Genomic DNA, 72089 nt, shown 5'->3' with positions numbered 1-72089 from the left:
CTGCCTTGATGCGTATATTGTGGTATGTGTCCTTGATGTCGAGTTTGGTGATGTTTTTTACTAACGGCAGTCTATCCAGTACTTCTTCAATCAAGGGTAGTGGATATCAGTCTTTCTTGGTAACCGAATTGAGAGCTCTGTAGTCCACACAGAGTCTCATTTTTCCGTCTTTCTTTTTGACGAATAGTATTGGGTATCCTCCTGATGCGAAAGAGTTCCTGATCCATCCTCGCTTTAAGTTTTGCTCGATGTACTTCCTAAGTTCTTCGAACTCTGCTTTTCCTAGTGGGTGTAACCTCTTGTAGGCAATCTTTTTTGTTTTTCCCGTTTTTTCGTCTTTGTCCAGCTGAATTCCGTGATCGATTTCTGGTCTTCCAGGTGGTAGCTCCATAGCTTCCTCTTCTTGGAATAGGTTCATGAATTGATGATATTCCTTGGGAACCAATTCTTTCCATCCCTTTTTCCTTTCGTATTTCTTATCCTGGATTGCTAGCTCCGGGCTGATGTTGATTTTCGCTAGAACTGCATTTTCGTCTTCGTCTATCCATTTGAGAATTCCTGTTGCATCCCACCTTCAATAGTACCTTCTGAAGGCTTGTGCTGTGATCTCTTTGATCTCGTTTCTTTATGTTATATCGGGCCAGTTTTGGTCCCTGCTTCCAAATCCTTTGTCTCCTCTTGTGGTTTCTTCCAGTTGATCTATTTCATGCAGATTCTTTTGGTTGCCTTTTTTCGATTATCAACTGTGCGATTCGATCGCCTTTTTGCACTTGGTCATCCTCTTGAGCTAGGTTGGCCAGGACTACTGTGATTTTACCTCCATAGTTGACATCGATCACCTCTGCGCTTGTCATGAGTCAATGTTTAACTACTAGACCACTATGGAGTGCTATTCATCCATTGGTGCCTTCTGGTAGTCCAATGGCTATTCCTCATGCTATCAGTGACTGCCCGTTTGCAGGTATCTTGATTCCTTCGTGGTTATACAGGTCGTGTCCTGCTGCTCCTTTGGAACCCTTGGTAGGCACTTTTGCTCTTGGTCCAGTCTTTGTATCCGGACTCTCTTATATTGCCGCATCTTGGCGAACTTTGCATGCAAAGTTTCTTCCGCTTCTCGTATCGGTGTCAAGTAAACCACAGGTGCACTGTTGAGACCTCGTGTCTTACATAGTTCACTTGTAAAGGTCATCATGTTCTCATTCTAATTGATCGTCGGATTATGCTTTCGTAACCATGGCATCCCTAGGACTATCTCATAGTTTTTAAGATCTGCTACCTGAGAGGTTGCTGTTTCCCTATGGCTGTCAATATCCATAGGTACTGTCGCCATATGGGTTATAGGACCCATGGCGCTTGGCTTTCCATCCGGTAGGCAGACTTGTCTTACTTTCTTTGCTTGTTTGGTGTGGAGGCCGTATTTGTTGCAGATTTCTTTGTCGATGAAGTCTTCGGTAGCCCCAGAGTCGAGCATTCCATATATTGTTGTTTCTTCATTTTCTTCCTTGTATATCTTCCTTTTGATCATCACATGATCACCTTTTTCTTCTCCTCTTTACATGTGTAGTGCCGTGTAATAGTTTGCTAACTTGATGCGTTTTCCAGGTCCACATCTTGGGTCTCCCAGACCACCATTTACTGGGAACCCTGGTCCTTTTCCGCCAGTGAATCTTCTGCACTTATTTCACAAATGTTGCTCCTTTTTTGATTTTGGAAACGATTATTCCCAGCAGCTCTGGTCCTTTGGTATCCGCTGTCTGGTCGGCTTCTGCATTCTCGTATCCTATGTCCTGCTTTTCCACACCTTAGGCAGAGTTTCCAGTTCATTCTTCTGGCGTATTCTTGTTTAGACAGGTTCGGAACAGGTCCTGCTCTTTATTTGTCTAACTCCATTGGCTCGCCTAGTAGTAATGCTTGACTTTCTCCGCGAGCTGCTTGTAGTTTGAAGGTTCCGTCCACATTCATGGATGTTTGGACCACCCTGTATGCCATCGTATTTTCTGAGTCACTTCGAACCATGTTTAGTTTGCTTTCCTTATCGATCGCCCATCTTGCAAATCGTTCTGCTGTTGTATAGCACAGGTCGGATATTCCCCATGCCTCTCGGAGTCTCTTGGCGCAGTTTCTCAGGAGGATGATGTAGAAAGTAGCATCATCAAACTCAGACTCGTATTCCAATATTCGGCATTCGTTCCAGTATGCTCAGAATGTTTGTTTCCCTCGTTGCAGTTTTTCCAGCCTTTGTCTTGCTGTTTCTTTGGCGTTGGGATCTCTGAATTGTTCAAAGAGTGTCGCCTTGAACTCTTCGTTTGTAACCGGTTCCATCTGCTTTCTTCTGTCTTGGAAAGTCATAATCCATTGTCCTGTGAGTCCACTGAGGAGAGATTCCACGTATGGAATCTTGATCTCGTCATGGTGATCTCCATATCCTTTAACGGCAAAATATCCTTCACATTGCAATGAGAATATTCGTAGCTTCTCTTCAGCTCTTTCATATGTGTCGGGCTCCTTTGCTTTCGGTCGTCGGACATTTCCTTGTCCTGTATTTTGTGTTACTGTGAGAAATGCCTCAAAGTGATTTTCAGTTATTCCAAGTATGCTAGTTCCTGGTGTCGGAGCAGCTGGGGCTGGTGGCCCAGATACTGCTGATCCCAATATTCGCTCAGGTCGTGGCGTTCCAGCAGGAGAGCTATCAACTAGTGATCCTTTCTCTGGGGTTACTGGGCTTGCTGCTCTCGAGGGTTCTGCTGAGACATGATCTAAGGCATTGCTGAATCCTCCTAGGTTAAGGTTTTAATCGTTGATGTCGATATCTCCTTCCCTGTCTGTATTGAAGGATGCCGTCGTGTATCATTTGGTGTTGTACCTGGTGACACTTTGTAATTTAACGATCCCTCTTTGGACAGCTGGTTCTGGGTGACGGGGAACGATACTTCTCGTTTCTGTCTTCCTCTTTCTTCATCTTACGATCGCTCTAGTCCTCTGCCTATGTTACCGATAGTACAAGACCCTTGTCTTCTATTGGGAACACCAATCGTAAGTATTCTCTAACTATTCTTTGTAAAGCGCTTTCCTTGGCGTAATGATAACTTTGCAATAAAGATAACGATCGTAAAGCTGTTTTATATTCGTTAAAGTAATAAGTAGCGAAGGTACTTAGAAGTCAATCTAATTTTATTTAAACTCGTACTAGAAATACTGGCATACGACAAGCCCCCGCTGGCACCCGGATACCACTAACCGGTATACCACTAATCCTAAGCTAACTAAGTCTACGGCTCCGCACCTACCATCCCTGAGTCATGCCTGCACAAACACTAATTGCAAGACCATCAAACAACCCAGTGCCCGCTCTGGTGGAAGTCCATAGTCCCTCTGATATGAAGCCAACCAGTACCAAGCGTAGCCGAAGCCGAGCAAGAGACTGACGCGACCAGATTCCTTGTCCAACAAAATATAAAATCACTACCACCCGGTCTTAAACCCCGTTCCACAAAACCTCCACCACTGTAGAAAACCAACAAAACCAAAACAAATATAAACTACAGGCGATACAATGGTAGAGAGGAGGTAACCAACATGTCCACCTCTCATATCCGCATGCCCAGCCGTCGACCCTATGAACCCACTTTGCCAAGTGCCTCGGAAGAGCATAATGGTGAGGAGGACCTGTACCCGCTGCCTGTCCCCCAAAAAACAAAACCCATAAATAAAGGAAATACATAGAGGTGGTGACAGACCGAAATGGTCAGTAGGGCCTGTCTCCTACCCTTGGTGCCTTGTCCCCGCCAGCCATGCCCATTGCCAAACTAAAGAAACCAAACAAACTTCTACAACACACAGCACGCGGAACCCAAACAAGTCCAACCAGGTGGTCGCAACCCACTATCTGCACAGGTGGCCATCAGCCAACCGGTCCATCTGGAAGCCGTACAGCACTCAGCAGCTTTGCCCAACAGCCCATGCCGGACTGGAAACACTTAATTAGACCTCATCCAACCTGATGCAGGCCTCACTGGTACTCACAGGTACCTCTCTCCCCCAATCAGCCCCACCCAAGCCCCACCAACCAGACGCCACAGAGCCCATCTAGCCCTCCCCGCCCCTCAGACAGATCAACCATCTGATAGCTACAGGATAGCGTATACCCAGCTCTGCCAGGCAGCCATTGGTCTTGGCCACACGAACAGAGCTCCAACCCTCAGCATCGTATAGGCGAGGGGGTATTACCAGCCACAACTGGGATCCACAAAGGAGGTAGCACCAACATCTGAAGGCATCGGTACCAGATACACCATCCAACCCAGCCGAACCGAAATCTAACCGAGTCGGGAAAGAGTAAGCAGAGCCAGCCAAAGCCAGCCCCACGGGTCCAGTAACAGGCATGGACCGAACGACGGGTAAGAGGCATCTCCAACTGGCGCGACAAGAAGGGGAAGGGCAAAAGAACAGAAGCAGACAAACAGAAGGTAGGCCACACTTGTAATGGGTAAAGCCGCCAACCACAGTCCACAACCAAACTACCTAAACGCACAGACAATGCGAGTGTCTGGCAGCCAATCGTCCCACACCACCCCAGGTAGCAATGAAAAACCACACCAGGAGGTAAGATTTCTCTGGGTCAAAGCCATCCCCACCGTAGCGAGGAGGAGACACCTGGCTGAACTACTGTATATGGCGCAAGGACAAAAACTCTAAGGGAACGGTGATAAACAACATCATAGGATTCCGACCGTAGTAACATGTAGTAACAAGGAGGGGGGGGGCCGGTGAGGCCACCTCCCCACTCGATTGATGCGGTCGGTATGACATGTTGATACTTCGGAAGGTCATCAGTCTAACCCAAGGGCGTTTTGTATCGCGAGAACTAAGGACTCCGTTAAAACTGAACGAAAGACATGAGCTGGCCCAAAGAACAACACGTGTGATCCCCCTAAACACAATGTTCAATCCCCCCAATCGAACGCGAAACCTGCGAGTAGACAATAGACTGGAAGCCGAAGTCATTTTACCAAAAGGGGCTTGTAAGCGACCATGATGAAGTGCTCGAAGTGACAGAATCGTGAGAAGCCATCAGGTGACGAAATGAGAAGCAAACAAGTAATCCGCCATGTAACGCCTAACAACCCTCAACACCAAAGACCCCAGGAACTACTGAGCCAACTCAGATATCTCCCCCAGAATCCATGGCATCAAGGCTTATCATGAGGGTGAAGGAAACGCTCGGGGCAAAGTAACGGCAAGGACGAGGAAAAGTACTTAGAACAAAGCATGAAGAATGTATCTTGCTCGGCCGAATCGGCCTCCTTATATAGTATTCTTCCCACCTATAGTCATGTGACCTAAACTGATCACATGTGCGATAACAAATCATAACAAGCTAGTCATGTGACCAAAGTGATCACATGCTCAAAACCCATGACCTCATAGCGAGGTCTTGTACAAAAACTCATAAACCAATCATAACGCAATAAAGAAGTCATATGACTTGACTGAGTCATGTGCAAAACATAAATTATATGCACAAGGCTGACCCGCAAGGTACACTCGCAAGGCATAATCGCCAGGTGCACGTCCCTTGACGCATATTTGAGCCATGTGCGGACGCATCACAAATCCCACACATAACAAATCATATGACCTGAATGAGTCATATGTGTGAAACAATAACATACCTGTGACTCGTAACCATGTGTCACGTGAAAACCTCTTTTATGCCAAACCACGTTCGTGACACCTGGATCATAGGAGTAACAATTTGGATAATAAAGCAAATTGAGGAAAAGGTAGAGCAGGACCATCTAGATTTAGATGGGGGCTAATCCCTGAACAATACAGAATAGCTGATGTGCTGGCAGAAGCATTAGCCCAAACTGTGAAGTGACCAGCAGACCTGCCCCCATTTTTTAAGGCTAAGATCAGTTAATGTATCTACCCTTAGCTAACCCAATGCTAAGATTACTTCGAATGCCATCCCACGATTTGGAATAATGGTTGAGAAAATATTCTCTATGTTCTGGAGAAAACAGGAGATCCAGTCAGACTCATAGCAGTATGGTAATGGCATACTATAGATAGCCTGCAAGGAGATGAAAAAGACACAGAACTGCACTCCAAGACTTCTTTAGAATACGAATTCACCAGTGGGTACGCCCCTCCGGAAGAAGATACAAAAGCCATACCTTACATGTAATTGGTGGAGTATAAAAATAATATTCTAGTCTTCATGGGAAAAATGTACAACCTGAATCTTCATGGTTGACTAATAGGACTAGCCTAGTATATAGGAGTAGATAGATAGTTACCCTATAAGATTAGATAGTAATGTTTACTGAAAAAGTATAATACTAATGCAGAACAGGAAACGGCAGTCTGGGAAGCAGGATGGGATGAGGAAGAATAACAGAAATGAGACCACCTAAACTAGGATAAACCAAAATGTGTGAAGATATTTTTAGACAAAAAACATGTGTACAAGAACCAACTAAAGGTAAAAAGGGAGAAACACTCTATAAATGGAGGTGGTTCCTCTAAAAAAAGAAAATGGGAACTGGAGGGCAAGAAACCTGCAAAGCAGTCTACTGGGACTATGAAGTTAATACACACAAACTTCAAAAAGGCCTACAAAGGAATCCACTAGTCAATGATTGACAACAGAAAGCAGGAAGAAAATTGTACTCGTGGCTGAATAAAAAACCAGGAGTAGAGAACCTGCTGGGGACAAATTCAAGTGTCAAGAATAAGGGCAGATGACAGCCCATTCAAAACACTAAGGGCTAAATGGTGGCAATAGTCTACCACCACAGAAAGATTTCTACAGCTTAAGTTCCAAGAGGTAATAAGCTCTGAAAACTAGGTGAAGACTAGGAAATGACCAAGGTCATTACAGTGGTACTGACAACAACAGTATTCATGTAGTTTAGAGGAGACATACTCTCTAGGAATCAAAATTAACAGTAAAAAGAGACGTATAAGTGAAGGAATCAACCTTGCAATTATGACCTGAGTTGTAGTACACATGTCCTTCTTGCTGCAAAGTCAAGAGAATTAATAAACAGTAATATACATATTGGTGGCTCCCTTATGCTTTCCAAGGAAGTATTGCAATCTTGTCTCTAATGACATGATACATGTTTATTGGAGTAGACAGGTATATGACGTGGAAACTAAAAGGTCTTTGATAAAAACTAAAAGTCTAGACAGAAGATAGCCAGAACCAAGGGTACTAGAGGTAGCGACAGTAGGGTTAAGATGAAGAATCTAGAGGAAAAGAGAAGCACATCTTTGATCTATACAGAGAATAGGTATAAGAGATCCTGACATTACCTTTAGTTACTACTTCTTATGTACCACGTGGGTACAGAATAGAACTCGATAAAGTGAGGATACTGATTAGGACTTAATGAGAGTGGAGAATAAGCCAGGGAAGGTTATTAAAGAAACAGCTAATGAGTCCTATGCAATTGGCTTTTGTTTCCATAACATCTGAATAATGGTAGAGACCTCCTAGATTAGTTCTACAAAGAGTAAATGTAGAAAGTATGGGAATTCTTTAGTCGAAGATAAAGACTGCTAGTAGTAGGCTGTCCGATATACCAAAGAAAACAAGTTTATCCGATGAGACCTAAGTACTCAAAACAAAATAGGTGCGGTAACAAACTTTCCAGTTGTTATCAAACCACAGATATGTCAAAACAATAGAATGACAATTCAACATATTACCTATTTTTTTGTTTTTTTTTATAATCGTGTATTCATTGTTTAGGTACAAGAACTTGCATGCAGCAGTAGCTATGGGGTAAATAAAACCTTAATCGCAAAACAAACAAAAGCAAAAGAAACCAAACTAGTACCTCCAATAAGTGCAAATAACCCATATCACAAAGCATATAAACAGCTAGCTACAAAGAGAAACATTCAAACTAGACATAAAGAAATACTACAAGCAAGGAAAGCAAAAAAGCATACTCTCACTCCACGGCTTAGGCCGCGGAGGAGGATCTGAGTAAGGAAGTGGGACTCGCGACGGTACGGGCCCCGGAGGGGGGATCTCTGAGTGCAGGCATGTCCGAGGGGAAGCCGACCGAAGTGGCGGAGATGTAGGCAGATAGGGTGTGAAGCAATTCAGGAGATGTCCAGATGGGTTCCCCTTCATCCAGGGACTCGACTCCGGGGAGGTGGACATCTCTGGCTGTTATGTGAGGGGCATTTGAGAAAGGCGTGGTGGAATGACTCAGGCTCCTCCTCACAGTAGGGGCGCATGTCGAGAGCATCCGGGTCTCTCCAAGAGTGGTAGGTGGCCAGGTAGCTCTTTCCTGACCTCATCTGGTGGATTCTGCCCTCTATGAATTTCCACAAGCCCATGAAGGGGTGGGGTGACAGAGTGGACGAGTAGACGTATCGGGGTGGTGGTGGGTATTATTTGGTCCATACGTTTAGGAGGAACTGACAACAGCCTTTCTTGAGTGCTGGGAAAGGAGGGTTGCCAAGGGCCGCAGGGGGCAGGGGCTCAGGGAGCAGGGTAGGTGATACTGGTGGGACCCTAGAAAGATGCCCTACAAGCTTGCCCATGCGGTGGACTATTGTGTCAAGTGGGAGATGCCTCGTTACAGGAGGGGATGGCTCAGTCGATTTCCAATTCAGGGGCCAGTAGCCCTGCATAAGCCCAACTGTCAAGGCGCGGTAGTCCTCCAGGGAGCAGTAACAAGATATTGTAGGAAAGGAACAGTGCAGCCGTGCAGTGGCCGGATTGCTTTTCAGAGGGAGGTACACCATCCTCAGCGCCGCCAGGCGCTGATGGTGATCAATAAGCCATTGCATCGGGAGTAGGGCCGACTCGCAGGGGAGGATACCGGTAGGGATCTTGGAGAAGTAGTTGGTGACCCATCTCTGGACCTGTCTCCAAAAGACAGCAGGCTGGTGGGGCATGGGTGTAACCGGTACGGGTACTCGGTTATTGGTTTTGTTTTATATTTTGTTTCAAGTATCGCTTTGATACTTGGTTTGTTTTAAGTATCGCTTTGATACTTGGTTTGTTTTAAGTATCGTTTGATACTTGGTTTTGTTTTATGTTTTGTTTCAAGTATCGCTTTGATACTTGGTTTGTTTTAAGTATCGTTTGATACTTGGTTTTGTTTTATGTTTTGTTTTAAGTATCGCTTTGATACTTAAAGAGTTTTACCAAAGTGTATCGATTGATACCTTTGATTAGTTTCGTTCATGATAGACATGAACAGATTTGTGTATTTAAAGACCGCCTGTTTCTACGATAGAAAAGGCAGACTTCGACAGACAGGATTTCAATATACTTGGTTGAACGGTTACTTCTTTGTTCCCCAGTACACCCTCGAAGCCTCCTTTAGTTCTCAGCTCTCGCCTCCTCTCTGGAAGAGCAGGCCACCTGCCAACTATCGTATCTATTACTGATAACGTGAATAGCACCTTGCGAACACGTTACATTTTTTTAACCTCAGCAAGTGGTTAAGAACCTGTCCCCAGATTTAGGCCTGATCAACCTATCGATATCCACCTCAGAACGCTAGCGGAGAGAAGCGGTAGAATCATAGCACATTCGGCTTCATCTCAAACCCAGGATAGAGTCTTTGACGACCTGGAGTGGGAAGCAAATCCCACGCCAAGACCTTACAAGGAAGAAACAACCCCAGCGCTCTGCTAAAGAGCCGAGCAATCCTGCAAACACAGAAGATACACAACCTCCAGGTGAATTCTCTTCTACTGCAGCAAAGAAGCCTTCCTTTGAACCTCCAAACGACCCCGAATCTTGTAGCGAATCAGATATGGCTAGCACAGGAGGAGGGCCTTCTGGAGGAGGCAAATCTCGGGCAAGGCCTGAAGAAGTGGAGGTACCCGCAGGATTTGAACCCCCTAAGTTTAAACTCCACCTCCCAGCGAAGTTCACAGGCGAAGGGAAAGACCTCAAACCTGAAGCCTTTGAACGATGGGCAACAGAACTCTCACACATCCTACTCTTACAAGGAAAAGATGTGGAAGACCCTACAACCGGACTTATCATTGGATCATTCTGTGAAGGAAAGGCAACCGACGCATACCACCAATGCTATAAGGATTTCGGCCGGAATGTAAGATTAAGAGGATCTACAGTTCTCGATTACCTGAAAGGACGATTCCAATCCTCTATAATCAACGACCTCCTATACAACAAATTCAACCAGCTCCAGCAAGTTAACGGAACACATGTCAAGCGAATCACCGATGTGGCTACGGACCTAATAATGTATAAGGACTGAATGGAGAGAGGAAGTATCTCCAAATACATCCTGAAGCGACGATTCTACGACACCATGCACCCTACCCTCCGGCGAGAAGTAGAACCACTGGAGGAAGATGGCGATGATATTGCAGTAATAATTGCAAGAGCAGAACGAAAGGACGCCATTCTCCATGAAAACAAGGCCTACAAAACACAGACATCCTCTAATAGGAACAGCCAGCCATGACATAAAGCCTCCAGCAACTCTGAAGACGATACCCCACAGGCTTTCAAGAAGAAAACAAAATCCTCCAAAGAATCGAGACAGCAAAAAGGAGAATGTTTTGAATGTGGGAAAACAGGGCACATGGCAAAGAACTGTCCTACAAAGAAAGCAAAAGGAAAGGCAATTAAGCAAGAGGCCTCGGCCAACAATGTTGAAAGCGATAACGCCCAATCCAGTGAATATGAAGAAATCCATATCGGATATATCGATGTGGAATGCAACAGTGTTCGACCTCCGGCTACCTTCAAAGCACACACCACTCTGGAAGGTACTATCCTGTTCAATGGCAAAAGGGCCCGAGTGCCTTTCGACACTGGTGCAATCGGAAGATATATAATCAGTAATGCCTTTGTCTCTGTCCATGGACTCCCCACTCGAGACCTTAACCAACCCATACCAGTCAATATGGCAGTAAAAGGATCACGATCCACAAGCCATAAAACCTGTAGTGCGACCATTCGACTTGGTTCTGCTATGCTACCCCCCCAGGAAATGGTAATTGGAAATTTAGCCAAATACGATGCCCTAATAGGCATGCCATTCCTGAACCGCCACAAAGCTATAATCAGGTGTGGGGAATCAACCATCGATTTCCCAGATCAGAAGGTCAGAGTCTCATGCAAGCCAACAAGCGGAGAGTACCGAGCCGCAGTCTGTGAAGCAACTACCCAAAAACTATTGGATGAATACTCTAATGTTTTCCCTGATCAAATACCCGAAGAACTACCGCCTATGAGAAAGGTGAACCACCACATCCGCCTCCGAGACCCCTCCAATCTCAAGAACCAACCCACCTACTCTATTCCTGATGCATATAAAAGCCCACTTTGTGATTGGATCAACCAACAACAAAGAAGAGGAGTCATCTACCGAGCAGAAGCCCCAGGTGCCGCACCTATGTTTGTTCAACCCAAAGCAGCTGGCAAAAGAATCCGCCCCTTGGTTGATCTCAAGCTACGGAACGATAACACGGTTATGGATAGCTCCGCTATCCCAAACCAAACCCAGATCCTAAATGCAGTTGGACGGGCTAGATTCCGAAGTAAGATTGACCTAAGCGATGCCTACTTCCCAACAAGCTTAGATCCAGAAAGCGAACGCTACAACAGTTTCAAAACACCCTTCAGAAGTTTCATTAGCCGAGTTATGTTACCAGGTGATATGAATGCGCCCGCCACCTTTATGCGAATTATGGAAAACCTCCTAAGCGAATACCTCGACCACTTTCTTTGGGTGTACATTGATGATATTCTCATCTTCTCAAATACCGAAATACAACATGCCTACCATATAGGACTGGTTTGTACCAAACTAAGGGAAGCTAAATTCTATGCTAGCAGAAACAAATCAATTCTGTTTGCCGATAAACTCGATATCCTGGGACATGTTATAGATGATGAAGGAATACACGCCGCACCAGGAAAAATAGCCTGTTTGACGGAATGGTCAACACCCTAGAATCAAAAGGAACTTATGCGATTCCTAGGACTAGTCAACTACATTTCCCAGTTCCTCCCACACCACGCCACTGTGACAGCACCGCTCACAGACCTTACTGGTAATACAGAATTTGTCTGGACCCACACTCATGACCAAGCCTTTACCAACATCAAGGATTTGATTAAAAACGCCAACGTTATTCAACCTATCGACTATAGTAAACCAGAACAAATATGGCTGATAATAGATGCATCAGATGTTGGATTTGGAGTAGGGGTTGGACAAGGAGCCTCCCATGAAACGGCAAGACCGGCCGCTTTACACAGCAGAAAGTTCACTAATTCACAGATGAACTATGGGACAACAGACAAGGAAGCCCTTGCTGTGATTGATGCTCTCGCCGCTTTCAATCACATCCTGATGGGCAATACCTTCACCATTGTAACTGACCACCAACCCCGCACTAATCTTAAAACAGAAAAAATACCTGAAAGAAGAAGAACAAGATGGGTAGGCGAGATCAGCAAATACAATACAAAAATCATCTATACCCCAGGAAGAACGAACTATTTAGCTGATGCTCTCTCCCGTCTATATGAGAACCAAGATCTCGCAGATCCTCCTCTTGTTCATGACCATACAAGACAAAGCGAGGACAGTCCTGACGAAACCTCCTATGAAAAAGAACCATCAATGGCTACCGCCAGCTCTGCCGCTCCCTCCAATCCTTTCTCTTACACCATGTACAGTGCTGCCGGAACAGAACGAGGAAAAGACATTGATGAAGAATGGAAAGACAATTGCACGCTGCGCAGCACACCTCCTCACGAACCTGAACAAAGCAGACTTCACTGGTCCCACTGTTACCACGACACCTGCCCTTTTCACCAGACTGGGATTAAGTTTGGAAACGGATACCAGTGACCGTACTATATGCCTGCTTGATGATCCAAAGACACCAGCTTCGACACTGCAGAAGGAGAAGAAGAGATGATCGATGGAAATGTGTCAACCCAACATCCTCATGTCCTTAACCCTGCTCCAACGCGATACCAAGGTCTTGAAGCACTCGAACAAGCAGCAGCCTATGTGGATGCAATATCCTATTTACACCCACCACAGTCAGCCCCGCCATCCTCTCCTCCCATAATCGATTCATGACCACTTTATGGTGGACCCTTACGAGTATACAACAATGAAACCATTGTCTCGGTCATACCCCCTACTATTCACGCGCATCGGCGTCAACTCTACGAAGCCTTTGAGGAAGAGGAAGCCCCTATCGAACCAATGTGAGGATCCCTAATTGAGGATGAACGAGATGTCAGATCAACCACTGAAGAATTAACCTCCTCTTTCCGAAGTCAAATGATAGCAGGATACTGCCATGACCCGATTTACTTCAAAGCCATGGATAGCTCCAGGCATGGAGACCTCGCCCCCTACAACATATCCAACGGAATGGTCTTTACCAGCACCCGTTACGGTGAACATTGTCTATACATACCAAAAGGCCATATGTTCAATGCAATGACTATTAGAGAATATGTCATGTCCGAGATTCACAACAAAGGACACCACAGTGCGGACCGCAACCTTCAATATGCCTCAGAATATGTTTACTGGCCTGAAATGCGAAAGGACCTCCGTGATTTTGTCAAACAATGTGAACTCTGCCAGGCAAATAAGGAGCGAACACCACTACCTGAAGGAAAAGCACAGACCCTCCAACTACCATGTGAAATATTCGAATCATATGCCATCGATTTTGCAGGACCATTCAATAAATCCGCTGGATATGACAACATCTTGGTAGCTGTGGACCGATTCTCTGGATACACATAGCTCATACCAATGAAGCTTGCCGATTCCTCCAAAGACACCTAGAATAACCTCCAACGATACCTGTTTACCCCCCATGGGTACCCCTTATCTATTGTCAGTGATGCTGATCCCCGTTTTACCGCCAGATTCTGGAAGCAAAACTTAACCTCCCTCGGAATAAACCACATTATGGCTGCCCCTGGACACCATGAGACCAATGGCCAGGCAGAATGAAAAATCAGCGAAGTTAAGACCGGAATTAGGAACATGATCAATGAACGACAAACCAACTGGGAACCAGCCCTTGTTGAGCTCGCTGCATATATCAATGCCGGATTTTCAGATACCTTGAGAATGTCACCATACAAGGCAATCTTTGGCTGTCAATACCCCCTCCAACCTACAACGCTATTTAAGAACTCCTCAGTCCCTGCTTCTGACGACCATCTAAACCACCACAAAGCAATTCGCAACGATGCCTTCCAAGCTGTTAAGGCTGCCCGATTCCGAAGCACCACTACTGCCCAGAAATGACGACGTAAACATATCCCCATCTCACCAGGAGACATGCTCATGGTACACGGTAACATGTTCATTACCAATGTTGGACGCAGCAAGAAACTGCAACCCCGATGGCGCAGACCCTTCAAAGTTATATCCTTTGATGAGCATACAGAGAACTACACGGTCCAGATGGATGGACGCATGTACCGCCACAATACTGCAGTCTTTCACGCCTCAGCTGTCAAGCGATTCCATCTAAATGACGACTCCAAGTTTCCTGGAAGGACCCACTCTCGCCCTGCACCTATCATCATCGATAAGAAGGATGAATGGGAAGTTGAAGAAATCAGAGACCACCGCCTTTGGCATGGAAAGGATCAGTTCCTAGTCAAATGGAAAGGATATCGGACGAGCGAAAACAGTTGGGAACCACTGGAAGGACTTGAGCACGCTATGGATATGGTAAACGGATGGTGGAAGGACAACATGCCAAATGAATCCCTCCCCCCAACAATCAATTATATCACAATGTGTTGGACACCTACAATGCCAGAAACTGAGCGATGGCACACAGAACTTGAAGCTAGAGATGGACTTTGGGCATCATACTTTGAGTCGGAATTCGAGAGTAGCGACGAGGAGAATCAAGCTATGGAGCAGGCCCTAGACAACTTTATCTAGTCACCAAGCACCATCCGAATACCATAACGATGTCAAACTATGTGGAGCTCAATGTGAGGCAGTGACAACAGGTTGTTGGACTGTTGTTGAACCACGATGTTATCCAACTTGAAGACTATTTCGAAATCCTCTGGATTGACTACTGTCCTGATTGTAATCATGCTTGGGTTGATGTACAGCACGAATCTGGTATTCGTGACTACTGTGATTTAGATTTCTTCGAGTCCAAGTGTTTCCTTAGAGTTTCTTCTTGCCCCTGGTGTGATACTTATGATAAAGAATTTCTTGCAGAAACTGAAGCCATGAGTTTCTCGGAATCTGCTTTTGATGATTATTAGGTTTTGTTTGTTTAAACAGTTGTTTTGTTTTGGGGAATGTAACCAGTATGGGTACTCGGTTATTGGTTTTGTTTTATGTTTTGTTTCAAGTATCGCTTTGATACTTGGTTTGTTTTAAGTATCGCTTTGATACTTGGTTTGTTTTAAGTATCGTTTGATACTTGGTTTTGTTTTATGTTTTGTTTCAAGTATCGCTTTGATACTTGGATTGTTTTAAGTATCGCTTTGATACTTGGTTTGTTATAAGTATCGCTTTGATACTTGGTTTTGTTTTATGTTTTGATTTAAGTATCGCTTTGATACTTAAAGAGTTTTATCAAAGTGTATCGATTAATACCTTTAATTAGTTTCGTTCATGCTAGACATGAACAGATTTGTGTATTTAAAGACCACCTGTTTCTACGTTAGAAAAGGCAGACTTCGACAGACAGTATTTCAATATACTTGGTTGAACGGTTACTTCTTTGTACCCCAGTACAACCTCGAAGCCTCCTTTAGTTCTCAGCTCTTGCCTCCTCTCTTGAAGAGCAGGCTACCTGCCAACTATCGTATCTATTACCGATAACGTGAATAGCACCTTACGAACTCATTACAATGGGTGCAGAGGGTGAGAAGAGATCTGCACCGAAGCGGAGTATGAGTATGAGGAGGGAGGATGCTAGCCTGTGGCAGAGGAAGGGGACGAGCCCCTTACCGAGACCCGATAGCCTCTTAAGCATGGAGAAGGCTTCCTGGGCAAATGCCAGATGTTTCAAGAAGTGGGTGTTGGTAGCCCACCGGAGAGAACAAGAGGCTGGCTCAAAGCAGTAGCCGAGCCATTGGAGTACCTCGGAGTGGCGGAAAAGGAGTCCATGAATAATGATTGGGAGAGTGGATGCGAGGTCCCTTTGTCTGGGCGTCCTCCAGTGTATGAGTTCAGTTTTGGGTACAGAGAAGGAGACCCCAAGACACCTACCCTTTTAAGTCAACATCTTGACTAGATGTTGGAGGCGCTAGACATTCCTTCTGCAGGAGTTGGAGGCAACAGTCACCGTGAAGTCATCCATATAGGCCAGGATCAGCCTACGCGGTAAGGGAAAGTGGAGGGACAAGACATAGATGACGAACAGAAGAGCTGATATTGTCAATCCTTGTGGAGTGCCAACCTGAACCGGTTTGAAAACCCTGGGCGATCTCTGGAAAACGAGACGGCATTGCCTCCCTGTCAAGAACGACCTAACCCAGGAGTAGAGATATGGAGGTTTGCGCTTTGAACGCAGCATATGGAAGAGGTCGTTCAGGGAGACATTGTCAAAGCCTGCCTTGATATCCAAGAACAAGGTGAACGCAACCAACTGGGGCCGTTGCAGCATTTGAACTTCGTGAGCCAAAGTCACGCAGGCATCGAAAGTGCTAAGCCCAGGAAGGGAGCCGCATTGATGGGGGTGCAGCAGGCCCAGCGACCTAGCTAAGGGTGACAGGCGATTTGCGATTATCCTCTCCATGATCTTGGAGACTGTTTCAAGGAGGAGAATTATTCTGAAGGAAGCAGGTATGTCGTAGGATGGTTTGCCTAGCTTGTCCAGGACCACACCATTTGCCATCTTGAGCAACGCCGGGTGGAAACCGAACGAGACCAGTGTAGAGAGTAGCTCAACCAGTAGAGAGGAATGGGATATATTAACCTTCTTCCAAACAGAGTATGGAAAAAGGTCGGGACCGGGGGCTGAGGAGGATGAGGGCTTGCGGAGTGCCATGGCAATCTCTTCCGCTAGTAGGGAGGGTGCATCTTTGAAGGCCCTGAGAATAGGGGGGCAGAATGTGGGGGGCATAGGAGGGAAGAAGTGGGAAAGCAGGGCGTCGTTCAGCTCCATGGGTGAGGTTGTCAATGGAAGGGACGGGAAACACTCTGGGGATTTTCCAAAGGCGAACCTTTTGGCCATCCCCAGATTTTGGGGGATAGCACTCTCCAGGAAACTTGACCAGTGCTCCTTCTTAGCCTTCTTGATAGTCATGAAATAGGCATTTTTGGCCAAGCGAGCAGTGGCCCGAGGGCCCTTTGAATGGGATGTACAGGCCTCTCGGGCACGGCAATGGTGGACATTCCTCAAGTCAGACAAGGTGTCAGACCACCAAGGTTTTGATCTTGTGGAGGGCTTTTTCATTGGGGTATATCTGGCGAGGACTAACCGTATCCTGCCAAGGTTGATGTCGAGCCATGTGCTAAGTGCCTGCTGAGTTGGGAGGGGTGGAGGTGGCAGAATCGTGAGGGAGCCGACGTCCTCCATGATCTTGGTCCAGTCAGTAGCCTTCCAATGTGGTGTGAGCTGGGGCGGGAAGAGAAGCGGAAACGTCAGTGTTATGGATATCGGGACGTGGTCCGACCCTGTAGACGGGAGAGACACATCCCATGTTTCCACAAAGTGTGCGAGGTCTTGGTTGGCGAAGGCCAAGTCAAGCACAGATGGCGCCTGGTCTTGACCTAGTGAAAATTGAGTAAACACTCCTGGAGTGTTCAAGAGGGAGAAACATCTTTCTTGCGACTGTTCTGCATATAGAGTGGAGGTTTAGATCTCCCTTTCTCTAAGAGGCCGGTCGGGATCCCATTGTGGGTGGTCGATATTGTAATTGCCCACCATGAGAGTGGAGAAGTCAAGATCAGGGTAAGCTTCCTCTAGGGAAACAAAGAGGTAGAGTGACGATGTCGTTCAAAGGGAATAAAGGTTGACTAAATGAAATTTCTCATGGGAGGAGTCAAACAAACCTGACGGGGTATAGACATCCACTGCCATCAGGGCAGGGTTGTCGAAAAACACAGGAACTAAAGAAACAATATCAAAAAAGAGCGAAGTGTAAACACCACTACCCGTGGCTTTTCCCAGAGCGCCGTCAGGGGGTAAAAGGACTTGAAGCCAGCGAAGTCTGAGAGTTTTCCATGAAAGAAAGGAGGGTCCAGAAGGGCAACAAGTACAGGAGGGAGAGCAGAGCGGTTGTTGCGCATTAACGGGACGGATCCGCTGGTGGTTTGGGGACTGGGGTAGGAGTGACGTCCTCATAGATAGGGGAGGGGTCAGTTCCTTGGGGGCACGATGGGGTGCTTGGAACAGGGAAGACACTTCCAGGTCTTCTGAAGGAGGTTGGGGAAGGGAGGCTGGGGGGGGCTCTGGTGGCGAGACCATCTCAAAGTCTACGGAAGGAGCAAGGTTCTGGGGCCGAGGCGGTCTGGTGGAAGGATCGTCTCCTCCATGGTCCTACGTATCAATTTCTTCTTCCCCGGGGGAGGGGCCTCAGCGGGGTACAGGGGAGAGGGCTTTGGCCATTGGGTGCACAATTGATCGAAGGCAGAATGGACGGAAGAGCAGTTGGTACAAAAGGGGATGGAGGTGGAGTAGCAGTACGCCACTGGCTTGAGGTTGCCACCTTTTGGACATGTCGGGTTCTGGCAGCAGTGGGTCGCCTTTGTGTGGCTGAGGGCGCATATTGGGCAGACCGGGTAGTCGGTTTTGCATCTGGGTGCTTGGTGGCCATACCCCCAGCTGTTCTTACATTGAGTGAATTTGTTTGTGGAGAAGGCTCTTTCAATCCGGCAACATGAGGCGTAGAGGATGGTCCTGCCTACCATCTTGTCCATATCTGTGGGCGTGACTGTAACGATGCATGAGGTGTTTGCCTTGGAGAGGTGAATCTCCTCATCTTGAACAAGGAACGTTGCTGAGAGGATTTGTACTTCTTTGACATTCAGAATAGTTTCATTTAGAGTCCCCAACAGGGCCTCTTGATCGTCAGGAAGGAAGGAGACGGGGAGGGAGTAGACTACTAGCTGCATCTGGTTGGGTGCAGGATGGAAGTGGAGGTAAGGGTTGTCGCCCACAGGGTAGGCTTTATTTAGACAGGAGGAGAGGGCTTTGTGGTATGGTGCGTATAAGGTGGTTGGAGTGTGGGAATCAAGGGCAAAGAGGGTCACCATGCCGTAATCATTAACTTTAGCTGTAAAGCCTTTTAGGAGAGGGCAGTTGGCCTCTTTAAGGACCGTTGCCGTGGTGTTAGGGAAGGAAGCCGCTATTTCTCTACTCAGGGGGTGGTGAGCAGCAAGGGATCGTGGTGCAAAGAACCTTCTCTCAGCAGCAGGTACTGGCCAAGGGGCGGGAGGACTAGCCGGTCTGGGGACTGTCTTCGTGACTGAGGACTCGGCCTTACAGTAGGACGTTCAGGTTTTGCCAGGTGGGGGGTTATTTGGGTTGGAGATGCCGGGTTGGAATTCAGCCGGGTTGGAGTACTTGCCGTTCCTCCACTGCTGTACTTCCCATATCGCGGGGTATTTGGCTGCGTAGGCAGCAGGATTTCCCCAGTATTTACCTATCTCTATGTCATAGTTGGGGAGGTCGGGGTCATAGAATGCCTGGTATCTGGAGGGTAGAACCTCAGGGAGAGTGGGGGCAGAGGTGTTGGTGGCTGGCTCTTTACCTTTTCGGGAAGGCCGATGGAGCGGGGCAGTGGGGCCCAACACAGGCAGTTGGGGTGGAGGAGCGCTGTTTGCCACCAACCTAGTAGAAAGATCCCTGATGGATGCTTGGAGGGAAGCCACGGAGCTCACCGAAATGTTGGTGGCCTTGACCTGGGTATTGTTGGAAGGGAGTGTGTTGGCAATCTAGTATTATAGATTGTGAATTCTCGTATTGAGCTCATCGACGGTTCGGAAGAGGGCAGACATTCCGTGTGCGAGAGAGGAGACGAGCGGAAGCAGGTAGCATTCTCCGGTAGAGAGTTCCAGCACCTCCAAACACGAGATTGGGGGTAAGCTTTTGGGGGGCCAGTCTAGCAGGGCTCTCTCAGAGGTGATAAGCCTTGCTAGGTTCTCGTGAATAGGGAGGATCGGTACCACTGACAATGGCTACAAGGGAGGATGAGGAGAAGCTCCCTGGTTAGAGACAGGTGTGCCCAAATGAGAGTGAGCGGAGGGGTGCATGGCCCAGCAAGGAGAGATAATCCCTGAGTATAGGCTAGGAGAATCGTGAAGTGTAACAGGCTAGTTCACCAGATGCAGATGATGTTGAGAGCAGAAGTAGAACGTAGGGGGGGAGAAAGAAGAGGGCATGGAGCATGTTAATGCGTTACCTAATGAAACATCCTTTTAGCACACCAAATTCTACAATATATGATAGTCCTGAAGGATATGCTTATATTCACATTATGAATCCAAAATGCCAGCACTACAAAATACAAGTACTGTTAGATTCAGGATCCAATGAGTTCATAATTAACAACAAACTTGTGAAAATACTAAAGATTCCATTGACAGAGAGACGGAATCCAGTTGATATTCAAGGCTTCAATAGAGTATCAACTCCATCAGAAGGCAAACTTTAGACACACCCTATTTTGCTTGAAATAGGATGAAGCAAGCAGATTTCCGAAGTTGTATGTGAAATCAAAGTAGTAGGTGACTATAGGATGATAATCCCTTTCAGGTTGTAGCATTCCAAGTACCTCCTATCTAACATTAGACAACCTGTAAATGGGGAATTAAAAGATCCTAAATGAAAGACTTACCTTGAAGAAGAAGATGAAGGCATTATGGATATATTAGAATACGACAAACAGTCACTTGGGATGAAGATGCAATCTAAGTAGGAAGAATTGGAACCATAGATGACCCTAACCAGGTGTCACGAACGTGGCTTAGTGAGGAAAGGGTTTTCACGTGACACATGGTTATGAGTCACAAGTATGTTATCGTTTCATGCATATAACCTATTCGGGTTGTATGATTAGTTATGTGTGGGATTTGTGATGCTTTCCCACATGGCTCAAGTATGAGTCATGGGACATGCGCCTGACGAGTGTGCCTTAAGAGTATACCTTACGGGCAGGCCTTGCGCATATGATTTAGGTTGCGCACAGGACCTCATTATGATGTCATGGGTTTCGTGCATATGACTCAGTCGAGTCATATGACTTGTTTATTGTGTTATGATTAGTTTATGAGTTTTGCACATGACCTCGCTATAAGGTCAGGGGTTTCGAGCATGTGATCACTTTGGTCACATGACTAGTTTGTTTTGATTTGGTTTTGCACATGTGACCACTTTAGGTCACATGATTAAAGACGGGAAGAACACTATATAAGGAGGCCAATGTGGCCGAGGAAGATAGGTTCTTCACGCTTTGTTCTAAGTACTTTTCCTACATATTACTTTAACGAATATAAAACACCTTTACGATCTTTATCCTTATTGCAACCTTATCATTACGCCAAGAAAGCACACGTTACGAAGACGAGTTAGAGAAAGCTTACGATAGGTGTTTCCGATAGAAGACAAAGGTCTTGTACTATCGGTAACATCGGCAGAGGCCTAGAGCTATCGTAAGACAAGGAAAGAAAGGGAAAGAAAAGGTAAGTATCGTTCCCAATCGCCAAGAACTAACTATCTGAAAGGGGATCGTTACATTACAAAGTGTCAGCTAAGTGCGACACCAAATGATACAAGGCGGCATCCTTCAACCCAGATCGGGAAGGAGTTATTGACATCGACAATCAAAATCTTAACCTAGGAGGATTCAGCAATGCCCTAGATCACGTCTCAGCAGAACCCTCGAGAGCAGCAAGCCCAGTAAACCCAGAGAAAGGATCACCAGTCGATAGCTCTCCAGCTGGAACGCCACGACCCGAGAGAATGTCGGGATCCGCAGTAGCTGGGCCACTGGCCCCAGCCACTCCAGGAACCAGCATACTTGGAATGACTGAAAATCAGTTTCAGGCATTTCTTGCAGCCACGCGAAATACAGGGCAAGGAAATGTCCAACGACCAAAAGCAAAGGAACCCGACACATACGAAGGAGCCGAAGATAAGCTAAGAATATTCTTAGCGCAATCCGAGGGATATTTTGCAGTTAAGGGATACGGAGATCACCATGATGAAATTAAGATTCCATATGTGGAATCTCTACTCAGAGGACTTGCGGGACAATGGATCATGCCCTTCCAAGATTGAAGGAAACAGAGGGAATGGGTCATGTACGAAGAGTTCAAGGCGACACTCTTTGAACAATTCGGGGATCCCAACGCCAAAGAAACAGCAAGACGAAAGCTAGAAAAACTCCTGCAAGGAAAACAAACTTTCTCAGCATACTGGAACGAATGTCAACTGTTGGAATACGAGGCCGAGTTTGAGGACGTGACTCTCTACATCATCCTCCTGAGAAACTGCAGCGAGAGACTCCGAGAGGCATGGGGAATCTCTGACCTGCGCTATACGACAGCCGAACGATTTGCAAGATGGGCAATTGACAAAGAAAGCAAATTAAACATGGTTCGGAGCAACTTGGAAAATACTATAGCACATAAGGTGGTCCAATCATCCAGGAATGTGGACGGGACCTTCAAACCGCAAGCACCTTGAGGGGAAAGTCAAGCATTACCACCAGGCGAACCAATGGAATTGGACAAGTTAAGAGCAGGGCCAGCTCTGAATCTGTCTAAGGAAGAATACGCCTGAAGAATGAATGGGAAACTATGCCTAAGGTGTGGAAAAGCAGGGCATCGGATATGAGAATGCAGAAGACGACTGGACAACAGATACCAGGGAAACAGCACTACAGGAAATAATCATTTCCAAAATTAGAAAAGAAGCAATATCCGTGAAATGATAGCAGAGGATTCACCGGCGGAAAACGAAGAGGGTCCCCAGTAAACGGTGGTCTCGGAGACCCAAGATGTGGACCTGGAAAACACATCAAATTAGCGAACTACTACACGGCACTACACCAGCAAAGAGGCGAAGGAGATGGAGATCATTTGATGATCAAAACCAAGATATACAATCGAGAAAGAGAAGAAACAACAATATATGCAATGCTCGACTCAGGGGCCACTGAAGACTTCATCGACAAACAAATATGCGACAAATAGGGCCTCCACACCAAGCAAGTGAAGAAAGCAAGACAAGTCTACCTAGCGTATGGAAAGCCAAGCGCTATGGGTCCTATAACCCATACGGCGATAGTACCTATGGACATTGACAGCCATAGGGAAATGGCAACCTTTCAAGTGGCAGATCTAGAGAACCAGGAGATAGTCCTAGGGATGCCATGGTTACGGAAGCATAATCCAACAATTGATTGGAACGAGAACAAGATGACGTTTACAAGTGAACTATGTGTGACACAATGTCTTAACAGTTCACCTGTGGTCTACTCCACACCAATACGAGAAGCGGAAGAAGAAACATTGCATGCAAAATTTGCCGAGATGCGGCAAGACAAAAGGGTCCTGATACAAAAACTGGACCAAGAGGCAAAAGTGCCTACTAAGGGTTCCAAAGGGGCAGCAGGACACTACCTATATGCCAACGAAGGAATCAAGATACCAGCCGATGGGCAGGCAACGATAGCAACGGGAATAGCCATTGGACTCCCAGAAGTCACCTATGGACGAATAGCACCCCGCAGTGGTCTAGCAGTCAAATACCGACTCATGACCATGGCAGGAGAGATCGACGTCGACTATACCAGTGAAATCAAAGTGGTCCTGGCCAACCTAGCTCAAGAGGACTACCAAGTCCAGAAAGGCGATCGAATCGCGCAGTTGATAATCGAAAAAATCAACAAAGAGGATCTGCATGAAGTTGATCAACTGGAAGAAACCATGAGAGGAAACAAGGGATTTGGAAGTACGGACCAAAACCAGCTCGATACAACAAAAAGAATTGAGATCAAAGAGATCCCAGCACAAGCCTTTGGACGATATTATCGAAGAGGAGATACAATAGGAATTCTCAAATGGACATACGAAGACGAGAAAGCAGTTCTAGCAAAAATCAACATCAGCACAGAACTAGCAATCCAGGACAAGAAATACCAAAGCAAAAAGGGATGGAGAGAATTGGGTCCAAAAGAATATCACCAAGTCACAAATCTATTTCAAGAAGAGGAAGCTACGGAGCTACCACCTCGAAGACTAGGAATCGACCACGAAATTCCGTTGGACAAAGAGGAACAAACGGGAAAAACAAAAGAAATTCCCTATAAGAAGTTATACCCCCTAGGGGAAGCAGAGCTCGAAGAGCTTAGGAAGTATATTGAGCAAAACCTAAAGAGACAATGGATCCGAGACTGTTTGGCGTCAGGAGGATCTCCAATACTATTCGTCAAAAAGAAAGACGGAAAAATGAGACTCAGCGTGGACTACAGGGCCCTCAATTGGGTTACCAAGAAAGACCGATATCCACTACTCTTGATTGGGGAAGCACTGGACAGACTAGGATCATCAAAATATTTCACCAAACTCGACATCAAAGACGCATACCACAATATACGCATCTAGGCAGGAGACGAATGGAAGACTATATTCGCCTCCAGATACGGAATGTTTCAATACTTGGTTATGCCTTTCGGGCTAACCAACGCACTGGCTTCATTCCTGAGATGGATCAACAGGGTACTTAATAAGTACCTCGACATATGTTGCATCATATACCTGGACGATGTACTCATATATTCGGAAAACATACAACAACACCAAAAAGATATCAGCAACATCACGGTGGCAATACAAGGATCAGGAATGAAGATCAAACCAACAAAATGCGAATTCCATAAGGAAGAAACAGAATACCTTGGATTTATCATCAATTGAAGTGGGGTCAAGGTTGACACAGTTAAAACAGCAGCCATTTGGGACTGGGCCAAACCAAACAACCAAACAGATGTTCAGTGCTTCATGGGATTCTGCAACTTTTATCGAAGGTTCATAGAGGGATTTGGCAGGCTTGCAAAACCACTCTATAACCTTACGAAGAAAGACAAGAAATGGGAATGGGGAGAAAACGAACAAAAAGCATATGATGCAATACGAACCCATCTAACATCAGCACCCATACTGGTTCATTTCGACCCAAACCGAAAGACAATGATCGAAACGTATGCCTCAAAATATGTATGCTCAGGCATACTATCGCAACAGTGCGATAATGGAAACTGGAGGCCAGTGTCTTACCAATCCAAGACAATGACCCCTGCTGAGTGCAACTACGATGTTGCAAACAAAGAACTATTAGCGATAGTTCAAGCATCAAAAGAATGGTGGAGATATGTTTCAAACAACGACCATCGAGTCCGAGTTCTAACCGACCACAAGAACCTGGTCCCGTTCATGACCACGAAAGACTTGAACAACCGCCAGATAAGATGGATGGAGCACCTTGGCAAATACAACTTTAAAATCGAATACCGACCAGGACAAGAGAGTGGAAAGCCAGATGCTCTCACAAGGATTGCAAGCGACAAACCACAAACGAAAACAGACGAATGGATCAAACAAAAACCACGGACCCAATTACCAAAAACGTACTTCGCGGCCATGGAGGTTATCCAATTCACATCAAAGGAGGAAAGAGGAATTGAGGACGTAAATGAGAAAGACAAAACAATCCAGGCAATAAGAGAAGCCTTGAAAGAAGGAAAAAAGGAGATGAAAGGAATTACACTGGGGTTATGCCAATGGAAGGACAGAAATATGTGGTACGATGGAAAACAATGGATCTCAGAAGAAGAGGAGATAAGGATAGACATCATACGACGACACCATGATATCCGAACAGCAGGACACGGAGGAACGGCTAAAACCACGGAATTCATCACGAGATCATTCTATTGGCCAGGACTGCGTGAAGATATTAAACGATATGTCAGAAACTGCGACATATGCCAAAGAATGAAAGCGGCTAAACACCCACCGTATGGATTAATAAAATCAAACGAAGTCCCCGAACAACCATGGGAAACAATTACTATCGATTTCATCATGGACCTACCAACATCGGAAAATTGCGATAGCATTTTGGTCGTGGTAGATCGCCTGACCAAAATGAGTCATTTCATTCAGGTTAGAAAATACATCAACACGGGGGATATTATACAAACATTCTTCCGAGAGGTCTTTCAACTTCACGGCCGCCCAAAGAATATCATTACCGATCTAGGAACACTATTCACATCGGGACTGTGGAAGAAAGTAACCAGAGAAATGGGAATACAAAACAGAATGAGCACAGCGTTCTACCTACAAAGAGATGGACAAACGGAACAGGTAAATGCGATACTCGAACGATATTTAAGGGCCTATGTCAACTATCAGCAAGATGATTGGTACAAGCTGTTATCCATGGCTGAATTTGCATACAACAATGGCAAGCAAGAAACAATTGGCACGACACACTTCTTCACGAATTACCGACAACATCCACAAAGTCAGACCACATATCATACGATTAATGATGTGATACCGGAGAAAGCGGATATGTGAAAACTACACGAAACGTTACAATACGAGATGAGTCAAGCCCAACAATGGCAAAAAGAACAATACAATAAGCACCGAAGACCGGATCCAAACATACAACCAGGAGACATAGTATGGCTAATACTGCGCAATATCCATACGACACGACCATTAAAGAAACTGGACTACAAGAAAATGGGACCCTGCAAGATATTGGAAAAGGTGGGCAGCCGAGTTTATAAACTCGACCTTCCCCCCTCCATGCGAATACACAATACATTCCACATCTCACTCCGCGAATTAGATAACGACAATAAATTTCCTTCACAAATATTTATTCCTCCACCTCTAATCGAACTCGACGGACAACCAGAATACGAGCTCGACGAAATAGTCGATTCCCGCTTCTTCCACGGTCACCTCCAATACGAAGCCAAGTGGACAGGATACTCTCCTGAACATGATAAAACTTGCTACTTCGCACACAACTTCGAAAACGCACAAGATGCCATCTCAACCTTCCACCAACGATACACAGGCAAGCCCGGCCCAGGTGACGATCACTTGCAACCAAGACAAAAGCGAGGGAAAGACTGCTGCGCCATTGCCACAACACGAAGGCTGGGGTGATAGCCCCCGCCAAACCAGACCCACCTGCCCCGAATACTCATTCATGGGGCCAACTGACGAAGAACTCAAGGAAAGGGAAAAACAAGCACAGTATAACGTCATGTCATGGACGGTATGCTACGATGATGGTTGCCAAACACACTTTGGCGACAAAGAAGGCTAGGGATAGTTCCCGAGGGAATGTCGGAAGCGTGGCCCACGCCCGGACCACATTCTAAAGAATTGGCAACAATGCTTCAGAAATGGGTGCAGGATGCAAAGGACACAAAGAATATCTGTGGGATTTTACCCGGAGAAAGATGGAAGCCGAAAGGAGTTGGAAGGAGAAGATGCCAGAAAGGCATGGGCCACGAGGACGCGGTCCAAGGAGGGAGGGGCCCAAAACTCCTCCGCAGACACGGAACCAGATGTCAGGAGCCTACACAGGCAGATCCGGGGACTCCGAGAACAACTGGGCCAAGATAAGGCCAGAATTTCGGCAAACGACAAACCAATCGCGGAGCTTAGACAGCTGAACGACAAGCAGTGGCAAATGATTGAGATGGCGAATCTGACTCTGGAATCGGTAAGAGTCAGATGGAGGACAGCAGACGAAAGGTTCCACAAGCTGAGAAGGACCATGCGCTCGGCAGGACGGGAACTATTGAAACTGGGAGAAAAAGCGTGATAGGACTCCGGCTTAGGAGGAGGGGAGCTAATGTCACGAACGTGGCTCAGTGAGGAAAGGGTTTTCACGTGACACATGGTTATGAGTCACAGGTATGTTATCGTTTCACGCATATAACCTATTCGGGTTGTATGATTAGTTATGTGTGGGATTTGTGATGCTTTCCCACATGGCTCAAGTATGAGTCATGGGACATGCACCTGATGAGTGTCTCTTACGAGTATACCTCATGGGCAAGCCTTGCGCATATGATTTAGGTTTCACAGATGACCTCATTATGATGTCATGGGTTTCGTGCATATGACTCAGTGGAGTCATATGACTTGTTTATTGCATTATGATTGGTTTATGAGTTTTGCACATGACCTCGCTATAAGGTCATGGGTTTCGAGCATGTGATCACTTTGGTCACATGACCAGTTTGTTTTGATTTGGTTTTGCACATGTGACCACTTTAGGTCACATGATTAAAGATGGAAAGAACACTGTATAAGGAGGCCGATGTGGCCGAGGAAGATAGGTTCTTCACGCTTTGTTCTAAGTACTTTTCCTACATATTACTTTAACGAATATAAAACACCTTTACAATCTTTATCCTTATTGCAACCTTATCATTTCGCCAAGAAAGCACTCGTTATGAAGACGAGTTAGAGAAAGCTTACGATAGGTGTTTCCGATAGAAAACAAAGGTCTTGTACTATCGGTAACATAGGCAAAGGCCTAGTGCTATCGTAAGACAAGGAAAGAAAGGGAAAGAAAAGGTAAGTATCATTCCCCATCTCCAAGAACTAACTCTCTGAAAGGGGATCGTTACACCAGCTCTACTTTGATTCTCTCCCAAGGCACTACTGGAAATTCGAAAAACTATTGCTCCTATAAAGAGGGGTAAAATTAGTGCCTAGGAGAACCTTTGATTATGAAATTAAATTACTCCAAAGAGCAAAAGACTCTTGGGTACCTATTTGTTTGCTGTTCGATAAATAACTTAAGTTATTACGATAACACCTGAATGATATGTTACAGGCAGGAAAGATTCCACAAAGCCAGTCATCTTTTGGTACTCCAATTCCCTTTGTAACTACAGTCAATGGAAGACTATAATGGGTAGTAGACTACCGAAACCTCAACCAGATAACTATCTTGACAAAGTATCCACTATCAATAATGTCTGAGTTACGTGATCGCGTAGCAGGAGCAAGCATCTTTTCCAAAAATTGATTTAAAAGATGGCTACAACCTCATATGAATCAAGGAAGGGGATGAATAGAAAACAGACTTCCAATTATATTAAGGACAATATGAATATAAAGTCATGCCTTTTGGATTAGCCAACACTCCGGCTACATTTCAAGACATTATGAATAAGGTACTTTGTGAATTTCTAGACTAAGGAGTTGTATGTTATTTGGATGACATTCTCATCTATTCTAAAAATGAGAAGAAACATATTGCACTAGTAACAAAGGTATTACAAAGGTTAGCAGATTTTCAGCTCCCAATTTCAATGAAGCAATCTTTCTTCCACGTTAAAGAGGTGGAATTCTTAGCGCCATAACTATCCTAAAATTGCAACCAGTAGTTAGCCTGCTATATGTATTAATAGACCAGAATATATACTTGTATGATACAACTGAAGTACCTGAAAGAACCCTTATGATTAGTGCTATACTAGCTCGTAAGGAATTGAAGAAATTCAATCTGTAATCGCTGTAGTAAATCCTAAAAGCCATTCTGGGCGATAGAGAATTGCTTAAAAGAAAGAATAAGCAGGAGAAATTATGAGACAACCATGAACCTTTTCCAAAAGACTGGACTTTATCTGACGAGTTACTTTACTAGAAGCAAAGACTATTTGTACCAAAAAACCAGGACCTTTATACAACAATAGCTGAAGAGTGTCATGATACTAAAATCACATGATACTTCAGACAAGAAAGAATGCTTAGGATAATTATGAGGGACTTCTATTGGAATGACCAGGCAGATTGGGTAAACGATTACATATAGTTGTGTGACGATTGTCAAGGTAACAAATCCTTATAATATGCGAAATATGGTCTACTACAACCATTGTCAATATTCTATGTAGTCTGGGCATCAATTTCCATTGCCTTTATTACGCAGTTACTACAAAGTCAGTTTTGTACTCAAATGATAGTAGTAGTTGATTGGTTTACCAAAATGGCCCACTTGGTTGGATTAGAAAGAACAGCTACCACAATAGACTTAACTACAGCCTTTATAAAAGAAATATGGAAGCTACAAGGCTTACCAACAGAAATCGTCTCAGACATGGATTCAAAATTTGCTGGTAAATTTTGGAAATCCCTGTGTAAAACATTAAACATAAAAGAAGGATGTCTACAGTATATCACACAGAGATGGACAAACAAACTGAGTGAACCAACCAAGTACTAGAAGGTTACTTGTGAAGTTTCATCAACTACAATCAGGATGACTGGTACAAATTGCTATCTTTGACTAATCATGCATGCTTACTTTAACTTAGCAACTAATGTATACAGGATGATCTCTTTCTATGCAAACCATGAATTTTATCCACAGACTAAATAGATGAAGGAATGCCAGGCACACAATCCAGGAGCCACACTTTATGCAAACTGGATAAAGATTATCTACTAGCTTGGAAGGCAATCACTCAAATAGACACGAGAGGCTAAGACTAGTCTTCCTATAATAGGAAGGTCAAGCAACAACCTGACTTCAAAATCGGCAATAAAGTAAAGCTAAATGGAAAGAATATACATACACACTGGAAGTGCAAGAAACTAAGTCCGAAGTTATATGGACCATTCATGATCTTGGTGAAATGAGGAAATTACACCTGCAAACTCAATATTTTGGATCAGTAGAACATATACTCAATATTCCATATGTCTCTATTAGAACCTTACAGGGAATTGGTATACACAGACCAACAACAAGCTCACAGGGAGCTAGATGATATTGAGGATGACTTACAATGGGAGATAGAGAAAATTGTAAGATGCGAGATACACTCTTACTGAAAGCAAGTATGTAGTCACTACCCGGAGGTAAATAAACTATTGTCCTTTGTTAAGTGGCAAGGTTGTTCAGCAGAGGAGAAGAGTTGGAAGCCTACAACAGGCATGAATAAGGCAAGAGAAATGGTGGAAAAATTCCACTGTTATAATCAAGAAATACCACACCAGGCAGAAGGAGGACGATGAGGAAAAGGTTTTCCAACTGTGGACTAGCAAATACAGAAGGTTTTTCACCCTATGCTCATTAGGTCCTAAAAGGAGTTTCGGTTTATGGTTTAATAATTAATTGTTTTAATTTAATTTTTAATTTTTAATTTGTTTTATATGTATTCAAAAGGCATTTCAGGTGAAGCCTTAAGAGGAGGGAGCTCATATTAGAAATACAGTGATCTGATACCTAGGAACCACCCTAAGTAGGATAGCCACACCTGGAATCGGAATTTGAGGTCTCTAACACCAACGTCTGGCCCTCTTATGGGGCCAGCACATCATCATACATATCGATTTCAGTTGTGTCCGGTGACTATACTGCCACAGAATTGAAGGTATGATAATAATAACACAGTATATGTTCCGGCTGCCTGTCTGACCGGATCTTGTTTATGGAATATATCGTTAAGGACCTTTGGCTAAGTTCAGAAAGTGGAACAGAGTAAATCTATCAACTACTCCATGAGTTACTAGGCTTCAAGAATGAGATATCTTTGGCTTGGACAGTAAGTAACAGGACATATCCGTACATAGAGATGGTATCGAATGATAAAGGATCTCAATGAGAAGTTAATACATTTACACGCACCCTACAATAACCAGAGAAGTCTAGAACTCTGAGAAACGCTACCTCGGAAGTTAATGGATGTCATGGAGTATTACCACTTGGTCCAGAAATGCACTAATGTTGGGGGAAGAATTCCAAATACTTGAATGGTGATCGAAACCCTGTTATCTGGAGCAGCAAAGTGTTACCAACCGCTGTATTTTCTGTCAAGCTGGTAGACTAACTTCCCGCAAATTCGTAGGAAGTCCTTGGAGGATATCTGTGGGTTCGCGATGGAGTTATAGAGGTTTCAAGTCAGGCGACCTAGGAAGATTGCAATTAGGACTACCTTCGCAGATACAACCCGCAGATGAAACTGATTATTTTGTCAAATACGGAGACAATTGGGGCCAACTCAGTTCAATTTGAGAACTAGGCCATAAATCTAAAGACTCTGATTATTGGATAATTACTATTGGGAACAGCATGGCTCCCAGTTAGTTATATCGTAATTACCGAGGAAGATGTGGTGATTTTCAGGGTCTCCCAGTTCTTGCACTTTTGAAGAATACGTAACATTGTGAGAGAGGTACATAGTTGTATAATAGATAGATGTAACTTAAATCACCAATTTCCCGGACAACACAGAGAACCTAAACAGAATTCAAGCAAAGTATATTGACAACCAATTAAATTGTAACTTTGCGAGAAAGAATCTTAAAAACATTTCAAAACCAGCCTGAAAAAGAGAAAGTATGGAAGAAAAGGCGATGGCAAGAGAGAGGAGGTGGAAGAAGTACTGGAATTTTAAACAAATTAGTTACGCAGAAAAGTAGTAAGATAAATGGAGAAGGGAAACAAACCAAAAAAAGAAAAAAAGAAAAAACCTAGTACTTTGAATGCAACCTCATGTGGAGTGGGCAGTCTGGCATATGGCTGCAGGTAATAAGGAATCTGAAGGGAGTATTGGAGAGGCAACAGTAGCAAGAAGTACAAGGATTTTGATGAGGCTTCCACAATACATCTGAGACTACCTCAAGAGCAGCCTCTGATGTAGTAGCTAGAATTATTGCAATAGCTTCAGGAGTTAGAGTAATCTCAACATGTCCAGACTCATGCTGGCATGGAGATTCAGGGTACGAGGTACTTGGATGAGTGATAGGAGTTGTATTTTTTCTCTTCTGTTGCCATGGCTTTTTTAGATAGTAGTCAAGCTCATCACAGGCTTTTCATAATGCAATAAGATCTTCGCTTGTCAGAACATGGGTCTTAGTGAGCTATTTCCTGTCTGCATTGGTGTTGTAGGTTTTTTTCCTGCCGTTAGCCATTACCAACCTTTTTCCTAATCTCCTTCACGACCATTGAGAATAGGGCAGCATGACTAAATACTTTAAGAATTCCATTAATTTTTTTAACCAAAGCACCATTGTTGATAAGATAGTTTGCAGCTTGTAGTTGACTGTGTATATCTCTGGAGCATTTTAGTAGATGAAAGGTCTCAGAAGGCAGAGTGGATTTGGTTGGAAAAAGGTTGTGGTTGTCATTCCTAGGCTTTAGCTTAGTGTTAACTTGGTGAGGATTAATGGCACAATACCAGTAGTAGTAAAATCCTGTTCGATGTTGCGCTTAGTGATAGTTGTGATGCAGGCATCATGTAGAAGAGGAATAAAAACAGACTTCTTAATCCATTCCTCACTATCATGGCTGTAGTTGTCAACCTCCCAGCCATAGGTGTTCTGTAACACTCTAATAATACCCACATTTAGGGGCTAGAAGAAATGTATTAAGTGTGAGGAAAGACAGAATAGAATAATGTTTTTTTTTTTTGACAAAAGGTGGCAAACTCCCAAGGTATATGAGAGCCATGTCAGTCTAGTAGGAGTAGTCGTAAGAGGGGAGGCAATAGAGGCTGTACATGGCTCAAATAAATCTGTCATCTATTTCAAAGTAACTGTATTGTCTGTCCAGCTATTTGGAGAGAATGAAAGGTGGTAGTCAGCCATGGTAGCTGTTAAATTCATGTACTAGCCCTTGTATTAAGCTCTGTCCTTATTAATCACAATAGGCAGAAGGGCATAACTAGCTGCACAAATTGTTTCAACCACAGTAACTATTGCTCAAGTGCCTTTATGAGTGACACTGGGGTTTTTGTGCTTCCGGTGACAGAAGATCTTTGCTCATGCTGCAATCCCCATTAGGAATCCTTTCTTGTCCATATTGCAGATCTGGAAGGACTTTCAGTTCTGTTAATGAATAATTCATCAGAGTTTGGAAAAATAGTCTCACAACAGGTGGGGACAACTCCCGTGAGCTCTCTGATAGTCTAACTTTGTACTAAACTTAGTCACCATGTCGGGGTGACAGTCTAGAAATCTTGTGATTTAATTTTCCCCCAAACCGTTATGCTTATCTCCCATTCTCTTCTCTGACAAATAATGTGCCATGGTTTTTACCATATCCAATCATGGTGGAAAGCTCTAGTTATCCTGCTCCTTACACTGAGCAACTATTGCTTTCCCTTCCAGATCTGATATTAACTAGTTATTCTGCTATGCAAAATAGTAACTGGTTCTCGCCCGCTTATACTGGTAATAAAGTGTGGACTTCAGAATATCAAAAGCCTCAGTGGCTGCCCAGATGCTTTCCTATCTTCCTTCTTTCATAGACCGGATTGCAGTAGTAATACATATCTTATAACTCGTAGTATGATCACGCTTCTTAACGTTTGGCATTGTTGTACTTTAGTACTAGTTGTTCATTTTTGAGTAAGAAAGCTATATTCAGAGGCTGTTTCATTTTAGCAAGATTGCACCATTCCACTTCTAGGTAGTATTCTAGATTCACATGATTTAAGTTAGTCTGCAAGTACTCAGACACAGAGTATAAACATTGAAGTACCTCCTAAGCTTTTAGATATTATCAACCGACAGAGAAGTGACCTCAATAATATAATATTGTTTTTACGATTCTATCTTACTTTGCCTCTATTACTTCGCTCTTAGTAGTCATAAATAAAATGAGTGAAATTTGAGCCTTTATAGACAATCTTCCTCTACAGAAACAAATCTTCATTAGCCTAGACAATTCTTAAGTCTATCAGGTTGTCTCAGACTAACAGTTCTAGTCATAGAATCTGAGGATCGGACACCTGGCTGCTGGTATTAGCCTTTCTAGAATCCTGGTATTTCTTCTGGCTACTGCAAAACAAGGCTGGGAGGAGGTGAGGGTCTCCATACCATAAGTTGGCCAGACCTCTGAACCTTACATTATGTAGAACAGGAGAACTAAAAGGATAAAAAAAAAAGTACCTTCAGGAAGAGACCATGTACTGTCTTTCAATAAGAGCATATCTCGCTTCCTACAGCTTTTTATATTTTCCATTGTAAGATGCTCTTAATATCCTTGAACTCCATTGGTGTAATAATCCCTCCGCAGATAGTTAGTTCTTGGCAACGGAGAAGGATACTTCACTCCTTCTTATATTTCTTTCCTTAGTTGTACGATAGCACTAGGCCTCTGTCTATGTTACCGATAGTACAAGACCTTTGTCTTCTATTGGGAATGCCTATCATAAGCCTTCTCTAACTCTTCTTTCGTTAAGAGCTTTCCTTGGCGTAACAAAGAAGGTTCTGATAATGATAAAGACCATAAATGTAACGATCCCTCACTGGATAGTTAATGCTTGGCGACGGGGAACGATACTTCTCTTCCTGTCTTCTTCTTCCTTTATCTTACGATAGCTCTAGGCCTCTGCCTACGTTACCGATAGTACAAGACCCTTGTCTTCGACCGGGAACGCCTATCGTAAGCTTTCTCTAACTCTTCTTCGTAAAGTGCCTTCTTTGGCGTAACGATAATGTTGCAATAAAGATAAAGATCATGAAGGTGTTTTATATTCGTTAAAGTAATAAGTAGGAAAAGTACTTAGAACAAAGCATGAAGAACCTATCTTCCTCTGCCGCATCGGCCTCCATATATAGTGTTCTTCCCGCCTTTAATCATGTGACCTAAAGTGGTCACATGTGCGAAACTAAATCATAACAAACTAGTCATATGACTAAAGTGATCACATGCTCAAAACCCATGACCTCATAGCGAGGTCATGTGCAAAACTCATAAACCAATCATAACGCAATAAACAAGTCATATGACTCGACTGAGTCATATGCACGAAACTCATGACATCATAATGAGGTCATGTGCGAAACATAAATCATATGCGCAAGGCTTACCCGTAAGGCACACTCGTAAGGCATACTCGTCAGGCACATGTCCCATGACTCATACTTGAGCCATGTGCGAAAGCATCACAAATCCCACAGATAACTAATCATATAACCTGAATAAGTCATATGCGTGAAACAATAACATACCTGTGACTCATAACCATGTATCACATGAAAACCCTTTCCTCGCTAAGCCACGTTGATGACAATAAAGGTGTTTGATATTCGTTAAAGTAATAAGTAGGAAAAGTACTTAGAATTCAATCTAATTTGATTTAAACTCTTACTACCAACACTGGAATACGATAAGCCCCAGCGTCAGGCCACCATGTTGTGATATCTCGGATACCACTAACTACGAACTTGCTAAACCTCCAACCGCGTACCTCAAACATGCCCGTGCCATGCTCCTAACACGAACAATAAATACAACACCATCAACAGTAAAGAAAAATCTTCCTCAGCCCAGCCTACCTACCAGGCAAGTTAATGGTACAAAATACAATGATTCCACTACCACCACCTGAATGTGACCCTGCAAAAACCTCCTCTAAAATAGAAACCCACCCGAGTACCCCCACTCAATGATCCCGGGACACCCCGCCGACCACCCCAGCACCCGTCCCCATTCCCAAACAAACAAAACACCCCACTCCCAAGCGAGGAAACGCAAGGGAAAGTCAACTTCCAAGGTGAAAGGCTCCCTAGCCAAGGGGATATGAACCATCGTAGAGAATCAGGGGGGTACCACACTGGCAGTGCAGCCAAGAAACGTCCACGCAAACAGCCAGAACGAGATAGTCTCCAAGCTACCGGTACTTGACCGAATAAGTCCCGGTATTTAACACTTCCTCTAACTCCTCAGCTGACTCTACAGGCGGCGATCCTGCCTTGGACTCTTTAGTAGCTGCTTAGTAGGTAATGAACCAGCGAAGGGGATAGCCCTTCCGAGTCGGGAACAAGTGGCACAGAGGAGGTCTGGTCTTGTTTGACCCGGCACTTCTTGTTTTTCTTCCTCTTCCAACCTCCAGGTACAGGTCTAGGAACAGGAGTGAACGGGCCACCCTCATCACCACCCAATGCCACAGGAGGGATACCACTAGAGGCATTACTCCGACTAGCCACAGGCTCAGCCGCAGAGGACTCAGGCACTTGCCCCCCTAAAGGGAGTGATACAACTATAGCTAGTGTCACCACACCAGGATCCACCCCACTGAAACTAGGAGCAAGCACCTCAACCAGCTCCAATAAATCAGGAACAGGTCCACCTACACCACCAACCACAAGCGAAGCTGCAGGAAGGGCCGGGATAACCGGCAGTACAATATTCTCCTAAAGGAGCTCCTCTGCTTGACCCTGAGAATTCTGAGGGTCTAGCCCACCACCCCTAACCGAAACCACCATAGTAACCGAAATGACCGAGGGGACATGCGCAGAGGGGATAACTGTGGAAACTTGAGCCACAAACATTGTAATATAACTGCAATTAATAGCACGTTCATTCTCGAGAGTAGCAGACAAGGCAGATATCTCTTTCACAGCGCGATGAAATTGTACAGAAAGGAAGGAGATGTGATGCCAAAGGTGAGAGACTTCAGCCTTTAGGGCGAAGTTCTTCTTGACGTTATGGGCCAGAACCACCGATGAACGTAGAGTGGACGTGGCAGATGTAACGTGTTCGCAAGGTGCTAATCACGTTATCAGTAATAGATACCATAGTTGACAGGTGGCCTGCTCTTCGCGAGAGGAGGCGAGAGCTGAGAACTAAAAGAGGCTACGAGGGTGTACTGAGGAACAAAGAAGTAACTGTTCAACCAAGTATATTGAAATACTGTCTGTCGAAGTCTGGCTCTTCTATCGTAGAAATAGGCGGTCTTTAAATACACAAATCTGTTCATGTCTAGCATGAACGAAACCAATCAAAGGTATCAATCGATACACTTTGGTGAAACTAATTAAGTATCAAAGCGACACTTAAAACAAAACATAAAACAAACCAAGTATCAAAGCAATACTTAAAACAAAACCAAGAATCAAACGATACTTAAAACAAAACCAAGTATCAAACGATACTTAAAACAAACCAAGTATCAAAGCAATACTTAAAACCAAACCAATAACCGAGTACCCATACCGGTTACATTCCCTAAAACAAAACAACTGTTTAAACAAACAGAACCTAATAATCATCAAAAGCGGATTCCGAGAAACTCATGGCTTCAGTTTCTGCTAAAAACTCTTCATTATTAGTATCACACCAGGGACAAGAAGAAATCCTAAGAAAACATTTAGACTCAAAGAAATGCAAATCGCAGTAGTCACGAATACCAGATTCATGCTGTACATCAATCCAAGAATGGTTGCAATCCAGAAAGTAGTCTATCCAGAGGATTTCGAAGTAGTTTTCAAGTTTGATAGCATCACGGTTCAACAACAGTCCAACAATCTGTTGTCTCAGCCTCACATTGAGTTCCACATAGTTTGACATCGTTATGGTATTCGGATAATGATTAGTGACAAGATAAGGTTGTTGAGACCCTGCTCTATAGCTTGATTTTCCTCATCGCTGCTTTCGAATTCCGACTTAAAGTGTGGTGCCCAAAATCCATCTCTAGCTTTGAGTTCTGCATCCCATTGCTCAGTTTCTGGCATCGTAGGTGTCCAGCACATGGTGATATCATTGATTGTTGGGGGGAGGGATTCGTTTGTCATGTTATCTTTCCACCAATCATTTACCATATCCATAGCGTGCTCTAGTCCTTCTAGCGGTTTCCAGCTGTTTTCACTTATTGAATATCCTTTCCATTTGACTAGAAACTGATCATTTCCATGTCAAAGGTGATGGTCTCGGATTTCTTCAACTTCCCATTCATCTTTTTTGTCGATGATGATAGGTTCAGGTCGAGAGTGGGTTCCTCCAGGGAACTTGGAGTCGTCATTTGGGTGGAATCGCTTGACAGCAGAGGCTTGGAAGACTGCGGTATTACAGCGGTACATGCGTCCATCCATCTGGACAGTGTAGTTTTCCGTATGCTCATCAAAAGATAAGACTTTGAAAGGTCCTCGCCATCGGGGTTGCAATTTCTTGCTGCGTCCAACACTGGTAATGAACATATTTCCATATACTATGAGCATATCACCTGGTGGAATAGGGACATGTTTGTGTTGTCGCTTCTGAGCAGTAGTGGTGCTTCCGAATCGGGCAGCTTTAACACCTTGGAAGGCATCATTCCGAATTGCTTGCTGGGGTTTTAGGTGGTCATCAGAGGAGGGGACTGAGGAGTTCTTAAATAGTGTTGTGGATAGGAGAGGGTATTGACGGCCGAAGATTGCCTTGTATGGAGACATTCCTAAGGTGTCTGAGAAACCGGCATTGATATATACGGCGAGCTCAAGAAGAGCTCGTTCCCAGTTGGTTTGTCGTTCATTAATCATGTTCCTAATTCCGGTCTTGACTTCGCGAATCTATCGTTCTGCCTGGCCATTAGTCTCATGATGTCCAGGGGCAGCCATAATGTGGTTGATTCCAAGGGAGGTCAAGGTTTGCTTCCGGAATCTGGAGGTGAAATGGGGATCAGCATCACTGACAATAGATAAGGGGTACCCATGAGGGGTAAACAGGTATCGTTGAAGGTTATTCCAGGTGACTTTGGAGGAATCGGTAACCTTCATTGGTATGAGCCATGTATATCCAGAAAATCGATCCACAGCTACCAGGATGGTGTCATATCCGGCGAATTTGTTGAATGGTCCTGCGAAATTGATGGCATAGGATTCAAATATTTCACCTGGTAGTTGGAGGGTCTGCGCTTTCCCTTCAGGTAGTTGTATTCACTACTTATTTGCCTGACATAGTTCACATTGTTTGACGAAATCGTGGAGGTCCTTTCGTATTTCAGGCCAGTAGACATATTCTAAGACATATTGGAGGTTGCGGTCCTCACTGTGGTGTCCTTTGTTGCGAATCTCAGTGATGACATATTCCCTAATTGTCATTCCATTGAACATATGGCCTTTTGGGATGTATAGGCAATGTTCACCATAACGGGTACTAGTATAGACCATTCCGTTGGATATGCTGTTGGGGGCGAGATCTCCATGCCTGGAGCTATTCATCGCTTTGAAGTAGATTGGGTCATGGTGATATCCTTTTATTATTTGGCTTCGGAAAGAGGAGGTAAATTCCTCTGTGGTTGATCTAACATCTCACTCATCCTCAATCAGAGATCCTCTTGTTGGTTCGACATGAGTTTCCGCTTCTTCAAAGGTCTCATAGAGTTGTCGGCGATGCTGGGGGATCGTGGGAGGCATGACAGAGACAATGGTTTCATTGTTGGATACTCGTAAGGGTCCACCGTATAGTGGTCGTGAATCGATTATGGGAGGAGAGGATGGCGGAGCTGACTGTGGGGGGTGTAAGTAGGATATTGCATCTACGTAGGCTACTGCTTGTTCGAGTTCTTCAAGACCTTGGTGTCGTGTTGGAACAGGATTGAAGGTATGGGGAGGTTGGATTGATCCATCTTCATTGATCATTTCTTCTGCTCGTTCTGTGGTGTCGAAAGCTGGTGTTTTTGGAATTGTCAGCAGATATATAGTAAGGTCGCTGGTATCTGTTGCCGAACTTAATCTCAGTCTGGTGAAAAGGGCAGGTGTCGTAATAATAGTGGGACCAGTGAAGTCTGCTTAGTTCACATGCGTGAGGAGGAGTGCTGCGGAGGATGCAATTGTCTTTCCATTCGTCTTCAATGTCCTTTCCTCGTTCTGTTCCGGCAGCTGGGTACAGGGTGTAAGAGAAAGGATTGGAGGGGGTGTTTGAGCTGGCGGTAGCCATTGATGGTTCTTGTTCATAGGAGTTGTCATCAGGGCTGTCTTCGCTTTGTCTTGTGTAGGCATGAACGAGAGGAGGATCTGCGATTTCTTGATTCTCGTATAGGTGGGAGAGAGCATCAGCTAAACAGTTCGTTCTTCCAGGGGTATAGATGATTTTTGCATCATATTTGCTGATCTCGCCTATCCATCTTGTTCTTCTCCTTCCAGGTATTCTTTCTGTTTTAAGATTAGTGAGAGGTTAGTGGTCGGTAACAATAGTGAAGCTATTGCCCATCAGGATATGGTTGAAAGCGGCGATAGCATCAATCACAGCAAGGGCTTCCTTGTCTGTGGTTCCATAGTTCATCTGCGAGTTTGTAAACTTCCTGCTGTGTAATGCTGCCAGTCTTGCCATTTCATGTAAGGCCCCTTGTCTAACCCATGCTCCAACTCCAACATCCAATGCATCAGTAATTAGCCATATCGGGTCTGGTTTGCTATAGTCGATAGGTTGTATAACATTGGTGTTTTTAATCAACAACTTGATGTTGGTAAAGGCTTGGTCATGAGTGTGGGTCCAGACGAATTCTGCATTGCTGGTAAGGTCTGTGAGGGGCGCTGTCACAGTGGCGTGATGTGGTAGGAACTGGGAAATATAGCTGACTAGTCCTAGGAATCGCATGAGTTCTTTTTGATTCCGGGGTGTCATCCATTCCGTTAAACAAGATATTTTTCCAGGGGCTGCATGTGTTCCTTAGTCATCTATAACATGTCCTAGGATATCGAGTTTATTGGCAAATAGGATTGATTTCTTTCTGCTAGTATAGAATTTAGCTTCCCTTAGTTTGGTACAAACCAAATCTATATGTTAATCATGTTCTATTTTGGTGTTCGAGAAGATGAGAATATCATCAATGTAGACTCAGACAAAATGGTGGAGGTCTTCGCTTAGGAGGTTTTCCATAATTCACATAAAGGTGGCGGGCCCATTTATATCATCTGGTAATATAACTCGGCTAATGAAACTTCCAATGGGTGTTTTGAAACTATTGTAGCATTCGCTTTCTGGATCTAACCTTGTCTGGAAATAGGCATTGCTTAGGTCAATCTTGCTTCGAAATCTAGCCCGTCCAACTGCATTCAGAATCTGGGCTTGATTTGAAATAGCAGCGCTGTCTATAACTGTGTTTTTATTCCGTAGTTTGAGGTCAACCAGGGGGCGGATTCTTTTGCCATCTGCTTTGGGTTGAACAAACATAGGAGTGGCACCAGGGGCTTCTGCCCGGTAGATGACTCCTCTTCTTTGTTGTTGGTTGATCCAATCACAAAGTGAGCTTTTGTATACGTCAAGAATAGAGTAGGTGGGTTGATTCTTCAGATTAGAGGGGTCTCAGAGGCGAATGTGGTGGTTCACCTCCCTCATAGGCTGTAGTTCTTCGGGTATTTGATCAGGGAAAACATCAGAGTATTCATCCAATTGTCATTGGGCAGTTGCTTCACAGACAGCAGCTCGGTACTCTCCTCTTGTTGGCTTGCATATGACTCTTACCTTCTGATCTGGGAAATCGATAGTTGGTTCCCCACACTTGATTATAGCTTTGTGGCGGTTCAGGAATGGCATACCTATTAGGGCATCGTATTTGGCTAGATTTCAAACCAGCATTTCCTTGGGGGGTAGGACTGCAGAACCAAGTTGAATGGTCGCACTACAGGTTTTATGGCTTGTGGATTGTGATCCCTTAACTGCCATATTGACTTATATGCGTTGGTTAAGGTCTCGAGTTGGGAGTCCATGGACAGAAACAAAGGCATTACTGATCATATCTCTTCTGATCGCCACTGTGTCGAATAGCACTCACGCCCTTTTGCTATTGATCAGAATAGTACCTTCCCGAGCGGCGTGTGCTTTGAATGTAGCCGGAGGTCGGACACTGTTGCATTCTACATCGATATATCCGACATGGATTTCCTCATATTCGTTGGATTGGGTATTATCACTATCGCTCTCAACATTGTTGGCCGATGACTCTTGCTTAATTGCCTTTCCTTTCCCTTTCTTCGCAGGGCAGTTTTTTGCCATGTATCCTGTTTTTCCACATTCAAAACATTCTCCTTCCTGCCGTCTCGATTCTTTCAAAGATTTTGTTGTCTTCTTGAAAACCTGTGGGGTATCATCTTCTGAGTTGCTGGAGGCCCTATGTCGTGGTTGGCTATTCCTACTAGAGGATGTCTGGGTTTTGTAGGCCTTGGTCTCATGGAGAATGGCGTCCTTTCATTCTGCTGTTGCAATTATTATTGCAATATCATCGCCGTCTTCCTCAAGTGGTTCTACTTCTTGCCGGAGGGTAGGGTGCATAGCGTTGTAGAATCGTAGCTTCAGGATGTATGTGGAGATACTTCCTTTCTCTATTCGGTCCTTATACATCATCAGATCTGTAGCCACATCAGTGATTCTCTTGACATGTGTTCCTTTAAATTGCTGCAGCTGGTTGAATTTGTTGTATAGGAGGTGGCTGGTAATAGAGGATTGGAATCATCCTTTCAGGTAATCGAGAACTGTAGATCCTCTTAATCTTACATTTCCGCCGTATTCCTTATAGCATTGGTGGTATGCGTTAGTCGCCTTTCCTTCACAGAATGATCCAATGTATAGTCCTATTGTAGGGTCTTCCACATCTTTCCCTTGCAGGAGAAGATAGTGTGTGAGTTCCGTCGCCTATCAGTCAAAGGCTTTGGGTTTGAGGTCTTTTCCTTCTCCTGTAAACTTCGCTGGGACGGAGAGTTTAAAATTAGTGGGTTCAAATGCTGCAGGTACTTCTTCTTCTTCAGGCCAAGTCTGCGATTTTCCTCCTCCAGAGGGCCATCCTCCTGTGCTAGCCATGTCCGATTCGCTACTGGATTCGGGGTCGATTGGAGGTTCAAAGGAAGGCTTCTTTGCTGGAGTGGAAGGGAATTCTCCTGGAGGTTGTGTGTCTTCCGTGTTTGCAGGATCGCCCGGCTCTTTAGCAGAGCACCCGGGTTGTTTCTTTCTTGTAAGGTCTTGTCGTGCGATTTGCTTCCCACTCCTGGTCATGAAAGACTCCATCATGGATTTGAGACAAAGCCGAATATGCCATGATTCTGCCGCTTCTGTCCGCTAGCGTTCTGAGGTAAATCGCGATAGGTTGATCAGTTCTAAATCCAGCGACAGGTTCTTAACCACTTATGGGGGTTAAAAAAATGTAACATGTTCGCAAGGTGCTAATCACATTATCGGTAATAGATACGATAGTTGACAGGTGGCCTGCTCTTCCATAGTAGAGGCGAGAGCTGAGAACTAAAGGAGGCTTCGAGGGTGTACTGAGGAACAAAGAAGTAACTGTTCAACCAAGTATATTGAAATACTGTCTGTCGAAGTCTGCCTCTTCTTTCTTAGAAATAGGCGGTCTTTAAATACACAAATCTGTTCATGTCTAGCATGAACGAAACTAATTAAAGGTATCAATCGATACACTTTGGTGAAACTAATTAAGTATCAAAGCAATACTTAAAACAAAACATAAAACAAAACCAAGTATCAAACGATACTTAAAACAAACCAAGTATCAAAGCGATACTTAAAACAAAACCAATAACCGAGTACCCATATCGGTTACCGCAGAGAGGGTGGTGGCTTGCTTAGCCATTGCGACCGTGAGGAGGCGACCCTAGTGAACAACCAAAAGGATAAGTAGAAGGAAGAACAAACTTCCAGCAAACGTGGGAGGAGGTATAACAATAAAGTCTTCGAACGGTCTTCAAAGTTAAAGACTTGAAGCCTATCGTGAGATGGAAATCAAGGGCTCTGATTGGATCGAAACCAAACCTTCACATCTGACACGTGGTGAAAGAAGGAGGAAAAGAACTTAGAATTCAATCTAATTTTATTTAAGCGCGTACTGCCAACGCAGCCATAGGACAAGCGCCGCTGCCTGGCCCCCAGGTTGTCACATCCCTGATACCACTTACTATGAACTAACTAAACCTCCAATCCTGTACCTCAAACATGCCCATGCCATACCCTAACACGAACACTAAATACAAAGCAATCAAAGGTAAAGGAAATACTCCTCAGCCCAGCTTACCCGCAAGCCAAGTTACCTGTACAAAATTCAAAAATTCCATTCCCACCACCTGAATGTGACCCCCCAAAAAACCTCCTCCACAGTACAAACCCACTCATGCGCCCCCACTCCATGATCCCAGGACACCCCGCCGACCATCCCGGTGCCCATCACAATTCCAAACAAAAGGAACACCTGATAAGCTGAAGCACGTAGACCCGAGGGAAAGCCGACTTACAGGGTGCGGGTTTCCTAGCCATGTGGGTGCGAACCGTGGTAGAGAATCAGGGGGGCACCACACCCTCAGCACAAACCAAAATTCTTAATGGAAGCAGCCAGGACAAGATAGTCCCCAAGCCATGGGCACTTGACCGAACATATCCAGGTATTCAACTACTCCTCTAACTCCTCAGTACGCTCCGCTTGCGGCGAACCCGCCGTGGACTCTGTAGTAGCCAGTTAGCGGTAGCGAACTGGCAAAGGGGATAACCCTTCCAAGTCAGGGACAAGTAGCACAGGTGGGGTCTGGTTGTGTTTCACATTAAGCTTCTTGTTCTTCTTTCTCTTCTCACTCCTGGGTACAGGCCTAGTAACAGGAGTGAACGGGCCACTCTCATCACCACCCACCACCAGAGGAGGGACACTACCAGAAGCGTTACCCCACTAGCCACAGGTTCAGACACAGAGGACTCAGGCATCTTCCCCCCCGAAGGGGGTTATTCCACTGTAGCTAGTATCACTACACCAAAATCCAGCCTACCCACACCAGGAGCAAGTACCTCAACCGGTCCGCATGAATCAAGAACTAGTCCTCCCATACCACCACCTACAAGAGAAGGTGTAGGAGGGGCCGGAATAACTGGCAGCGCAACATTCCCGCGAGGGAGCTCCTCCGCTGTACTAAGAGAATTCTGGGGGTATAGCCCACCCCCTCCAACCGTGACCACCATTGCCACCGAAGCGACTGAGAAGACAGGCGAAGAGGAGATCAGCGTAGGAACTTCAGCAGCCAGAATGGTGGCCAAACCATGAACTATATGGCGTTCAGAGGCCAGGTAAGCCGACAAGGTAGATATTTCTTTCTCAGTATGATGAAATCGCCGAGAATGGAAGGAGATGTGATGCCGAAGGTGAGAGACTTCAGCCTCTAGAGTGAAGTTATTCTTGAAGGCACAAGACAGAACCTCCGACGAAGGTAGAGCAGCCCTGGCGGATGGGACAGAGACTCGCTTAGCCATTGTTACCGTGAGGAGGCGACAGTAGTAAACAACCAAATGGATAAGTAAAAGGAAGAAAGGACTTCTAGAAAACATATGAGGAGGTATAACAACGAAGCTCCCGAAAGCTGTTTGAAGTTAAAGACTTGAAGCCTATCGTGAGATAGAAATCAAGGGCTCTGATTGGATTGACACTGAACCTTCATGTCCGATACGGGGTGAAAGATGGAGGAAAAGTACTTACAATTCAAGGTAATTTTATTTAAACTCGTACTGCCAACATGGGCATATGATGAGCCCCCGCCGGCACAGGGATACCGCTAACTGGTATACCACTAATCCTAAGCTAACTAGGTCTACGGCCCCACACCTGCCATCCTCGAGTCATACCCGCACGAGAACTAATTACAAGACCATCAAACAACCCAGCGTCCACTCCGGTCTAAGTTTGTAGCCCCTCTGGTATGAAGCCAACCAGTACTAAGCGTAGCTGAAGCCGTGCAAAAGACCAATCCGACCAGGTTCCTTGTCCAACAAACATAAAATCACTACCACCCAGTCTGAAAACCGTCTCACAAAATCTCCTCCACAGTAGAAAACCAACAAACACACAAATTAAACCTACATGCGGCATAATGGCACGGAGGAGGCAACCAACATGTCAACCTCTCACACCCGCATGCCAGGCCGTCGACCCCATGAACCCACTTTGCTGGTTACTTCCCAAGAGCATACCGTTGAGGAGGACCTGTACCCACTGCCTGGCCCCCAAACAAAACACCAAAAACAAAGGAAATACATAGAGGTACGAACAGACCAAACTGCTCAGTGGGGCCTATCTCCCACCCGTGGTGCCATGCCTTCTCCTGCCAGACCTATAGCAAAACCAAAGAAATCAACCAAACCCCAGAAAGCCCAGCATACAAGACCCAAACAAGTCCAACCAGGAGGTCGCAACCCACTATCTGCACAGGTGGCCATCAGCCAGCCAGGCCACCGGGGAGCTTTATAGCACTCAGCAGCTTCACCCAGCAGCTCCAGCCAGACTGGAAACACTTAATTATACCTTGCCCAACCTGACGCAGGCCCGACCGGTGCTCGCAGGTGCCTCTCCCCCCATAATCAGCCCCCCACTAGCCCCACATGCCAGACACCACAGAGCCCTTCCCACCCCCCAGCCCCTCAGACAGATCAACCATCCAATAGCCATGGGACAGCCTATACCTAGCCCCACCAGGCAGCCATTGGTGTAGGCCACACTAATCGAGCTCCAACCCCCAACATCGTATAGCTAAGGAGGACCCACTAGCTACAGCCGGGAGTCACAAAGGAGGCAGCACCAATACCGGAAGGTACCGGCACCAGCCACACCATTTAACCCAGCCGAACGGTAGTGCAACTGAGCCGGGAAAAAGTATGCAGAGCTAGCTGAAGCTAGTCTCACAAGTCCGGCGACAGGCACAGAGCGAACAACGGGCAAGAGGCACTCCCAACTGATCTGACGGGAATGGGGAGGGCATACAAACAGGAGTAGACAAATAGAAGGTAGGCACTACATGCAATGGGTGAAGCCATCAACCATCATCTGCAACTGAACCACCCAAACACACAAACAATGCGAGCATCTGGCAGCCAATCGTCCCACACCACCACAGGGCAGTACCAATAACCACACCAGAGGGTAAGTGTTTTCAGGGTCAAAGCCATCCCCATCAAGGTAAGGAGGAGACATCTCACTTAACCACTGTAAATGCCACAAGAACAGACTTCCATGGGAATGGTGATAAACAACATCATAGGATTCCGACCGTAGAAATGTGATGTAACAAGAAGAGGCCAGGCGTGTACTGCCCTGCCAACTGAGGAATGATGTGGCCGGTACGACGAGTTGAACTTGGGAAGGTCATCAGTCTAACCCAAGGGCATTTTGTATCGTGAGAACTAAGGACTCCATTAAAACCCAACCAGAAACATGAGCTGGCCCAAAGAATCACACTGGTGATCCTTCTAAATACAAAGTTCAATCTCCACAATCAAACGCGAAACCTGGGAGTAGATGATAGACAGGAAGCCAAAGACATATTACCAAAAGGAGCTCATAAGCAACCATAATGAATAGCTCAAAGTGCCAGCATCATGAGATAACCAGCAGGTGACAAAACAAGAAGCAAACAAGTAATCCACCACACAACGCCTAACAGACCTCAACACCAAAGACCCCAGGAACTACTGAGCAAACTCAGATATCTCCCCCAGAATCCAAGGCATCAAGGCCCACCATGGGTGCGAAAGAATTTCTGGGGGTGAAGCAATGGCAGGGACTACAAAAAGTACTTAGAACAAAGTATGAAGAACCTATCCTCCTCAGCTGTATCGGCCTCCTTATATAGTGTTCTTCCCACCCATATTCATGTAACCCAAAGCGGTCACATGTGCAAAGCCAAATTATATCAAACTAGTCATATAACCAAAGTGGTCACATGCTTAAAACCCGTGACCTCATAGTAAGGTCATGTGTGAAAACTCATAAACCAATCATAACGTAATAAACAAGTCATATGACTTGACTGGATCATATGTGTAAAACCCGTGACCTCATAACGAGGTCATTTGCGCAACATAAATCATATGCGCAAGGCATACCTGCAAGGCACACGTCGCATAACTCATAATTGAATTATGTACGAAACATAATATAATAAGTCATCTGACCCAAATGAGTCATATGCGTGAAACAATAATATACCTATAACTCATAATTATGAGTCATGTGAAAACCTTTTCTATGCCAAGCCATCTTCATGACCTTAACTCCCCTCCCCCTAAGCCTGAGTCCCATCAGACTTTATCTACTAGTTTCGATAGTTCCTGTCCTGCCGAATGCATGGATCTCTGAAGCCTATTGAACTTGTCATCAACTTCCTGCCATCTTATTCTCACTGTTTCCAAGGTGAGGTTCGCCATCTCATTGCTACGCTGTTGACTGTCATTTAGCTGTCTTAGCTCTCCAATCGCTTTCTTCATTTGATGAGATTGTGGCCTCAGCTTGACCGAGTTGTTCCTAGAGTCTCCTGATTTGCTGGTGCAGCCTTCTGGTATCCAGTTCCATTTCCATAAATGAAGTTTGGGCTCCCCCCCCCCTGGGCCTCATCCTTAAGGACCTAGCCCTCTACCATATCGTGGTATTCTTTCCATCCAACTCTTTCCTTGTTCCATCCTTCTGCAGGTAGTATTCCGCAGTGATTTTCTTCATCCTGTGCATCTTGCCCGTATTGTTGAAGCACTGTTTCCAGTGCTTTAGGGCATGGTCCAGGCACAGACCATATTTTTTGTATTTTCTCGCGAACCAACCTGAGCCTTCCTTGTCCCTATAGTGTGTGGGGCATCTATCATCGTACTATACCATCCATGATATGGTATTATACTCTGCTTGTTTTTCCCTTTCTCTGAGTTCTTCTTCGATCGGTCCCATGAATGAGTATTGGGGGCTGGTTGGTATAGTTTTGGCGGAGGCTATTGCCCCAGCCCTTCTGTGGTTGCAATGGAGTGGGAGCCTTTCGTTCGTCTTTGTCTTAGTTGAATGTGATTGTTACCTTGGCTGGGCTTGCCTGGGTATCGCTGGTGGATAGTTGAGATGGCATCTTATGCATGTTTGAAGTTGTATGCCGAGTACTAAGTTTTATCACGTTCTGGTAAGTAATGGGTCCACTTGGCTCGGTATTGTAGATTTCCGTAGCAGCAGCGAGAATTGACTATCTCCTTGAGTTCGTATTCTGGTTCTCTGTTGAGTTCAATTGGATGAGGAGGAATAATTGTTTGAGAGGGAAACCTTTTGTCATTGTGTAATTCGCTGAGTGAGATGTGGAATGTGTTGTGTGTTTGCATTGAGGGGGGAAGGTCAAGTTTATAAGCTCAGTTGCCCACTCTTTCCAGTATCTTGAATGGCACGATTTTCTTGTAGTCCAATTTGTTTGATAATCGTGTTGTATGGATATTGCGTGATATTAGCCATACCATATCTTCCGGTTGTATGATTGGATCCAGTATTCAGTATTTATCGTATTGTTCTTTTCGCTGTTGTTGTGCTTGACTCATTTCGTATTGTAATGTCTCGTGTAGTTTTCCCATGTCTGTTTTATCCGGTATTATACAATTAATTGTATGATATGTGGCCTGACTTTGTGGATGTTATCCATAATTCGCAAAGAAGGGTGTCATGCCAATTGTTTCTTGTTTACCATTATTGTATGCGCATTTGGCCATTCATAGTAGTTTGTACCAATCCTCCTGTTAGTAATTGATATAGTCCTGTAAATATTCTTCGAGTATTGTATTTACCCATTCTGTTTGTCCATCTATTTGTAGTTGAAATGCTGTACTCAGCCTGTTTTGTATCTCCATTTCTCCGCTTACTTTTTTCCACTGTCCTGATGTGAACAATGTTCCACGGTTAGTAATAATATACTTTGGGAGGCCGTGAAGTTAGAAGACTACTGGGAAGAATATTTGTATAAAATCCCTCATGTCTATATCATTTCTGACCGGAATGCCATGACTCATTTTGGTCCAACGATCTACAACGACCAGGATGCTATCGCATTTCTCCGACAATAGTAGGTCTTTGATGAAATCTACAGAAATTGTTTCCCATGGTCGTTCGGGAACTTTGTTCAATTTCGGTAATCTGTACAGTACGTGTTTAGCCGTTTTGGTCCCTTAGCATATGTCACAATTCTTGACTTATCTTTTAACATCTTTGCATACTCCTGGCCAATAAAATGACCTCGTGTTGAATTCTGTGGGTTTCATCGTTCCTCCGTACCCTGCCCTTCAGATATCGTGATATTGTCGTATGATATCTGTTCTTATCTTTTCTTCTTTAGGAATCTATTGTTTTCCATTGTACCACATGTTTCCATCCTCCCATTGACTTAAACCCAGAGCCATTCCTTCCATCTACTTTTTTCCTTCCTCCAATACTTTTCTTATGGTCTGAATTGTTTTGTCTCCTTTGTTTGCCTTCTCAATTTCCTTTTCTTCTGTTGATGTAAATTGGATAACCTCCATTGCCTTAAAGTTTCAAAGTAGGTCTTTGGTAATAGGTTTTGTATTTTTTATTTGATCCTTTAATCTTCTTTTGTTTGTGGTTTGTCGCTTGCATTTCTGGTGAGAGCATCTGGCTTTCCACTCTCTTTGCCTAGTCGGTATTCAATTTTGAAGTTGTATTTGCTGAGGTGTTCCATCCACCTTATCTGGCGGTCATTCAATTCCTTCATGGTCATAAAATGGACCAAATTCTTGTGGTCAGTTAGAACTCGGACTGGATAGTCGTTGTTTAGGATATATCTCCTCCATACCTTTAGTGGTTAAACAATTGCTAATAGTTCTTTGTTTACAATCTCGTAGTTGCATTCTGCAGGGGTCATTGTCTTGGATCGGTAAGACACTGGACTCCATTTTCTATCTTTGTATTGTTGCAATAGTATGCCTGAACATACCTGCTTTGAGGCATCGGTTTCAATCATTGTCCTTCGGATTGTGTCGAAGGGTAACAGTATTATTGCTGATGTCAGATGTGGCTGCATGGCATTGTATGCTTTTTGTTCTGTTTCTCTCCATTCCGATTTCTTGTCTTTCTTGGTTAAGTTATAGAGTGGTTTTGCATGCCTGCTAAACCCCTCTATGAATCTTCAATAAAAGTTGCAGAATCCCATAAACTACTGAACGTCTGTTTTGTTGTTTGATTTGGCACAATTCCATATTGCTGCTGTTTTGACTGGGTCAACCTTGACCCCACTCCAATTAATGATAAATCCGAGGTATTTGGTTTCATCTTTATCGAATTCGCATTTCATTGGTTTGATCTTCATTCCTGATACCTATATTGCCGCTATGATATTACTGACATCCTTCTAATCTTGTTGCATGTTTTCCAAGTAGATAGGTACATCATCCAAGTATGTGATGCAACATATATCGAGGTACTTATTGAGTACCTTGTTGATCTATATTTGGAATAAAGCCAGTACATTGGTTAGCCCGAAAGGTATAACCAAGTATTCGAACATTCCGTATCTTGAGGCGAATGTAGTCTTCTCTTCCTCTCCTGCTTTGATCCATATATTGTAGTATGCATCCTTGATATCAAGTTTGGTGAAGTATTTTGCTGATCATAGTCTATCCAGTGCCTCTTCAACTAAGGGTAGAGGATATCGATCTTACTTGGTAACCGAATTGAGAGCTCTGTAGTCTCCACAGAGTCTCATTTTTCCATGTTTCTTTTTGACAAATGGTATTGGAGATCCTCCTGATACAAAGGAGTCTCTGATCCATCCTCACTTTAGGTTTTGCTCGATGTACTTTCTAAGTTCTTCAAGCTCTGCTTCAGCTAGTAGGTATAGCATTTTGTAGTGAATCTTTTTTATTTTTCCTGTTTTCGCGTTTTTTTGTCCCACTGAATTTTGTGGTCGATTCCAGGTCTTCAGGGTAGTAGCCCCACAGGTTCCTCTTATTGGAACAGATTCGTGAATTGATGAAATTCTTTTGGAATCACTTCTTTCCATCCTATTTTGCTTTGATATTTCTTGTCTTGGATTGCTAGTTCTGTGCTGATGTTAATTTTAGCTAGGACCACTTTTTCGTCTTCGTATGTCCATTTGAGAATTCCTGTTGTATCTCCTCTTGGATAGTACCGTCCAAAGACTTGTACTGTGATCTCCTTGATCTCGATTCTTTTTGTTGTATCAGGCTGGTTTTGGTCTGTGCTTCCAAATCTCTTATCTCCCATTGTGGTTTCTTCCAGTTGATAGACTTTACGTAGACCCTCTGTATTGATTTTTTCAATGATTAACTGTACAATTCGATCCCCTTTGTGGACTTCATAGTCCTCTGGAGCCAGGTTGGCCAAGACTACTTTGATTTCACCTGTATAGTCGGTGTCGATCACCTCCATAATGGTCATGAGTCGATGTTTAACTGCTAGACCACAGCAAGGTGCTATCCATCCATAGGTGCCTTCTGGTAGTCCCATGGCTATTCTTGTTGCTATCGTTGCCTGCCCATTAGCAGGTATCTTAGTTTCTTTGTTGGCATACAGGTCGTGTCCTGCTGCTCCTTTGGAGCCCTTGATAGGTACTTTTGCTTCTTGGTCCAGCTTTTGTATCCTGACTCTCTTATCCTGTCGCATCTCGGCGAACTTTCCATGCAAAGTTTCTTCTTCCGCTTCTCATATCGGTGTCGAGTAAACTACTGGTGAACTCTTGAGACTTCATATCATACACGGTTCGCTGGTGAAGGTCATCTTGTTCTTGTTCCAATCCATCGTTGGCTTATGTTTTCGTAACCATGGCATCCCTAGGACTATCTCATAGTTCTTGAGATAGGCTAACTGAACAGTTGCCATTTCCCTATAGCTGTCAATGTCTATAGGCACTGTCACTGTATGGGTTATCAGATTCATTGTGCTTGGCTTTCCATCTGCCAGGTAGACTTGTCGCACTTTCGGAGCTGTTTTAGTGTGGAGTCCGTATTTGTTGCAAATTTCTTTGTCAATAAAATCTTAGGTTGCTCCCAAGTCGAGCATTGTATATATTGTTGTGACTTCGTACTTTTCGTTGTGTATCCTCGTTTTGATGATCACATGATCTCTATCATCATCTTCCCTTCATGTGTGTAGTGCCATGTAGTAGTTCACTCACTTGATCGGTTTCTAGGTCCACATTTTGGGTCTCCCAGACTACCGTTTACTGGAGATCCTTGTCGTTTTCTGCCGCTATATCTTTTGCGATTATTTCGCGAATGTTGCTCCGCTTTTGAGCTTGGAAGCAATTGTTTCCAGCAGCTCTGGTCCTTTGGTATCCACTGTTGGGTCGGATTCTGCATTCTTGTATCAGATGTTCTGCTTTTCCACACCTTAAGCAGAGTTTCCCGTTCATTCTTCTTGCGTATTCTTCCTTTGGAAGGTTCGAAGCAGGTCCTGTTCTTGATTTGTCCAACTCCATTGGTTCACCTGATGGTAATGCTCTGCTTTCAACTCAAGCTGCTTGCAGTTTGAAGGTTCCATCCATATTCCTGGATGATTAGACTTCCCTATATACTATGGTGTTCTCTGAGTTATTTCGAATGATGTTTCGTTTGCTTTCCTTATCGATCGCCCATTTTGCAAATCGTTCTACTGTTGTGGAGCGTGAGTCTGACATTCTCTATGCTTCTCGGAGTCTCTCACTGAAGTTTCTTTAGAGGATGATGTAGAGAGTAGCATCATCAAACTCTGCCTCGTATTCCTATAGTCAGCATTCATTCCAATATGCTGAAAAGGTCTGTTTTCCTTGTTGGAGTTTCTCCAGCTTTCATCTTGCTGTCTCCTTAGTATTGGGATCTCCTAATTGTTCAAAGAGTGTCGCCTTGGATTCCTTGTATGTGACCCATTCTCTTTCTTTCTTTCCATCTTGGAAGGGCATGATCCCTTGTCCTGTGAGTCCGGTGAGTAGAGATTCCACATAGGGAAAGTTGATCTCATCATAGTGTTCTCCATATCCCTTGACAGCAAAATACCCTTTGAATTGTGCCAGGAATATTTGTAGCTTATCTTCGGCTCCTTCGTACTTGTCTGGTTGTTTTGCTTTCAGTCATTGGATATTTCCTTGTCTTGTGTTTCGTGTTTCTGCCTGAAATGCCTGAAACTGATTCTCAGTTATTCCAAGGATGCTAGTACCTGGTGCCGGAGCGGCCCGGGCCAGTGGCACAGGTACTGCTGATCCCAACATTCTCTTACGTCATAGAGTTCCTGCAGCAGAGCTATCGACTAGTGATCCATTCCCTCAGGTTACTGGGCTTGCTGCCCTTAAGGGCTCTGCTGAAACATGATCTAGGGCGTCACTGAATCCTCCGAGGTTAGGGTTTTGATCGTTGATATCCCCTTCCCTATCTCTGTTGAAGGATGTTGTCTTGTATCATTTGGCATCGCACTAGGTGACACTTTGTAATATAATGATCCCTCTTCGGATAGTTCGTTCTTAGCGATGGGGAACAATACTTCTCTGCTTCTTATGTTTCTTTCTTTAGTCGTATGATAGCACTAGGCCTTTGCCTACGTTACGGATAGTACAAGACGTTTGTCTTCTATTGGAAACACCTATTGTAAGCCGTCTCTAACTCTTCGTTCGTGAAGAGCTTTCCTTGGCATAACAATGAAGCTTGCGATAATGATTAAGATGATGAGGTGTGTTTGATATTCGTCAAAGTAATAAGTAGGAAAAGTACTTAGAATTCAATCTAATTTTATTTAAACTTGTATGGCCAACACTGGCATACGATAAGCCCACGCCAGCACAGGGATTCCGCTAACCGGAATACCATCAAACCTAAGCTAACTAAGTCTATGGCCCTACCCCTGCCATCCCCGAGTCATGCCCGCATGAGAACTAATGACAAAACTATCAAATAGCCCAGCACCTGTATGCATGTTAGGAATACCAGAATCCGATACCTAGGAACCACCCTAAGTAGGGTAACCCCACTTGGAATCGGAATCTCTGGTCTCCAACACCCCCCTCCGGCTCCCTTACAGGGCCCGTACGTCATCATATATATCAATCTCAGTTGTGTCCTGTGACTATATTACCACAGAATTAAAGGTATTAGAATAATACCGTATACGTCGCCGCCGTCCGTCCGACCGGATCCTGTTCGCAGGATATATGAGAGGGGACCTTCGGCTAGGTCTGGGAAGTAGAACGGAGTAATTCCGTCAATTACTCAGAGATTTACTTGGTTCCAAAAACATGATACCTTTGGTAGAGGCCTTAGGTAACAGGACGATTCCGTACAAAGAGATGGTATCAAATGGTAAAGGATCTCTACTAGAGACCAATACATTTACATCTACCAGAAGAGTCTAGAACTCCAAAAAGACATTACCAAAGAAGCCAACGAACTTCATGGAGTGTTGCAACTGGGTTTTGGAACACATCGTAGTCATGGGGTGATTTCCAATACTGTGATAGTTACTGAAACCTACTACCCAGAGAGCAACCACGGGTTGCTGACAGAGGGATTAATTACCAGTCAGGTGGAATAGCTTCCTGCAAGTTAATAGGAAGTCATCCAGAGAAAGTCTATGGGTTGGGTATGGACTTACAAAGGATCAGAGTCAGGCGACCTATGATGGTTGTAATAACGACCACCTTTGCAGATATAGCCGTAGATAAAACTGATTATTTTATCAATGGCAAAGACAATTGGAGCCAACTCAGTTCGACTTAAGAACTAGGCCATAAGTCTAAAGAATCTGCTAATTGGTATATTACTATTAGAGACAGTACGTTTACTAAGAAGAAATATTGTAATTACCGAAGAGGGTGTGATGGTTTTCAGGGTCCACAGGTGTTCGCACCTTGGAAGAAAACTCGACGTTGCAAATTACGATTGAAGAAGTACATAGTTGTATGATAGATAGATGTAGTCCACGAACACTCAGACATGGAATATAAATATAGAAGTGCCTCCCAAGCTTTAAATATCATCAAGCAACGGAGAAGAGACCTTAACAATATAATATTGTTTTTACGATTCTACCCTACTTTACCTACTTTACTTCGCTCCTAGTAGTCATAAACGAAACGAGCCAAGTCCGCGCCTTCTTAGACAATCTCCGTCTACAAAACCGAATCTCGATTGGCCTAGACAACCTTGAAGTCTATTAAGTTGTCTCTGCCTAACAATGCACCTGTGGGCATGCTTGGGAGAGAGAGGCTGGGAACTTGATGTATTTCCTATCTACGCATGTTGCTACTTAAGTAAATACATGAATGCCAAGCCATAATGCCCACTATACTCTCCAATCCTAATGCCTGTGAGGTAACCCCAGTACCCCTTACTAATACTCCCCCTACTGGTGTACCTCATGATGCCTATGCCGCCTCTATATATGAACGAAAGAAAAAGAAAAAAAAAATAACTTTTCTAGACTAAATACATTTCTATAAAGACCCTCTGCCCTCGGTCTTCCATAATCCCCGATACAAGCCATAAGAAACCTCAACATAACCCACATAACTTTACAAACAAACCATCTGTCTCACCTATGAGAGGCTTCGTCAAGCTGTCCGCTGCCATTTCCTTCCACCCATAGTACTCCATTACTACCTCCTTTGCATCCACAATAACCTTCCTGATCCCCTGAGCACGAATGCCAATGTGCTTCAAGTGAGGTTTGTAGGTAACATCATGAAAGGTTGAGAGGGACCCCCGGTTGTCGTTTGTAGAGAGTGCTCAGTGGCAGACCTAATCCCATAACTTCCGTGGTGAAGTGTCGAAATCAGATGAGCTCCTGTATGGCTGATGTGCTAGCAGTAAACTCTGCATCGCTGGTGCTGGTAGCGTTGATTGATTGGCATTTAGAGTTCCAGTGAATGATTGCATCGCCATTATGAAGCATGTATCCTGTTGTAGACTTCAGTGATGGTATGTCTCTGGCAAAGTCTGCATCGACAGATCCCGACAATAAAACCTCAGAGTGCTTTGTAGAACCTCCCCGAAGGCTGAGCCTGAGATGCACCGTTCCTGCCAGATAGCGTAGAACCGTCTTTGCACAAGCCCAGTGGTGTTGCGAGGGATTGTAACTAAATCTTCCCAAGTACATGACCAAGAACGTGATGTCGGGACGTGTTCCAGTCACAAGCGATCTCAGACTTCAGATTTGTTGCTGGTAGAGCGACTTGTCACACCCTGTCTCATCTATTTTGCATGGGTGTGGTTTGTCTCAATCTATAGGAGTGTTAACAGGATTGCAGTCTCCCATTCCAAACCGCTCGAGGACCTGCCATATGTATCCTTCCTGCGTTATATAAACCTTCTGCGCTTTGAGATCCTTAGTGACCACCATTTCCAAGAAGTGTTTGACTGAACCTAAATCTACCATTTTGAATTGCATCTCCAGCTTCCCACGTAAGCGGTCGACATTGTGCTGTAGTCCAGCGATTAGAAGATCATCGATGCATAGCGCTACAATTGTGCCACATATGTATGTATAGATACAGTAGGCAAACCTACATCATCGAAGGCTGAGCTGTGAGATCAAGTAACTGTCAATTGTTGTATACCAGCATCGGGGCAACTTCTTGAGACTATAAGAGCTATGATTCAGCCTCACCAGTCTGGGTCTGCCCAAGACACCCGGAGGTAGATTGACATAAACTTCCTCAACTATTCTGCTTCCCAGAAATGCCGTAACGACATCCATCTGATGTATCGCATACCTGCATGCTCCTGCTACTGCTAATACCACCCGAACACTCGAAATACTTGCGATGGATACGAATATTTCAGTAAAGTCGAGATCCTATATCTGTTGGAACCCTTGTGCCCTGAGTCTGACTTTGGTGTGTACTGTTTTGCCTTCTGGCGTAAGTTTCCGTTGAAGGATCAACCTTGTAGGAATTGCTTTCTTGCCTACCAGTGACTTTTCAACTAACGTAAGGACTTTGTTCTTAACCACTGAGGCGCAATCAGAGTAGATAGCTGCCTTCCACTGAGTTGCCTCGTCCGATTCCATCGCCGCTTTGTAGTTCCTAGGTCCAGCTTCTACCATGTAGACCATAGAAACCATTGCCTCCATCATAGTGGTAGAGCTCTGTCCACTCCGCCTACTACATGTCTAAAGATCCTCCTAGACTTCTAGAAGCTCTCCCAGTTCCATGTCCCAGTATGCGCTCTTGCTGGTTGCCTCAAGTTCGCACAACATCCGTGGTTTCTTTCCAAGAACAACCTCCGCCCGTGCCGGGATTCTATCACCAGGTACTTTCTCATCATCCTCATCATTGTTGTCGTCATCTTCTTCCTTATTTCCACCATTATCTGCTTCGATTCTCTCATCCGGCTCGTCGAATTTATAGTTCCAAGGGAGGTGTTCCTCCCTTGAATCAATCAGTGGGGCGCAGTAAGGCCGTTGATAGGCTTTACCTGTAGACTCCGTTGGATAGTATAATTCCGATTTGGCAAACTTGACATCACGGGAACAAAGAAACTGCTTCTTCCACGGATAACAGAGTCTGTATTGCTTAATCATGCTAGAGTAACCACGGAACACGTATTTTCTCGCCATATGGTCCAACTTCGTCTGAGTCTCCTTTGGTATTTGTGTGTATACCACGCAGCCACAAACTCGTAGATGATCATGGGTGGGTTTTCGTCCAAACTACCACTCGTAGGGAGTTTTCTTCTCAGGCAGGGCCTGCATGGGTAGTCTGTTGTATACGTAAATCGCCGTTATGGCCTCTTCTTCCCAGAATTTCTTGGCTGCACTCACAGCATGGAGAAGGGCCCGCATAGTACCGATGATCCTCCTATTTGCGTGTTCACTCACACCATTCGACTGAGGTGTGTATGGAGTTGTTTGTTGAGCCTCTATCCCATCTTGCCTTAGGAGATGGCAAAACCTGTTGAAGGTGTACTCCCCCCTCCATCCGTGTGAAATTTCCTGATCGTTTCTCCGTGATGTTTTTCCGCAAAAGCCTTGTAACCCTGAAAACATACCAACGACTGTGACTTCCACTTGATCAGGTATCCTACTTTAAACCGTGAATAGTTGTCAGTGAGCATCAAAAGGTAGACTGCTCACCCCAACGATACTGGTGTAACTGGTCCCGTAATGTCGCTGTGAACCAGCTCCAATGGTTGGGACACTCGCATGGTTGAGGGAACAGATGGGAAAGGCTTCTGGACCATCTTGCCATACATGCAATCTATACAGATACATCGTGGAACAACAGGCATCTGTGGGATCGTGTTTTCCTCCAGTGACAGTCTTCTTACTGCATCATTTCTTAGATGCGCTAGCCGGAAATGCCAGAGCGCTACCTGCTTGTCCACCAGCATTGCCCCTTCATTCGACTTTATTTCTACCTCTAGAGCTTTTCCGCAAGCCCCAACAGTCTCCGTGTGTAGGATGTAGAGCCCATTGACTTCTTCCAATTTGACTTCCAGTCCGTCATCACACTCCAGAGAGGTACTCTCCTCCTTGTTAAAGTATATGTAGAAGCCAGACCTCCGGAGCTGCGATACTGACAACAAGCTATTCTTTCCGCACTCTGGTACATGGAGTACCCCTTTGATGGACAAACACTGCTGTTTCTTGTGTTTTCTGTCCCATACAGAGAGCAAGACATCGCCCTTCCCCAAAGCATCAATCTCAGTATTGTTGGCTACCCGAATGCGATAAGCACCAGGAGAAATTAATGTGTATCGTGTAAACTGTCCTTTCACACCAGTAATTTGAGTACTGTAGCCGCTATCGAGTAACTATTGGCAACTCGTGGAGATGAAGTGTGTGGACGTAAATGCAGTGAATATGGGTTGAGTAATTGTCCAGCCACCATCGTGCGGTGCCTGTGCCAGGGTATTGACGTTGTTCCTTGCTAGTCCTTTTGTCCAATCGGCTTTCAACTTCCTGCAATCAATCTTGCTGTGACTCTTCTTCTGGTAGTAATAGCAGGTTAAGGTCTTGTCCGCCTCGCCCCACTTGATACCACCACTACCACTACTACTCCTTACTTCTTCCCCATAGCCTCCAGCCTTTCTCCCATAGCTTTTGCCTCCTACAGTAAGAACGTTGTCACTACTGGCCTCTTGATCCCTATTCATGCTCGACTCCTGATCCTTGATCATGGCGATAAGTTCATCTAGCTGGTCTGGTTTTATTATGGTTACTTGCAAGTCATACCACTAATGCCAGGATACAGGCAAAGCCGTTCAAAAGGTAAATGGTCTTCATTGGAGGTTTGATAACCTCCCCTGCTTCTCGTAGACATTCAATGATGCTGTCAATCTTGTGAACATATTGTGCGGTTGTCCCATGAGCATCGGGTTTGCAGTCGAAAAGAGACCGGTGAAAGTAGTACAACTCGAAAGCCAGAGCTTTCCTGTACCCTTCAGCCAATTTATCCCATAGGCTCTTTGGATCCTGGTTGTAATCATCCGAGGTGTACTGAGCACATATGTGTGGCCCTATTGTGATCCTGATCTTCGCCGTAATCCAGAAGCATTTCCTAAGCTATTTATCATAAGCCAGAACGTCTGCTGGTTCTGTACTTTCCTTGTCTGGTGCCTTCTCACGTCCAGAGATGATCCACTTTAAGTCGAGTTCCTTGAGCTGATCTGACATGCTCTGCCTCTATGGGCCAAAGTTCAAGTCACCTAAGAGCGGAAAGGTAACGCACCCCACTTGCGATAAGTCTAGAATCTGTGACATCCTGTAGATTTAGACAGCCTGCAATTGGTAACGCCAGAAGAGAAAAAGAGAAAAGAAAGCGGTTTGAGGCAGATCAAGAAGAAAAGACTAAACGAAGTGGTAGAAAAAAGTCCAGCAAAAATCCACAGTGTTGATAACCATGTGCCAAACGAGCTACTTTTATAGATCATTAAGTGTCGAAGACGCAAAGGCTGACAACCTGTAAGCACCAGTGTGTGTGGGGGGGAGAGAGAGGATGGGAGCTTGGTGTATTTCCTAGCAACAAATGTTGTAACTTAAGTAAATACATGAATGCCAAGCCATGACGCCCACTGTACTCTCCAATCCTAATACCAGTGAGGTAACCGTAGTACTCCTTACTAGCAGTGCCCGCTCCCATCCAAGTCCTTAGCCCCTCTGGTATGAAGCCAACCAGCACTAAGCATAGCCGAAGCCGAGCAAAAGACCAACCCGACCAAGTTTCTCGTCCAACAAACATAAAATCACTACCGCCCGGTCTGTAAACAGTCCTGCGAAACCTCTACCATAGTAGAAAACCAAAAAATGTACAAATTAAACCTACAGGCAACACAATGGCAGGGAGGAGGTAACCAACATGTCAACCTCTCACACCCACATGGCAGGCTGTTGACCCTATGAACCCACTTTGCCGGTTGCCTCCAAGGAGCATACAGGTGAGGAGGACCTGTACCTGCTGCCTGTCCCCCAGCCAAAACAATACACACATAGGAAATACATAGAGGTAGTAACAGACCAAGAAGGTCAGTGGGGCATATCTCCCACCCCTGGTGCCATGCCTCCTCCTGCCAACCAGTAGCCAAACCAAAGAAACCAAACAAACTCCACAAGACCTAGCACGCAAGACCCAAACAAGTCCAACCAGGTAGTCGCAACCCACTATCCGCACAGGTGGCCATCAATCCACCGATTCGTCAGGGAGCTTTACAGCAAAGCAAAGTTGCCCAACAGCCCAAGCCAGACTGGAAACACTTAATTAGACCTCGCCCAACCTGACGTAGGCCCGACTGCTACTCACAGGTTCCTCTCACCCCCCAACCAGCACCCCCCAAGCCCTACATGCCAGACGCCACAGAGCCCATCCAGCCCTCCAGTCCCTCAGACAGATTAACCATCCGATAGCCACAGGACAGCTTATACCTAGCCCGATCAGGCAGCCACTGGTTTTGGCCACACCAACAGAGCCCTAACCCGCAGCACTTTGCAGCTGAGAGGGACCCACAAGCCACAGCCGGGAGCTACAAAGGAGGCAGCACCAATACCCGAAGGCACCAGCACCAGCCACACAATCCAATCCAGCTGAACCGAAGTTCAACTGAGCTGGGAAAGAGTAGGCAGAGCCAGCCGAAGCTAGCCCCACAGGTCTGGCAAAAAGCACCAACCGAACGATGGGCAAGAGACACCACCAACTGATACGACATGAAGAGGGAGGACGAATGAACAGGAGTAGAAAAACAGAAGGTAGGCCCAACTTGCAATGGGTGAAGCTGCCAACCACAGTCCACAACTAAACCACCAAAGCCTACAAATACGTGAGAGTCTGGCAGCCAATTGTCCCACACCACCCCTGGCAGTAATGAAAAACCACACCAGGGGGTAAGATTTTTCAGGGTCAAAGCCGTCCCCACCGAGGCGAAGAGGAGACACTTGACTGAACTACCATAAATGCTGTAAGGACAAAAGCTCTAAGAGAATGGCAATTATCAACATCATAGGATTCCGACCATAGAAACAAAATGTAAGGAGGAGGGGCCGGGCAGGCACTGCGCTGACACCTGAGGAATAATGCAGCCGGTATGATGAGTTGATACTTGAGAAGGTTCTCAGTCTAACCCAAGGGCGTTTTGTATCGTGAAAACTATGAACTCCATTAAAACTCAATAAGAAATATAAGCTAGCACAAAGAATGACATGGGTGATCCCCCCCAACACAATGTTCAATCCTTGCAATGGAACGTGAAACCTGCGAGTAGATGACAGACAGGAAGTCAAAAGCATTTTACTGAAAGGGGCTTGTAAGCGACCTTGATGAGTAGCACAATGTGCCAGTATAGTGAGATAACCAGCAGGCGACGAAACGAGAAGCAAACAAGTAATCCACCATGCAACGCCAACAGACCTCAATGCTAAAGACGCCAGGAACTACTGAGCAAACTCAGATATCTCCAGCAGAATCCAAGGCATCAAGGCCAACCATGGGTGCGAAAGAACCGCTCAGGGCGAAGCGATGGCAAGGATGAGGAAAAGTACTTAGAACTAAGCGTGTAGAACCTATCCTCCTCGGCCGCATTGGCCTCCTTATATAGTGTTCTTCCCGCCTGTAGTTATTTGACCCAAAGTGGTCACCAGTGCGAAACCAAATCATAACAAACTAGTCATGTGACTAAAGTGGTCACATACTCAAAACCTATGACCTCATAGCAAGGTCATGTGCGAAAACTCATAAACTAATCATAACATAATAAACAAGTCATATGACTCGACTGAGTTATATGCGTGAAACCCATGACCTCATAATGAGGTCATCTACGAAATATACATCATATCTACAAAGCATACCAGCAAGGTACACTCGCAAGGCATACGCACCTGGCGCAGGTCTCAAGACTCATAATCGAATCATGTGCGAAACATAACATAATCAGTGATATGACCCAAATGAGTCATATGCGTGAAACAATTACATACCTATGACTCATAATCATGAGTCATGTGAAAGCCTTTTCCATGCCAAGCCATGTTCGTGACAATTGGAGGCTGTTACCACTCTGGGTGTACTGACTTCCTGTCTGAAACATGGGGTGTAACGTGTTCGCGAAGTGCTAATTAGGTTATCGGTAATGAATACCATAGTTGGCAGGTGGCCTGCTCTTCCAGAGAGGAGGCAATAGCTGAGAACTAAAGGAGGCTTCGAGGGTGTACTGAGGAACAAAGAAGTAACCGTTCAACCAAGTATATTGAAATACTGTCTGTCGAAGTCTGCCTTTTCTATCATAGAAACAGGCAGTCTTTAAATACACAAATCTGTTCATGTCTAGAATGAACGAACTTAATCAAAGGCATCAATCGATACACTTTGGTAAAACTATTTAAGTATCAAAGCGATACTTAAAACAAATCATAAAACAAAACCAAGTATCAAACGATACTTAAAACAAACCAAGTATCAAAGCGATACTTTAAACCAAACATAAAACAAAACCAATAACTGAGTACCTGTACCGGTTACATTCCCCAAAACAAAACAACTGTTTAAACAAACAAAATCTAATAATCATCAAAAGCGGAGTCTGAGAAACTAAAAGCTTCAGTTTCTGCGATGAATTCTTCATCATAAGTATCGCACCAGGGACAAGAAGAAATTCTAAGAAAACATTTAGACTCAAAGAAATGCAAATCACAGTAGTCATGAATACCAGATTCACGCTGTACGTCAACCCAAGCATGGTCGCAATCAGGACAGTAGTCTATCCAGAGGATTTCGAAATAGTCTTCAAGCTGGATAGCATCGCGGTTCAACAACAGTCCAACAATCTCTTGTCACTGCCTCACGTTAAGTTCCACATAGTTTGACATTGTTATGGAATTCGGATGGTGGATCGTGATCAGATAAGGTTGTCGAGAGCCTGCTCCATAGCTTGATTTTCATCATGGCTGCTTTCCAATTCTGACTCAAAGTATGCTGCCCAAAACCCATCCCTTGCTTCGAGTTCTCTCTGCTATCGCTCAGTCTCTAGCATCGTAGGTGTCCAGCACATGGTGATGTAATTGATCATTGGAGGAAGGGATTCATTTAGCATGTTGTCTTTCCACCAATCATTCACCAAATCCATAGAATGCTCTAGTCCTTCCAGTGGTTCCCAGCTGTTTTCGCTCGTTGGATATCATTTCCACTTAACTAGAAACTGATCATTTCCATGCCACAGGCAGTGGTTCCTGATTTTCTCGACTTCCTATTCATCTTTCTTATCAATAATGATAGGTGCAGGTTGAGAATGTATTCTTCCAGGGAACTTAGAGTCGTCGTTTGGGTGGAATCGCTTTACAGCAGAGGCATGGAAAACTGCAGTATTGTGGCAGTACATGTGTCCATCCATCTGAACAGAGTAGTTTTCTGTATGCTCATCAAAGGATAAGATCTTGAAAGGTCCTCACCATTGGGGTTGTAATTTCTTGCTGCGTCCAACATTGGTAATGAATATGTTTCCATATACCATGAGCATATCACCTGGTGGAATTGGGATCTGTTTGCATCGTCGCTTTTGAGCAGTAGTCGTGCTTCGGAATCGGGCAGCTTTAACAGCTTGGAAGGCATCATTCCAAATTGCTCGATGGCGGTTTAGGTGGTCATCACAGGCAGGAACTGAGGAGTTCTTGAATAGTGTTGTAGGTAGGAGGGGGTATTGGCGGCCAAAGATTGCCTTGTATGGTGACATTCCCAAGGTATCTGAAAATCTAGCATTGATATATGTGGCGAGCTCAACAAGAGCTAGTTTCCAGTTGGTTTGCCATTCATTGATCATGTTCCTAATTCCGGTCTTGACTTTGTGGACTTTTCGTTCTGCTTGGCCATTAGTTTCATGATGTCCAGGGGCAGCCATAATGTGGTTGATTCCACGGGAGGTCAAGGTTTGCTTCCAGAATCTGGCGGTGAAATGGGGATCAGCATTACTGACAATAGATAAGGGGTACCCATAGGGTGTGAATAGGTATCGTTGGAGGTTATTCCAGGTGTCTTTAGAGGAATCGTTAACCTTCATTGGTATGAGCCATGTATATCCAGAAAATCGATCCACAGCTACCAAGATGTTGTCATATCCTGCAGATTTCTTGAATGGTCCAGTGAAGTCGATGGCATAGGATTCGAATATTTCACATGGTAGTTGGAGGGTCTGCACTTTCCCTTCAGGTAGTTGTGTTCGCTCTTTGTTTGCCTGGCAGAGTTTGCATTGTTTGACGAAATCGCCGAGGTCCTTTCGCATTTCAGGCCAGTAAACATATTCTGAGGCATCTTGTAGGTTGCGATCCGCACTATGGTGTTCTTTGTTGTGGATTTCGGTAATAACATATTCTCTAATAGTCATTCCATTAAACATATAGCCTTTTGGGATGTATAGGCAATGTTCACCATAAGGGGTGCTGGTATAGACCATTCCATTGGATATGTTATACTGGGTGAGATCTCCATGCCTGGAGCTATCCAAACCTTTGAAGTAGATCGAGTCATGGCGATATCCTGCTATTATTTGGCTTTGAAAAGAGGAGGTTAATTTCTCTGTGGTTGATCTAACATCTCGTTCATCTTCAATCAGGGATCCTCTTGTCAGTTAAATAGAGGCTTCCTCTTCTTCAAAGGTTTCATAGAGTTGTCAGCGATGTTCGGGAATGGTAGGGGGTATGACAGAAACAATGGTTTCATTGTTGTATACTGGTAAGGGTCCATCATATAGTGGTTGTGAATTGAGTATGGGGGGAGAGAATGGCGGGGCTGACTGTGGAGGGTGTAGGTAAGCTATTGCATCCAGGTAGGCTGTGGCTTGTTCGAGTTCTTCAAGACCTTGGTGTCGTGTTGGAACAGGATTAAAGGTATGGCGAGGTTGGGTCGATCTATCTTCATCGATTATCTCGTCAGCTCCTTCTACAGTGTCGAAGCTGGTGTTTTTGGAATCGTTAGCAGACATATAATACGGTCGCTAGTATCTGTTGCCAAATTTAATTTCAGTCTGATGAAAGGGGCATGTATCAAGGTAACAGTGGGACCAGTGAAGTCTGCTTTGTTCAAGCTCATGAGGAGGTGTGCTGCGGAGGGTGCAATTGTCTTTCCATTCATCATCAATGTCTTTTCCTGGTTCAGTTCCGGCAGCTCTGTACATGGTATAAGAGAATGGATTGGAGGGAGCGGCAGAACTGGCTGCAGCCATCACTGGTTCTTGTTTATCGGAGGTATCATCAGGACTGTCTTCGCTTTGTCTTATGTGGTCATGAATGAGAGGAGGATCTGTGAGGTCTTGATTCTCATATAGGCGGGAGAGAGCATCAGCTAAATAGTTCGTTCTTCCAGGGGTATAGAGGATTTTTGCATCGTATTTGCTGATCTCGCCTATCCATCTTGTTCTTCACCTTCCAGGTATTCTTTCTGTTTTAAGATTAGTGAGAGGTTGGTGGTCAGAAACAATGGTAAAGGTATTGCCTATCAGGATGTGATTGAAAGCGGTATGAGCATCAATCACAGCAAGGGCTTCCTTGTCCGTTGTTCCATAGTTTATTTGTGAATTAGTGAACTTTGTGCTGTGTAATGCCGCCGGTCTTGGCATTTTATGAGAGGCCCCTTGTCCAACCCATGCTCCAACTCTAACATCCGATGCATCAGTAAGTAGCAACATTGGTTCTGGTTTACTATAGTCGATAGGTTGTATAACATTGGCGTTTTTAATCAACTCCTTGATGATGGTAAAGGCTTGGTCATGAGTGTGGGTCCAGACGAATTCTGCATTGCCGGTAAGGTCTATGTAACGTGTTCGCAAGGTGCTAATCACGTTATCGGTAAAGATACGATAGTTGGCAGGTGGCCTGCTCTTCCAGAGAGGAGGCGAGAGCTGAAAACTAAAGGAGGCTTCGAGAGTGTACTGAGGAACGAAGAAGTAACTGTTGAACCAAGTATATTGAAATACTGTCTGTCGAAGTCTGCCTTTTCTATTGTAGAAACAGGCGGTCTTTAAATACACAAATCTGTTCATGTCTAGCATGAACGAACTAATCAAAGGTATCAATCGATACACTTTGGAGAAACTAATTAAGTATCAAAGCGATACTTAAAACAAAACATAAAACAAAACCAAGTATCAAACGATACTTAAAACAAACCAAGTATCAGAGCGATACTTAAAACAAAACATAAAACAAAACCAAGTATCAAACGATACTTAAAACAAACCAAGTATCAGAGCGATACTTAAAATCAAACATAAAACAAAACCAAGTATCAAATGATACTTAAAACAAACCAAGTATCAGAGCGATACTTAAAAAAAAACATAAAACAAAACCAATAACCAAGTACCAGTACCGGTTACAGTCTATGAGTGGCGCTGTCACAGTGGCGTGGTGTGGTAGGAACTGGGAGATATAGTGGACTAGTCCTAGGAATCTCATGAGTTCCTTTTGATTCCGGGGTGTTGTCCATTCTGTTAAACAGGATATTTTTCCAGGGGCTGCATGTATTCCTTCGTCATCTATAACATGTCCTAGGATATCGAGTTTATCAGCAAACAGGATTGATTTGTTTCTGCTAGCGTAAAATCTTGCTTCCCTTAGCTTGGTACAAACCAAACCTATATAGTAGGCATGTTCTGTTATGGTGTTCGAGAAGATAAGAATATCATCAATGTAGACCCAATCAAAATGGTGGAGGTATTCGCTTAGGAGGTTTTCCATAATTCGCATAAAGGTGGCGGGTGCATTCATATCACCTTGTAACATAACTCGGCTAATGAAACTTCCAAAGGGTGTTTTGAAATTGTTATAGCATTCGCTTTCTGGATCTAACCTTGTCTGAAAATAGGCATTGCTTAGGTCAATCTTGCTTTGGAATCTAGCCCGTCCATCTGCATTCAGGATCTGGTTTTGATTTGGAATAGCAGAGCTGCCCATAATCGTGTTTTCATTCCGTAGTTTGAGGCCAACCAAAGGGCAGATTCTTTTGCCATCTACTTTGGGTTGAACAAACATAGGAGCAGCATCAGGAGCTTCTGCTCGGTAGATGACTCCACTTCTTTGTTGTTGGTTGATCCAGTCACATATTAGGCTATTGTATGGGTCAGGGCTTGAGTATGTGGGTTGGTTCTTAAGATTAGAGGGGTCTCGGAGATGGATGTGATGGTTCACTTCTCTCATAGGTGGTAGTTCTTCGGGAATCTGATCTGGGAAAACATCAGAATATTCACCCAATAGGTGTTGGGCAGTTGCTTCACTGACTGCGGCTCGGTACTCTCCGCTTGTTGGTTTGCATGAGACTCTGACCTTCTGATCTGGGAAATCGATGGTTCATTCCCCACACCTGATTATGGCTTTGTGGTGGTTCAGAAATGGCATTCCTATCAACACATCATATTTGGCTAAGTTTCGGACTAGCATTTCCTGGGGGGGCAGGATGGCAGAACCAAGTCAAATAGTTGCACTGCAGGTTTTATGACTTGTAGATCGTAATCCCTTAACTGCCATATTGACTGGTATGGGTTGGTTAAGGTCTCGAGTTGGAAGTCCATGGACAGAGACAAAGGCATTACTGATCATGTCTCTTCCGATCGCGCCAGTGTCGAGTAGGACTCGAGCCTTCTTGCCATTGATCAGAATAGTACCTTCCAGGACAGTGTCTGCTTTAAATGTAGCCGGAGGTCGGACACTATTGCACTCCACATCGACATATCCGATATGGATTTTCTCGTATTCGCTGAAAGGACATCATTACTATCATTCTCAATATTGTTGGCTGATGCTTCTCGTTTGATCGCCTTTCCTTTCACTTTCTTTGTAGGGCAGTTCTTTGCCATATGTCCTGTTTTCCCACATTCGAAATATTCTCCTTTCTGTCATCTCGATTCTTTGGAGGATTTGGTTTTCTTTTTGAAAACCCGTGGGGTATCGTCTTCAGAGTTGCTGGAGGGTTTGTGTCGTGGTTGGCTATTCCTACTAGAGGATGCCTGTGTTTTGTATACCTTAGTCTCATGGAGAATGGCTTCCTTCCGTTCTGATCGTGCAATTATAACTGCAATATTGTTATCATCTTCCTCGAGTGGTTCAACCTCTTGTTGGAGGATAGGATGCGTAGTATCATAGAATCGTCACTTAAGGATGTAGTTGGAAATACTTCCTTTCTTCATTCGGTTCTTATTCATCAGTAGATCCATAGCTACATCTGTAAGTCCCTTGACATGCGTTCCATTAACTTGCTGGAGCAGGTTGAATTTGTTGTATAAGAGGTTGTTGGTGATAGAGGAGTGGAATCGTCCTTTCAGATAATCGAGGACTATAGATTCTCTTAATCTCACATTTCCGCCATGATCCTTATAGCATTGGTGGTATGCGTCGGTTGCCTTTCCTTCACAGAATGATCCAATATATAGTCCGGTTGTAGGGTCTTCCCCATCTTTCTCTTGCAGGAGAAGATAGTGTGTAAGTTCCGTCGCCCATCGGTCAAAGGCTTCATGTTTGAGGTCTTTTCCTTCTCCTGTAAACTTTGCTGGGAGGTGGAGTTTAAACTTAGGAGGTTCAAATGCTGCAGGTACCTCCTCTTCTTCAGGCCTAGCCCGAGATTTTCCTCCTCCAGAGGGCCCTCCTCCTGTACTAGCCATATCTGATTTGCTACTGGATTCGGGGTCGATTGGAGGTTCAAAGAAAAGCTTCTTTACTGGAGTAGAAGGGAATTCTCCTGGAGGTTGTGTGTCTTCTGTATTTGCAAGTTTGCCGGGCTCGTTAGCAGAGCGCCAGGGTTGTTTCTTTCTTGTAAGGTCTTGTCGTGGGATTTGCTTCCCACTCCTGGTCGTCAATGACTCCATCTTGGATTTGAGACGAAGCCGAATGTGCCATGATTCTGCTACTTCTCTCTGCTAGCGTGCTAAGGTGGATATCGATAGGTTGATCAGGCCTAAATCCGGGGACAGGTTCTTAACGACTTGCTGAGGTTAAAACAAGTGTAATGTGTTCACAAAGTGCTAATCACTTTATCGGTAATGAATACCATAGTTGGCGGGTGGCCTGCCCTTCTGGAGAGGAGGCGAGAGCTGAGAACTAAAGGAGGCTTCGAGGGTGTACTGAGGAACAAAGAAGTAACCATTCAACCAAGTATATTGAAATACTGTCTGTCGAAGTCTGCCTTTTCTATCGTAGAAGCAGGTGGTCTTTAAATACACAAATCTGTTCATGTCTAGCATCAACGAAACTAATCAAAGGTATCAATCAAAACACTTTGGTAAAACTATTTAAGTATCAAAGCGATACTTAAAACAAAACATAAAACCAACCAAGTATCAAAGCGATACTTAAAATAAAACATAAAACAAAACCAAGTATCAAACGATACTTAAAACAAACCAAGTATCAAAGTGATACTTAAAACAAAACATAAAACAAAACCACCTATCCAACGATACTTAAAACAAACCAAGTATCAAAGTGATACTTAAAACAAAACATAAAACAAAACCAATAACTGAGTACCCATACCGGTTACACGGGGTATATATTCTATTGATTTGAAATATTGAGTTTACATGCACGATTTCCTGATTTCTTTAAGATCATGAACTGTCTATCTCATTTTGAACTAAATTTCTTTGACTTCCTACATGTACAAACATTTTTTGCATTAAATATTACTTTATCACTGATTTTGAAGTCTGCTTGTTGCTTGGCCTTTCTATATCAGTATTTAGCCATAGCTTCTTTTGTCTGCTCAAGTGATTGGCTTGCCTACTCATGGATCGTTTTTATCCAGTTTGCATAAAATGTTTCTCCTAAATTTTTGATTTTACAATTTTTTGTCTATTAAGTCTATGCATGAAATCTATATTTTGCGTAGAAAGAGGTCATCCGGTATGTATTAATTGTTGAATTATTGCAGGCCTCTTCAGCTAGAGGTAGCAATTGGTACCAGTCATCCTAATTATAGTTGACAAAACCTTGCAGCTAGCATTCCAGCACTTAGTTGATTCACTCAGTTTGTCTATCCATTTGTGGGCGGTACACTATTAACATCCTCCTTTTTATATCTAATATTTTACACAGGAATTTCCTGAATTCTCCAGCAAACTTCAAATCCATGTCTAAGACAATTTCAGATAGTAAGCTATGT

This window comes from Tuber melanosporum (assembly GCF_000151645.1).
Source record: "Tuber melanosporum whole genome shotgun sequence assembly, scaffold_8, strain Mel28".
Classification (NCBI taxonomy): domain Eukaryota; kingdom Fungi; phylum Ascomycota; class Pezizomycetes; order Pezizales; family Tuberaceae; genus Tuber; species Tuber melanosporum.
This window is presented reverse-complemented; position numbering follows the sequence as displayed.